The sequence below is a fragment of the Pleuronectes platessa genome, chromosome 1 (assembly GCF_947347685.1).
Source record: "Pleuronectes platessa chromosome 1, fPlePla1.1, whole genome shotgun sequence".
NCBI classification, from domain to species: Eukaryota; Metazoa; Chordata; class Actinopteri; order Pleuronectiformes; family Pleuronectidae; genus Pleuronectes; species Pleuronectes platessa.
Window position 1 is genome coordinate 15,387,507 of NC_070626.1, and position 59,408 is coordinate 15,446,914.

The following is a 59,408-nucleotide window of genomic DNA, read 5'->3' on the forward strand; positions in this document are numbered from 1 at the left end:
AAGAAACAGCTCGCATTGCTGTGCACCAACTGGTACAGATATATCCACTCACTCTGACACTAACCCCATTCACTAGAATATCAGTCAAAAGACAGAGTGAAATAAACTGGGTGAGCTCCGGTCATGTGTCATCAGTGTAAACAGCTCCTGTGGTCTTGACTGTTGAAGCAGGTGATTGGCTGTAATGAGCTGGATCCAACTATCTCAGTCTAATGTCATTGCATAACTGTGACGCTCGGCTGCCTGACAGTAAACCCTGGCAGGTTTTTTTCTCTGCACTGACCTGTTGAGACACATGATCTCTATTTGTATGTAGGTACATCATGAAACATGATTGATCTGAGCAGCTTTCATTTTAAAAAGACAAAATAAATAGAATGAAAAGCTGAATTCAGCGGCATGATTTAAAATCTGAAAAGAGGCAGTGAGTGGGAGAGGGGGGGAGAGAAGGGCGGCCGCGTCCTGCAGCGTCTACACACAACATCCCTAAATGACCCTGACAGCCAGTGAATTTAGAAAGTGCTTGGAGCTTGGGTTATGTTTGGATGTGTTGTGTTGCAGTGCGATGTCATGTGAGCTGTAGCCATGTTCTTTCCCCGTGCACGTGTTGTGTTGATGCATTGCTTTTTCACTGTTGTGTAACATAATTACGGGCCTGAGGTGTGTTTTTAATGCTGAGCAACGTGTCAGTCTGAGATGAAACTGTGTTTTTCATTATGAGTTGCATGCTTTCTGAAATGTGACAGACAAAGTGCTGACTTGTTCTTTAGTGTGATTTCAGTTTTTACCATAGACTGTATGCAAAGATGTCTTGATCGCCACCTGGTGGTCATAAATCCCACCTCCTCCACGTTAGTGGATTGGACATAGACCAAAATAAAGTCAAAGTACACATCAAATACTTTTCTCTTAAATATAGTTTCTGTCATTTTTGGTACATTTCTTATTGTGTGTTCAAGTATTCGTATTCTGATAAGTTTGGTTTTAATTTTAATTCGAAAATAATGGAAAGTAGTTCTCATATCAGGGATAAACAGTATATTGGCTTCATGTAGAGGGAGGAAGTGGAGACGTGTCGTCCATCTTTATTTACAGTCTGTTTTTTTTACTGCACCTTCAGTTTTAACTGCTGAAAGTGTCGTCATCATTTAGGCCAGTTCTCTTGGATGTTCTTTGAGAGCATCATCCATTTTTTATCTGTTGAAGTTTGAACTTGTTCCATGTCTCTACAGCGGCATTGTGAGAAAACAGTGTGCAGGTCCTTTTTTCCGTTTTAGATTTTATCCCTGAAGTGTTTTTTACATGGAGTTTAAGGTACACATACACTTTTTTGTCATGAAGTCTGATCTGTCTTAACGAAGTGTTCCCACTCATTATTACATTACAGTTCATTTAGCTGACGCTTTTATCCAAAGCGACTTATAATAAGTGCATTCAACCCCGAGGGTACAATCCAAGAACAACAAGAATCCGGAAAGTACAATTTCTTGAAAAATAAAGCAAAACTACAGAGTACTATAAGTAAGTGCCATTTAAGTGCTACTAAATTATTAGTTTCAAACATTGATAGTTTTTTGCGGCAGAAGATGTGTTAACTTTCTGATGTCCGGATGTCGATAGGGAGCTCATTCCACCATTTAGGAGCCAGGACAGAAAACAGTCGTACGCAAGTACTATTAAAAGGCGTAATGGGGGAAAAGCTCATGTATACTCAGCCAGAACACACTCACTGAGATGTATTTTATGTTGTCAGCTGGGAAATTAAATCACATTCAAGGAATCAGTTCTACAAAACCTTTTCAACCCTTCTCCACTCTGGGTCTGAAACATGACAGAATAAACACATGTTATTTTATTTGGAAGAAGAGATTCATACATTTTGGACGACAACACAAAGGAATGTTGGTGAAAACTGGCAGTTATGTTGTGTATCGCCGAGAGGCTTCACCATTTTTTGGGAAATTCGAGAGTTATGCTTTAAGCACAGTTCAGTGAAGTGTCACCTCTGCTGTAAGTGAAGATATTACTTAGCTCTACTTAAGAGAATAGAAATGATTTAAGGTGCAGATTTCCATCTGGCTTTAAAAATGCATAGGAACTGAAGATGTTTGCAGGATTTCAGTGTTGCTGAGCCCAGTAAGTGAAATTACCAACACTCACCAGCTCTCATCCTTCACTGTTACACAACACTGTACCTACAGTAAGTGATGGTTGTTAATCAGCATTATCCAGGATGGAGCTTTTATTAGCTGATGAAGACAGCTTTATTCCTGAAGCAGTTTTTAAACTCAATCCGTCAAACCGCATTATGCACCAAGCGTTAGATACAGCGTCTTAATGAACACACAAGGTAATGTAAGTCACTTTCTATTAAAGTTTGTATATTTCTAAACATTTAGAGCAGTTTAAGCAACGACATTTATTATTTATTATTAACTCTTCAAGAAATTTCCTTCCACAAACATTGCTGGACAGATAACCACAAAATCTATTACAGTTTTGTGTGGATCCCGATCAGGGGGGTTGGCATTTGACGGTTGTGTTTATTTCTCAGAGAGTTTTTATTGTTTTTACATTTCCATAGAGATAACACTGCCTGGTATTCAACCAATTGAGCAAATCTAAGAATTGTTACATAAACATAGCAGATATATCTTTTTAGCTTTAAATGTATTTTTACCTTTTTTCTCAATTAAAATGTTCCTGCCTTTACATATTAAAAGCAGCATTTGAAAAACCCTCAGGCATCTTTAGGATAACACCCTGATAAGACCACTTCCTGTGTGACTCTTATTAGAATGCGAAGTGTTTGGTTAAGCAGAACAGGTGAGACACAAGTTAAGCACTAACATCAGACCCAGCTGAGTCTCGTCTTTCCTTGCTCTCTGTCACAATCCTCCTCTCCTTTCACAGGACTATTCATGGATCTTCCCTAGTATTTCAGCTCTGTTAGTTTAATTAGTCTGCATGTCACAGTGAATGGTTCTATATACTCTCTCCTCCCAGAGAGTCTGGACTCTAACATTCTTAGTGTTGTATCTAAACACACACACACACACACACACACACACACACACACACACACACACACACACACACACCTATAATAAGGCCATTATTCTGGAAATGTATGGGTTAGTTCCAGTACAACTACGAGTCTGGTTGTGGGTCTACATGTCTAAACAATACTCGGCACTGCAAACGAACAAATCTTATTTGTTAGAGCCAGAACTTTAAAAAATAATCACTATCAGTGCTCTAAGTGTGATTTAGAGTCCACAACAAATCTCATTATACTTTGGTCAGTCTCCAGTCAACATCATGTCACGTGTGTGTATGTAACAGAGAGAGAGAGTGTGTGTGTGTGTGTGTGTGCGTGTGTGTGTGTGTGTGTGTGTGTGTGTGTGTGTGTGTGTGTGTGTGTGTGTGTGTGTGTGTGTCTGTGCGTGTCTGTTTGTGTCTGTGCGTGTCTGTGTGTTTGTGTAGATGTTTATGCACATGCCTGTGTTTTTGTTTACAGTTTAACAAATTGTGTAAATTGGCTGATAGTTATTTGTTGCCACCTAGTGGAATATTCCTACATATTACAATTACATCCTGCTATGCAAGAACTATAGGGATTAACAAGTGTGTAACATGGGAGGAGGCTTGAGGCGGAGTTCTCTAATGCATTTAGATTTAAATGAAACGGTGTGTGCTTCGCTTAAACACAGTGTGATGAGAGGAGCCATTGAGGAATTACAGATACACTTATTAGTTGTTGAACCCACTAAACTGCCAGAAAGTCAAAAATTCTTAATCCTGTCATTGTTTTTTTTTGTCAGTTCTGTTTGACAAGTAAATCAAATCTCGTTTTTCAATCTCATTTTGTTCCCTCGTTTTTATTTCCAAATGGCTCATGGCTGTGTTTCTTCTAACCTGTGCAGCCGATGACGGCTCAGACATGTTTATAAACCAGGCAAAGTGACGAGTGATTTAAAGACCAAGGGGCAAAGCGTAAAAGTTTCCAGAGTACTCTGTAATCATCTCATCTCAGCTCTGTATGAGACATGTTTCATTCACTGATAAAGACAAATGATTGGTGATACATTTTCTACTTGAGTATACAAGGCATTCAGTAGAAGCATCTGTATCTTAATGACACAAAATAACTGTGAGCTTCAAAAATCTTTAAAAATGATTTTTTTTTTTATTACACAATCTTTGTTGATGTTTTATTACAGGATTCTAAATCAGGACTTAGTCACACTGTTAACACAAACACATGAATTTACACGAAGATACTAATTATAAAGACAGACTAGTTTATCATAATTCTATACTTTCTTGATTCTTGTCGTCCTGGGTCTGTACCCTCGGGGTTGATGCACTTATTGTAAGTCGCTTTGGATAAAAGCGTCAGCTAAATGAAACGTAATGTAATGTAATGTAATGTAATAATTCTACTGTAAATCCCAGTGTTTTACCCGACTATATGTGTAAGTTTTGGATTTCAGGATGATATATCATGTTTGTGCCTTTCACCTTTCACCGTCCTCTGCCCTTTTCTCTCCTTCTATCTCTCTATCGCTCCTCACTACTGTTCTCCTCCCTCCACAGCTCAAACCCAGAGTCCAGGGGAGACATGAGGAAGGAACCACACTGACCTCTGCCAGAGAACACAACACAGTAAATCATGAGCGCTCCAATAACAACAAGCCCAAATATGGTGGGCTCCCAGGAGATGGCACTACTTAGCAACCTGATGGCAGCCTACACTTTCATTGCAGGTAGGTCCACAATCAGAAAAACTGTTATGACAAAAACATTGTTAAAATCAATTCTAATGGAAGCCAGTGTAAAGAGACTAAAACCAGGGTGATGTTTTTCAATCTATTTGCTCCGGTTAAAAGTCAGTCAGCTGAGTTCTGTACTGTCTACATTTGTTCTATGTAGACATGTACATTTTCTATATGGACATGTAAAAAGGCTGTTTGATGGAAGATGTAGATGAATGGAAACAGGCAAACAACGGTAGGTCAGCAGCAGGTGAGCAAGGAGCAGGTAGCAGACGGATGAAGCAGTGACAATCTGAGAGAAAGCAGCAGAGTGAGATGCGATGTGGAGATCAGGTGTGAGGGGATGAGGGATTTCCAACAACAGATATAGAAAGAACAGAGAAAGAGGAGGAACTCGGGACAGAGGAGGGGGGAGAGATGATTCAGAGCTCAGGGCCCCATGCACAGCCACCCCAAAGTCATGCATCATTTGCTGAATTGACAGTTAATTGACAGTCTCTGTTGATAGAGGATCATCATATGTGTACAAAACTGTGCATGTAACTCAGCCTGTGACACTCTCTCTCTCTCTCTCTCTCTCTCTCTCTCTCTCTCTCTCTCTCAGACCAACCTGAGCGGACAGCCCTGGTGTTTCTGGGTGGTGTGTGTGCCGGCCTCCTCGTCACACTCTGTGCCATCGTCTTCCAGATACACTGTCGAGCAGACTGTAACTACGGAAACAGTAACCACCCTCACCATCGCCACAGGAGCAGGCACCATCACCGTCACCACCACCATCACAGCTGTCCCCGGCATCAGCCCGGCAACATTAACCGAGACAGCACTGCTGTTGTTGCGTCTGGAGGGGCCGGGCCTGTGGGGGACAGTGAGTCAGAGGACTGGGACGACCCGTCTGACCCGTCGGCACGACGACGCAGACGCTTTGAGAGAGCTCTTCTGCATGCCAGCATGTTCACATCGGCTGAGGGTACACACACAAACACAATGACATACACCCAGACTGCACCAAGGGAAGGTATCACAGGTCCTTCCCTCCTGCAGCAGTAAGACTGTGCAATCAGCTGTGCTCCCAGGTCTGTGTGTCAAATTCAATGGCTTATGTGCAACAAACATATGTTCACACTGTACATATTCTGTCTACACTGGATACATTCATTTTTTACTCTGCTCACAATATAAGTATTGCTTGATACTTATTATTATTATTGACTGCCCTCTTGCTTCTGTAACGTTGCACATTGGAAATGTCCCCACTATGGGACTAATAAAGGATTCTCTTATCTTACTACAATTCAGGAATAAAATCTTATACAGGACAGACTTCAGCCTTGGCCCAACAGTGTCTCAACTCAATCAAGCTGCACTGAATTCAACACACTCGTAGATTTTAGTTCCCTTATCATGCTTTATTCCTTGACCCACCCCTTTGTACGGATCCATGCAAAGATGTCCCATCCCAAGTTTCGTGGAAATCTAGTCAGTAGTTTTTGCTTCTTGCTCAAACACAAAAAAACAAACAAATCAGACAGGAGCAAAAATATATATTGAATGATATTTCTCTTTGCTCAAAGCTGTGGAGCTGATATGGCCCCTGATTTATAAATCCTAGATCCTCTACTGACTGTTCCAGATAACAAACACATTTGAAAATCCTAGCTGCTCTGTTTTTTCTAAGAAAACAAAGGTCAGATATATTGGTTCTCTACAATAGAAAGTCTTCTCATATTTACATTTATCATTTATGAGAATAGACAGTGTGTGTGGGTGTATTTTAACACCCTGCCCTCTTTCTGTGTGTGTGTGTGTGTGTGTGTGTGTGTGTGTGTGTGTGTTTGTGTGTATGTGTGTGTGTGTGTGCACATCCCCAGAGTTGGACCGAGACCAGCGGCTAGAACAGCGGGAAAGGATTCTCCGAGAGATCTGGATGAACGGACAACCTGACATCAGCACAGTCACTCAGAGCCTCAACAGATATTACTGACACATGATCAGTCTGGAGGACATGAAGATGCACAGGTGGATACAAGATGGAATAAAAGTTAAACAAACAAAGTAATAAACAACTGGTTGAAGCAGTCATCTACAGTAAAAACAACAGGAACAACACACGAGTTGTGATGATTCAGTCCAACAACACAGGACGACTTGGAGGTGACTGGAAGAAAATCCAATGCGTAAAAACACAACGGGACGTATTGGAAAGACCATGGATTCTCAGGACTGTTTTTAACACAAAGAATGAAAAGAACTGGGAGAAATACCAAAACCATGTGAAACTACTGCCATAATGATACCATCATTGAAAATTGCACAAAGGATTAGATAACTATTCAACTATTTAATCGGAGGCTTTTTAAGAAAACAAGGAGTTTGTACAGAGGAGGAATAAGAGGCATTGTGGAGGTTGCAGCTCTGCAGCTTTTAATGAGAGTACAGATTCAAATATTCATGATACTGTGTTGTTGCACTTTTCTCAGCTCACCCTGTGTTTTTAAAAATGTTATAATCATGAGCTGCTACTGGAACCCCTTTGTAAGGTTAAATAGAAGGGAGGTAAACTTCATCTCCATGCCAGGAAGGATATTACACATGCTGGTGCTTTAACTGCTGCAACTTTTCATCCCTTACCAACCCGATGAATGCACATTAACAGGAGGTTGTTGAAAGAAAGGAATGGGGATACGGGACCAAGGAGCCGGCCTACAGCTTGTGTGTAGGTTGTATCTGTAGCTTATCAGCTGTAGGTGTTGTTTAGGACAGCAGGTCATCATATCAGAAAAGATCATGCTGCCTTATTTTATTTGTCTCCTGTCTTAAAGAGCTGAAAATGTGAATACATGTTTTATTCAAGGATTTTATGAACACTGTTTTCAGTACATATTATTGAGTAAATTCCCTTATCAAAATTGAACTCTGGCTCATATTTTTTCAACTGTGTTTTGGGCATATATTACAGTTTGACATATGGGAGCACAAAACTGTCAATATGTCCAGAGAATAATGTGTCTGATGGACTTAATTTACAATGAACTTCAGAATATAACTTAACAGAAATCTATCTTGGCTCCAGGTCAGGTTGAAGCTTCCTAAAGCCAAGGAAAGGTCTGTGGTGGGCGGGGAAGTGGTGAGAACCAGCACGTGGCCTTCAGTAAACTGTGTATATTTTCTAAATAGACATTTACAGCAAATTTTCCATATGATAACATGTATGATACAATAAGAAGTGATGACCCAATCACCTCTGAGCTACGGACACAGGAACCACAAAAGAGGAGTCTGCGCAACAGCCTTCAAACATCTGACTCACACTTGCTCATGAATCAAAGAAAGAGATTTCAGACCAATCCAGACGTTGAGCCGGGCAATGTTGGTTTGGTCGCTATAGCAAAATAGAGACATATTTATCAAACGTCTCACAATCAGCTTGAGGAATTGTGCAAATGGTTTCCATTTTGACCCCAGGTATTGGTAAATATTTACTCCATTCACGAGCATGAGCACTTGTATTTGGGACAAAGCAAGATGCCAAGTGTGAACTGTGAGTGTCTGAAGGAGTCAGACTACTCTTAATGCCCATCTACGGTGGCCCTGAAGTGCAAAACACAACGACAAATCAAAACAGACAACAAAAAACTACAAAAGACAAGGTAGGTATCTTTCGACATGACATTTAACCCAACACAGAGGAAATGCAGCTGCAAAGTGAAGAAACATTTCACAGACTGAAAACTATACTTAAACCTCTTGAATGTGAGAAACTGGAATTTGTAACATGACAACAGTCAAAGTCAAAGGACTGGTACACCTACATGGCTGGACGGATAACAAGTACACCTTGTGTCCTTAACATGCACCTTTTGGTTTTTAAATCAAATGCAGCTAATTGAGTGTAAAAAGGAATATTCCCCTCTCTAGCCTCGCCAACTGCTGGTCATTTTGGTTTATCATTAAACTTGTTTTTGTTTGTGTTGGCATACTGTGATATTCTGTACTATCTCAGGTTCAAACTGCACCATCTTTTCATTAAATACATTTGAGAAGTTGAACATTTTCCTCGATTTTGGTCACTGCTTGTCGTTAAGGGGTAATGGTGGGTCCCGAAGCCAGACCAGTTGAGAACCAGATCAGAATCAGAGTCGGAATTATTTTGAATTGCCAAGTATATTTATACATAAAGGAAATTGACTTGGTGTGGGTATGAACCATTGCTCTAGAGGGAGTTTTCTGGCAGATTTTTTTCTGTACACTGTGTTTATTTTTGTAAACAGACATTCAAAGATCACCGAAGTAAGTCCTGTGAGAAAAAAAGAGTCGTCCAATGGTGCACTTACCAGTGGTGTAGGAAAACGAAAACTTGTGCAGCTCGACTTTCAACTTTTTATTTTCAGCTTTATGGCTGCAGGATAACATTCTGAAGTTGATGGTGTCTCAGGATCAGATCATCATACTCACTCCTTGGGATAGGGATATCCTCTCCAGCTTAAACATTTAAAAGGGAAAAGCTAGCATGCAGCAGCCAAAGCAGACACAAGTTGGCAATAAATCAGTTAATTGTAGGAGAAATTATCTCAATATCAGTTCAATGATCCAGGCTGCATTCTTGTTCTAGAACTTGAAGTAGCAAGTTGATTTGATGTTGTGTTTAACTTGTCATTTCTCCTCCTTTTTCAATAATACCTTGAATAAAACAAAATAAATAAACAATTACATTTGTATTCCAGCTGATGTTATTGCATGTTGAATATCATGGCAATGAAAGAGAAGAAAAAAGTTTTTAAAATGACAAAAAAAGGGTTGCACCTAACTATTCGTACCTATCCATCTTAGCATGGGGGTTCTGGCATTATTTGGAGAACACAAACAAAAAGGAAAAAATCCAGATGCCTCACCTGCACATAAAACAAACGCACACACACATACACACATATACACACACACACACACACACACACACACACACACACATCATTAGAAGTCAGCCTGTGACCCAAGCATTTCCTTGCCAGAGACTGCTAAATGTAATTGTTGTGACAATAAGCTCTTGAATCTTGAATCTTGAATCTGGTCAAAAAACACCATCTTGTGGTGATAGTGTTTTGTGTTGTGTGGTTTGTGGTTGTGTTCTCCCCCTTCCCTTCTGTGTTCCCCTGTGTGTTGTGTGTGGCAGGGGGTGTGGCTGGCTGGTGGCTGCAGCAGGACAAGGCACACCTGCGTCCAATCCTCCTAATCATCCTCCTCCATATAAGCCTGGGCGTCTCATCACTTCAACGCCAGATTATTCCGTCCACTACGGTATCAAGTGATGAGTAGGAAACTCTCGACTTCTTTGTCTTTTGGATGTACGCTAACCTTGTTGCTCTCTTCATCCAGAACCCTCGTGTGCCTCGTCGCTCGGCTCTTCATCCTCCACGTTGCCAGGATCTACAAGCCAGCCAGCACCCTGCTACTCCTGCCTTCCTCTTCCTCACCAGCTAATAAACTCTGTTCATTTATCCATCTACAAACCACTCCGTGTCTGCTTTGGGGTCCGAACCTTCACTTAAACCTAACACATCTAGCACTTGTTATCAGACTCAAGGTAACTAACCTCAGTTTATTAATCTACATCTTAAAGACAATTGTTTGTTAACTCAGGGTTGGGTAGTAACTGATTAAAAGAAACTTAAATGAGTAAAACAGTAAAAGGACTGAGTACTACTCATGCTCCTTTTTTTTTTTAAACTGAACGCCCTACTCTTACTTGAGTATGTTTTTGAGCTAGTATTTTTTTCTTTTGCGTCACTACATTTGCCATTACACCATATAGTTACAACTGGTATGGTCAAATGCGAAGAGGAGCACCTCTATTGCAGATGCTCAGCTACCTAGAAAAAAGAAGCTCCACACATCTTTTAACCACGATCTGGCCATGCTTTTTAAACACTAGATTTGTTAATATTTCATGTGTAACGTTAATCTCTGGTAGACGTTACCTGATATAACATGGGCACTGCAACCTTGAGCCTTTTTGAATGTCTCCTCAGTCCAGTTGGAGTAAACAGGTTTCATGGCTTACAACCATAAACGCCGTCTGTTGCTCTGAAACGGTCCTCTCGTAATCCCGTAGAACTTGAGTCCACTGGTAGACTATCGATTCTGACAGCAAAACACAACAACCAGTCATTTTGATGCGGTCAACGGCTTGAAATCGATGTTTGAAACCTTCTAATACACTCCTGATCAAAATCTTAAGACCAGTTAAAAAATTGCATGAATCTGCATTTTGCACTGTTGGATCTTAGGAAGGTTCTAAGTAGAGCTTCAAAATGCAAAAAGAAGAAATGGGAATAAGAGACCAAAAGTTGTGAGCAGGCAATTTATTGAAAACAACAATTTAACTCAAATAGTCTGTTAATCAGCTGATCAAAAGTTTAAGACCACAGCCTTTAAAAGCCAAAATCTGTGCAAAAATTTGGATTCCATGTCATTTCCTGTCAAGTAATCACACTGTGAAGATTTCTTGATGGCAAAGGCAAAAAAGCTCACCGTCTTTGAACGTGGTAGGATTGTTGAACTGCATAAACAAGGCCTCTCACAACGTGCCATCGCTGCTGAGGTTGGACGCAGTAAGACAGTCATTTTGCATTTCTTAAAAGATCCTCAGGGTTATGGAACAAAAAAATCAAGTGGTAGACCCAAAAAAATCTCACCGGCGCTGAGCCGGAGGATCCGAATGGCTGTCCGTCAAGACACGGGACGATCCTCGTCCCAAATTAAGGCCATTACCGGTGCTGACTGCAGCCCAATAACCATCAGACGGCATCTGCGAAGGAAGGGCTTCAAAAACAAGAAACGTCTTCAAAGGCCATGTCTCCTTCAACGCCACAAAATTGCCCGTTTAGACTTTGCAAGGGAGCACCAAACATGGGACATTCAAAGGTGGAAGAAAGTTTTATTCTCTGACGAGAAAAAATGTAACCTTGATGGTCCTGATGGCTTCCAACGTTACTGGCATGACAAGGAGATGCCACCTGAGATGTTTTCTACACGGCACAGTGGAGGGGGCGCCATCATGATCTGGGGTGCTTTTTCCTTCAATGGAACAATGGAGCTCCAGGTTGTGCAGGGGCGTCAAACAGCAGCTGGCTATGTGGAGATGTTGCAGCGGGCATCCCTCATGACTGAGGGCCCTCGTCTGGGTGGTAACGACTGGGTTTTTCAGCAGGACAACGCTCCAATTCACAATGCCCGTCTGACCAAGACTTTTTTCCAGGAGAATAACATCACTCTTTTGGACCATCCTGCGTGTTCCCCTGATCTTAATCCAATTGAGAACATTTGGGGATGGATGGCAAGGGAAGTTTACAAAAATGGACTTCAGGTCCAGACAGTGGATGCCCTTCGTGAAGCCATCTTCACTACTTGGCGCAACATACACTTGCATCAAGCATGCCAAAACGAATTTTTGAAGTGATCAACAATAATGGTGGAGCTACTCATTACTGAGTCAGTTTTTGACACTTTAATTTCTGTTTAGGAGGTTTTTGTTTTTTTTGGAGCTGTGGTCTTAAACTTTTGATCAGCTGATGAACAGTCTACTTCAGTTAAATTGTTGTTTTCAATAAATTGCCTGCTCACAACTTTTGGGCTCGTGTTCCCATTTCTTCTTTTTGCATTTTGAAACTCTACTTAGAACCTTCCTAAGATTCAACAGTGCAAAATGCAAATTCATGCAATTTTTTAACTGCAGCTTTGAGTCGAATTTGAATGTCTGGGCCAACGGACACTTGGAAGACGTCCACAGGAGCAGTATGGAGGCACTTTATGGCATTTTCTGTAGATTTTTTACGTTTGAAGAAATGACCATTTACTTGAATCGTATTGGATTTGGCTCCACTGCTGTTTACCCCTGAAACTCCAAAAAGGTTTTGTGGACACTAACACTTCAACCACCCTTCCATCGGCATAGGGGTGAGTAGATAATGATGGAATTTTCATTTTTGAATAAAATATCCCTTTAAGGTCAATAAATGGAAGTCCATGCAAAGTCTTTTTAAGGAGTGTGTTTTGTACATACAAATATATAATATTTATATATGAAGGATATATGTCTCTTCTGACTGAGTCATCAATTAAACCTCCAAATGAATCATGTGCATCTTATCTGTTTTCAATGTTGTCTAACTTTATCCTCACAAAATACGTTATTTCTCATCAACGAACTCTAACATTTTGCCAAAACAGTAAGTTTGGTCCGTTCATAGTGTTTTACCATCGAATGTGTTTCACCTCTCTCCATCATCAGCAGCCTACTATCACTTTAACGGGACGGGCGGTGGCGGTGGGACGGGGTTGTGGAGCAGAGAGAGCGGGACTGAGACTGCTGCTGCAGCTGGACCGAGCCCTCCGGAGCACTGGGACCAGCACCACCACCACAGCGTCCTGCAGACCGGGGATCAGACCTGAGCAGCTGAAAGTCACTGTGTGAAGAGGAGCCGCCATGAGAGACTACACGGCGGCGCCGAGCAACGGAGGCGCGTGCATGCCCTGCTGCCAAGTTTGCGTGTTCGTCTTTACCGCATTTCTCATCGTCGCAGAGCGGACTGCGCGTGAGTCCTACCTGGGACACACACACGTACACACACACACACACACACACACACACTCACATTCAGACCGATGCAGTGTCACTCACAGTGTGTTTGATGACGGATACGTCATGATGTGTCCCCGTGCACGTACCTGCAGTGTGTTATTTGACTTTATTGGTGTGCGCGTGCGTGTGACAGTGTGTTTTAGTACAGTGTGTGATGGAGGATGCAGACACAGTCCAGATGACACAGCATCCTCTTGATGTCACGTGTGTGTTAATATCTGCAACAATCCATCATAGAAAGTTGCTTCCATTGTGATATAAATGTTGTTATGAATTATTGAGTCAGAGCTGAGTCTGCACCAGTGCGACTGTCTACTATTTGTATGCCCATGCATCTTATGAAATCCCTATGCAGCAAAACTGCAGACTCATGCCAGAGTTGTTTTTTTTGCGTCGAAAAAGCTGCATCATTGGATCATTGTGATATTTCCCGAGACAAAGCAGAGCAGTGTTGTCATATTCCAGCGCCCTTTTCTTTTGGAGGTGCATGAGTGGACGGGGATATGGGCGTATCCCCCAGGTTGGGGCCTAGTCTGTCCAGACAGTCCGCCTGTTTTAGCAACTGAAGGGGGTTCAGATTTCAAGTATGGAGGGATGGAGGGAGGAAGGACTGCAGAGCTCCAGGCTGTGTGACGGGGGAGAGTCTGAGAGAGGAGAGGAGGCATCAGCTGCCTTGTTGACAGTAAGCCTTAGATGGGATGATGTACAGAACAGAGGTCATCTGAGGAAGTGGACACACAATACACACATATTAAAATATCGTCTGATCAAATGCTGCAGGTTACTTATAATGCAAACACTGCTATTCTGAGTATAACAGCGCATCAGCATCCAGCTAAATACTCACAGTCTGTTTATAGTATATACTGGGTTATGATAGCAAGACACAAGGGTCATCCTTATATAATAAGGACAATAATGTTCTGCATCTAAGGCTGTGACAATGATTTGTTTTGTAATCAAAGTATTTTTGTTCAAATCAACTTTATAGTAATAGTAATACAAATGTATTATTATTATTTCACAAAACAGAGCTTAGTTTCAGTTTTCTAGAGTAAACTGTGGTTTAGTTTTCTTTGTATATGTATTATTTAAAAAGCAATGGTACAATGTAAAATATTAGACAGCAAAATAATATTGATTGCCATAAGATGAATGTAAGTAGGGAAAATTAAAAATACATTATTTGCAGCATACATTATATATTTTTATATATTTAACTCTAGAATATAATGGAATAGAAGTAAATTATACTATCAAGTTGAAAAAAGTTTGTTTCTTGAGTCCATTTATTTAATTAGGATTCAGCACTTGGTATTTTGTTCTATATGAATCTTTATGATTTGCACTGTATTACAATTATTCAGTATCATCATAATCAGACAACAACAGCTCAAGTTACATCCAGTTATACATGTCATGAATCATTCACAATCAGACTCCTGATGAATGTCTTTCTATGTGTTCATAGCCTGTTGGTGTGTGTGTGTGTCTTTCCGTCTTTCCCCAGTAATCTACTGCTTTGTGTACTATCTGTGGATTGGTCACAACTACTGCTACGCCCATCTTTCTGGGTTCACTGCTCTGTTCTTGCTGCCAGGTGAGTAAATATTACACGATCGATCAATAGAAGGATTCAGATTGATATTAATACCATTCTATTGTTCCCAGGATGGGTTCCTCAGTGGCTCAGTTACATGTGGTACCTGTCAGATGGACGCATCCGCAGGAAGTCTCTCTCATGGACACATATACTGCACCTGGGTATCTTCAAAAGGTGGGTGGTCTGTGCGTTTGTGTGATGGAGATCTATCGATTAATCAATGATCAATAATTCATAAACAATCATTGATGGTTATACTGGACCGCTGGTTGGAGTGGGCATTAACAAGGCTGTGAAATGGTGTATGATGGTCTTGATTATCGTTACGATAATGTATCTCTCTCTCTCTCTGTGTCTCCTACTTCATTATCCTCCCTGCCTCCCCCTCATCCATGTGTGGCCTCCACAGGCTGTTGGAGTGTATGCATCTGCCTGATGAGGATTTGTATGGTGAGATCATGCAGCAGGCAGACGTGTCTGGCTTACGACTCTTAGAGGCCTTGATGGTCACCCTCCCCCAGACGCTGCTGCAGACCTATGTGCTCATCTGTACTGATATAGGTCTCAAATCTCCAGGTAAGGTAAATAAAGAATGTATGTGGGTGATAAGGTCTGAAACAGAACCTATAAATATTTGTAGGTGGTGTTGAGAAGTATATGCAGTATTTCAATCAGGAGAGACTTCAGTTGAAAACAAACTAAATGTATTGCCATGAACACTTAAAAGTTCAAAGATAAAAGTGATGTGATGTAAATGATAGTCCATTGGGCACTTAGACCCCTTGTGATGTGAAGGTTGACAGAGGGTGTGGCTGCAGAGTATAGGAAACCTCCCAGGGGTTGAGACTCTGGCGTTTAGTTTATTTCACACATCACAAATACAAAATACATATATGAAATTTAAAAAATGTGTTATAATATAATATAAATATATAGAATTGTGAACTGTTGCCAAAATAGTATAGTATCTCAAACAATGAGGTAAATCTGAGTTTTTATGTTTGAATTTGAAAACAAATGTAGACATTTGAAGTATAAAACACCAAACTGCAAACAAAGCTGATTGGCTTATAAACATATAGACACATTTTTCCCACAGGAATTGGTGGAGACCAAAACAGAGTCAAAAGAGATTGATTATATGGATTTGTTAGCTGGACTCCAGATTGAGCTAATGTTGCTCTGTGTCTGCTTGATGTGTAAATAGGTACGTTTTTGGTCACATGCTCACCATATGTCAGATGATCTTCTACATGTGACCAAAACGCCAATTATCGCAGCTTTAACACTTATTAGAGTTTCCAGCGTGCATCTGCAGCAGCCTTGTGTCTAATGTAAAGTGGTGTATCCATGTGTTGACACTTCTTTTCCTCTCTCCTCGTCATGGCTTTCCGTCTCTCCCCTCCAGCCTCGGTGTGTTTCGTGGTGTGTTTGCTTTCTCTTGCCTGGGCCTTGGTCCTCTACGCCAGAGCCTGTTCTCTGATCAGACCGGGTCACTTACATATGACGCCTGCTGCCATTCTCTGTCGACTGCTGTGGAGGGTGAGCACATTTATACACTTTAAACAACCAATATGTACAACATGCAGTGTTAATATAACAGTATCAGTATAATATTCCATATTTATTGGCCTGTTTTTTGATTTGTGAGAGGTAAGGATGTGACAGGGAGGTTTTCTCTGTCCGCAGGTCGGTATGTTGGGATCTCGATTCGCTGTTCTCATGCTCTTCACACGTATCTTCAAACAGTGGATCCTGGGAGTCATCGGCAAGTTGCTGAAATAGTCACTTTTCTAAGACATGAGCAGTTTGGTTTGTCTACAACAAGTATTTACTCTTGCTGCCTGTGTTTGTGTATGTGTCAGGTGTGCACTGGCTGGGGGCAACTTTCTGGATGGTGTCTCAGCAAACTGACATCATACGATCAACAAGTCGATGGAGAATCTTCAACCTCGTGCTGGGAGCCATTCACATCTTCCTCTTCCTCAACGTGAAGTACGGTCAATCCAGATACCGCATGGCCGGTTTCTACCTGGTATGTTTGGCTTTGTCAGCTCAGGCTTGTGTGAATGTGGATCCGACAATTGTGCATTTTCCTGTATCCATTATTTCCTCTGTCATGGAACAAAGGCACATATAATAACAAATAACAATAGAGAAACAACAGATTCTTACTCAAACTTTTGGTTGATGTTTGTATTCGATGGAACACAAAACTTTTGAGAATATAAAAACAGAAAAAAAAAATCTGATTCAGGATTATTTTCGTTAAACAAACCTGGCATGAGGAAGAATAATTTAATTTGGGGAAAATTTACTTTTCTCTTCTTTTCTTCATATTTAGGCCTTGTTTTGAGGAAAACAGAAAATAGAAATACAGAAAATACATTAGAGCCAGACCGATTTTATGGAGTAAATAATTTCCAATAGGATACATCCGGCAAAACATATATTTGAAATAGATAGATAAATATGTTAAATTGTCAGTAGTGACAAGTTGTTGTTTTCAAACCCTTATAAAGCAACTTTATTGAGACTTTATAAGTCTTTATTAATAAAGAGAAAAATCCATACAAATTATATGGAACTTGAATTAAGAAAATAAACATTTACATCTTTCCTGTTTCTTTTTATTCTGTAAAATGTAAGTTTTCATGTCAGCAAACATAAACACTGATACCGATATGTCTGTGAAATGCACATGTAGGTCAATATCTTGGGAATTGTGTAGAGCCCTTTGGTTCAAAGTGTCAATCAGTTTGATTGATACAAAAAACTAACTGAATGAAAACCATTTGACACCTGTAACAAATATGGGTGACAGGTTTTAGAAGTGGTAACAATTTGTCTGTTTCTCTTTTTCTTTCCTCAGGTCATGTTCTTAGAGAACGCATTTCTTCTTCTGGCCTCATCCTGGATGTTTACCATGGTGTCCTGGGACACTGTTGGCATCCCAGCCGCAGTGTTCTGCAGCTTCCTCATTGGTTAGAATCCCGGCCACATGCTGTAAAAAATCTTCATTCACTATACGTGTGCAAATCCTAACACACCTGTTTCCACAGCTGTATGTTCATGTTGCTGCAGGAACATCTCCTTCATTCACTCTTCAAGTCCTCCTCACTTCTGTTTACTTCTTCCTCTCTCTACAGGAGTGATAGCGTTGGTTCTGTACTATCGTTTCCTCCACCCGAAGTCCTTTGAGATTTTCCAGAGTATTCGCCACAGAGGGATTAGTGGGGCCTGCACAGAGCGTGGGTCTACGCTCTCATTGGAGGAGAAAGTCACGCCCACTTTCCATCGCCACGCAACACTGTCTGGTCTGTTTAAAGCTCCATCCATCCATCCACCATCCATCCATCTATATCTGTCTATCTAATTAGATGACTCGGGTTATTCATATTATTAGGAGGTGGGACTCTCATGGACCTTCCTATCCAATGGGAGGGCTGGAGACATCACCACTGGCTGCTGATTCGCTTGGCCCTGAAGACAGGGGATGTAACAAAGATCTGGTCGGGCTATGGCGAGGGGGGACTGGCTGGACTGATGGGTCTGTCTGAAGAATTTCACTCCCCAGACGAACCATATGTCCCTCGGGTGAGTTGCTTTCCTGAAACTGTCCTGTGAAGCCACTTTATATTTGATATTTGACTCTTTTCAAAAAATTTAATTCACATGCTCTTTTAAGATGGACAGTTTATCTAATCTTATATATTAACAATATATTCATTCTCCCTGCAATACTGTTGAAGGTCTGGTAAAATGACAATATAGTTTGACTTGATTTGATTTTAATTGATTAAATTCAGCAGAGAGATCACATAGTTAAATATTTTACGAATGTGTAAATGGTTTCTTATTCTTATTTGTGCTGTGATTTGTCAGGTTGCACCTGTTCAACCACAGGTTCCTCAGATCTCACATCCGTCTCCTCAGCCAGCTCCTCCACAGGTGGCCCAGGCTCCACAGGTAAGATATTTATTGAAGTTATTATATGCTATGTTGTTATTACATATTTAATGTTATAATGATAGGGCATATGGTATGACCTATAGCGGATTTCCTATTTGCATCAACAGCTTGTCCATCACTTACAATTTCAGTGTTATCCTCTTTAAGCGGCTGCACCTACTGCAGACACATAGCTATCCTCTTAACTTTGTCACGCCATGAATCCTGGGATAGGTTGGCCACAGAAGGATCCACCTGTGGGATCCCTCGTTGTTTACAAAGGAAATAAGCAATTGTTCACTGCATTTGTAGGAGACTTCTAAATGGCACAGCCGGACTATGTGTAGAATCTGAAAATGTAGATGAATAAACTGAAAGCATCATATACAGTGCACACATTTTCAATGGGGTTGACGTGTTTTCAAGCGCTGATTGTCTTGTCTCCAGGTGACAGAGGTGGTCCAAGCAGCAAAGCCTCCTCCCACTAGTGTGGTGGCCAGACCGGTGAGGAGAGCTCCTCCCACAACAATCCAGGATATGAGAAGGTTTCCAGAGATTATCCCGATCCATGAGGTCATTAATGAAGAGACAGCAGAGGAAGACTCCAGTGCTCCACCATCCGAACGAAATGGTGTGATTCCTGATTATCTGCTAACATAGCAATGCACAAGCTCAAAAGCAAACACTCACTCTGCGATGACAGAAATATTGAACACATCTCCTTTATCAAAAACTCAATAATGCACCTGTACAGTCTTGGTGTTAAAACTGTTCAATCACCAGACTTCACTGCTTCATGCAAAGGATAAATATGTGTAATGTTCTCTGTGTGTGTGCTGTTAATCTCATGCAGTGGGATTAATGGTGAGGAATAGGTCTATTATTACTGATACTTTACATTTTCTGTGGAGGTTCCCTGTGGCTTCCTCTATAAGAAGTGTGTGTATTATTTTGAAGACACTTCAAATTCTCCTTTTTTTTTTCCAAAGGTGAAGAGGATTTTCAGAGTGCAGCCTATGGTTCACCGTCACTCTCATCCCCTATGCAACCAGAGAGCCTCCGGCACATCGACAGCAATGCTGCAAGCCTGACCCCAGCCTCGTCCTCCGTATGCTCTCTGGATATCAAGACTCCCGGCTGGTCACCTGAGCGACGTTCCCCTATGCTGATTGCTTCCCCAGAGAAAAAGCCGGGGATACCTGGAGAGTCTAGCACCACACTGTATTTCAGTGCAGAAGCACAGTCTCCCTCCAGCGGGAGCTATCTCGGCTGGGGTTCTGAGCTGTCGCCCATCTCCACCTACCGAAGTCCCTATCGGATCAGGGAGGCTCGTTTCATCACATCCACCCCCCGATTGGAGCCTCGACCTGGGGCTGAAATTCTAAGTCCAGCCTCTGTTGTCGTGACTCCTGCCACTCCAGGTACAACACCGGGCACCACCCCCCGTGCTTCCTCGCCTGCTCTTTCTACGCCTGGTGCTTCAACACCCGCAGCTTCGACACCCGCTGCCTCAACCCCCGGTGCATCGACTCCTGGTGCTACTACGCCCGGTACTCCAGTCATCCCACTCACTCCAGTCATCTCCCACGCTCGTAAACAGATGGTCCAGTATGTGGACAGTAGAGAGAGGGCGGTGTAAGGAGGGTTGGGGGGCGGAGGGGATGGGAAATCCTAGGTGAGGAATGGAAATCTTTTTCAGTTCAGCAGTTGAAGATAAACCTATCTTTCTGATTTAATTACTGGGGAAAGGCTCAGTGGTTTTGTTTATTAATTTGTATCAGTTATTAAAGAATATAAAGTATGATCTTTTATAGCCTAACATGCAGAAAATGTAGATGCACAGGTGACACTGGCAAAACACCTGAAGACCTCTGTAGGTATGCTGGTCGTGTACTGATTGTTCCAGCTCATGTCGCTGCACCTGCTGCTCCTGGTGGGTGCAGCTGCATGAGGAAGGCTTGAATAGTACGAATCTCCTCAAATATGATGCTCTTTGCAGGCTGGGGTATAAAACTTGTGTTGCAGGGAGACTCAGGCTGTTTACCATCAGAGCTGGTCACAGTGAACTGAAGATGAAATCTGGGTCAGTCAACAAGAGAAACATTTCACAGGTGCTAAGAAATGTGGAGCATCGCTTTCATTCATTTACAATGAATAATGGGAAACCAAACAGAGAAAACCCACAGCAGTGAGGTGTCGTGTTCAGGAAGTGTAGAATTAATAACGTCCATTAGCAAATGAATCATTCAAATTATGGGGCGGGTTGAGATGACATAAACAATCATGAGAATCGAGGCAAAGTTCATGAAATTATCTTAATGACTAAGATTTTTCAAAATGATCCAGGAAATTAAACCAGTTTACAATAAGAACAACATGCTGCCAGGCTGCTGAGCAAAGTCTCTTGTATAATGTAACTCGCCAAACCTGTCTATTTTTTTAAATGGTGAGACTTGTCTTTATGTGATCTCCTCGTTTTGTCTGTAGAACAGATTTCACTCTTACCACCTCAATGTCTCCTATGATCTGAGGTTTTAGTGCTGTTCATCAGCTGTATGTGGCTTTGGATCAAATCGTCTCAATGTATTGTGTTACAATGAAACCAGGGATCAGTTGAAACAAACAATGACACATTTTCCTAAACCTTGAGATGACGTTGAGCATCTCCCCTCATTCACTAATCAGACTGTTACTCACTTTATTTACACAACATGGTTGATGTTAACACAAGTTACTTTCATACACACATAGAGAGAGGCCTGAATTTACTCTCTGTAATATAGAAAACAATTTTATGAATCTTATGCTACACCTTCATGCCAGTCCGTCAGCACTTTACAGCAGAAAAGTTAAAGCTGAGGTTTGTCACATTAGCCACTAGATGGCTCTAACATGATATTCTTCAAACTACACTACGATTATTATGAAGGAATTTAATTAAGCAATATAAAATATTGATCGTTGTTTTATTATTTTTCTTTTTCACGTTTCTTATTGCTGATTTGATTTTATCTTGGTGATCACATTAATTTATCTATTAATATATACTGTTATAGTTATACAATTATATAGTTATATGAGAATATATGTATATTATTCATCAAAACATAAAATAAATCTATAAATATACAAAAAAATTATTAAGACTAACTTCACCATTTACAGACATGCTTTTCTCGAAATTACATATATATATTTTTAAGTTTGACCCAATATAATTATGAACAAGGTATTTTTAAAGGACAGCATTTTAATATAATAATGAATGGATCATTTCTGCAGCGGGACATAATTAATGGTTGTGTTGTTGTCTATAACAGAGAGAAAATATTTTCGATGACCAACCCCACATATCACATTTTGTTTTGTTTTAATTATTGAAATGTATGAATGATGATATATAATATATGATACATTGGAATTATCATTAAAAATCACATTCAGTAAACACTGAGGCTGGATGCTAATGATCATTTATTGAATGAGGTACGATATTAATGTTGCGCTGAATGAACAGCTGTAACTCTAAATGAATGGTTTTCTTCTACATTACGGGAAAAGCTCTAAAACATGTTTTTATCATGTAAGGAGCAGAATGTAAAATGTGAATTAAGGTAAAGATCGTGTGCTGCTATGGGTTTCCAGTTTGGTGAGCGCCAGTATTATGTCATGTTATAATTATTAGTATTTATTTCAATAAGTCATGTTCAAGAATGTAGCGTTTACAGATATCAGTCTTCCATGTATATTTGTCTTTTGTTTTGTTGTTTCTTTCCTAAACCAAGCTTTTTGATTTTAGATTTTTTTAAACAAAATTACATATATAAAGTAAAGTTGCTAATAAGCAATTAAATTGTTGAGAATATACTGTAAATTCTGGGTTATGGAACAAAGAATAGAGAAATATGTGCTTTTGGCAGAACAGCCTTATCCAACCCTGTCATATCCATGAACTTTGACCTGCTGAGAGAAAAAAGGAGTCCCTGCATGTTACTCATTCGTACGGACAACACAGATGTATCTATTCCCATAGAGGAAGATGCACCAACAGTAACTACACATTCACACACACGTCACAGTAGTTAACACACATGCTTGAATGTATGTGTATGCAGAAGCAATAAGGAAGCTAATGAAATGTATATTAGTGCACTGATAAAAAAGATATTTTAGTGAAGTCTTGGCTTGATCATCATGAATCAGCACTTTGCCTTGCAGGAAGCTTGTTTCATGTGTGTGTATTGCTTTGTATTCGCACAGTATAGGCTTTGCTTTGTGTCCCTGCTGTGTGTGCTGATATTTACTTGTGTTTTCTAATTTGAATCATTTTGTATTTTAAACCAAATTCAGTTTTTATAATCGATCACATGTAATGTCCTGAGATGAGCCACAGTGCAGTGTTTCCAGGTCGTGTGCTAAAGTTTCATGTGTGAACTTGTGGTGTAGGGACACTTAACTTCTACACACAGAAGACATGAAAACACTCAACATCCATTAGTACAAGTTAAAACCAACTGTAGAATAATGTATTATTATGCCCAACATCCGTACACAATTCCTGGTTGAGTACAGTGCCACACCTTTTTCGCTCAATAATAGGCCAAACATTCATTACATATATTAAAAATATTTTGCTGTTCAAGCACATTATGTAATTCTGAAATAAAAAATAAATATACTGTATATTATTAATGTTGCTTGTAAGTGACTTAATAAAAACGTATTGACACGTGAGTGGTAAGAAATCTGATGTCCCCTGTATCCGCCTCTGTTATATTATATTATTAAAACTGAATTTTTTTAAGGCAATTGCAAAATTGCCTTGAACCATTTTTAGTGACTGGTTGTGTGGGGACGGGAGGCCCAAAGGCAGAGGAGGATTTTGTTTAGCACAATATATACAAATTATCAGTGGTAGAATTCTCGCCGGCCATGAGGGTTCGATTCCCGGCTAATGCATTAAACTCTCTGATTGCAGAACGGTGCACCATTCAGTCTATGGCACCAACACGGTGGGCGGTGGTGCTGCCTCCTGACGCTGGTTGCCAGCCTCCAATCAACCAAGCGAAGAAGAACCACGAACGTAACATAGCAACTGTGTGTTTCGCTTACTGTAAGTTAGTTAAGACACAAAAAGACGTTGTTTGAACTGGTACCTGTACTATCTGGACTGGTACCTGTACTATCTTGACTGGTTCCTGTACTATCTGGACTGCTACCTATGCTATCTGGACCTTTACTATCTGGTATTTGATGACTGCACAGAAACGTGTTGAACATGAACTGGAACCAGACGTGCACGTTTTTCACCTTGATTTCAATGTCTTTCATGACTTATTATTATTTATAGATGAATAGATGATCAATATTTACGTCTGCCGATTTTGATTAATGATAACTCTCCAGATCAAACAAAAATAAGTCAAGTCCCTCAATAGTAAATCACTTCTCTCCAAGGTATCTAGAAAACACAAACACCGGAGTACTTGTGTCTCACAATATATTAATGCTTTTCATCCCCTCTTTTAATCGCCTCTTGAGCGTGAATGGATATTAACCAGCGACCCCCGTTGTCTTAAAAAGAGAAAAAAACGTCCATCACAGTAACGAATAAAGCGGATACGTTCGATTCTTGTGAGAATTTACACAACTATTGAGCGCTCGTGCTCCACGTCGTCTTCGGAGCGATAACGGGGCTGGTTGCCATGGACACGGACGCCCACCTCAAAGAAGAGAAATGATCAATGATCGTTAAATAAATCAGAACCGGGAAGAAATCTACGAACTGTTTTTGTCCAGACGCCTCAGAGCGATCCAGGTCTTTAAAGTGTGAGATCTATCAAACCCGTCGTGAGACATTTCAACCGGCACACACAGCTGCTGTGGTCACACCACACAGTGTTTGTAAAAGAGGGTCGGACACACTGGTCACACACTGGTCACACACGAGACACCCGCAACATCCGGCCAGGGAGTTTCATAATAATACCATGGTTTCTTCATTGGCATCTTTATTCCACAGGGGGTTATGACTGGGCACACATGGTGTCAAAAGATCTGAAATGATTCTACTCTGATCGCTTCATCGTTTCACATCGTTGATTTCTTTTCCCTCCTCTGTCAGAGACTGAAGTTTTTTGAGTGTTTGTTTGATTACTGTTGTAGCTGAGGTCGAGGTAAAAGCCTGAAGCTGGTAACATGTGTTTGAGAGACAATAAATAGAACACTATCGAAGTTTAAGTTAATATTTTTTTATTAAAACTTTGCTGAGCAAATTTGTTTTGAATTTACATCGTTTTTATCTGTTCATAAATTAAAGGACATATGATTTAAATACTACGTCAAACTTCGGTGCTTGTATATTGTTATGAATATCTTGGTGCAGGAGAGGAAAATTAAATAAAATTAAATAAAATTAAATAAAATTAAATAAAATTAAATAAAATTAAATAAAATTAAAAAAAAAGAAACTGCGCGCGCACATTCTGCGCAGAAGGCCATTGCGCACCTTCTGCGCAGAAACCTACTGCGCACCTTCTGCGCAGAACCCCATTGCGCAGGAATTGCGCAATGGGCTTTTTTAATTAATTTAATTTAAAAAAAATCTTTTTTTTTTTTTAATTTAAATTTACATAGTGTAAGATATTTTGTTATCAATAAGAGATTGACATCACGGCCAATTTAGAGAGTTCAGTATATTGCCTGCAAGTACATGGGAGAGTGTGGGGACTGAACCCGAGACCTATTCATTGGAGAACGGGCACTTTACCAACTAGGCCAGACCGCCTGCTGATCCCAGTGCGGAACTAAGCACTACAAGATGAGGGACAAATTATCGTGTGTCTGTGTGTCCGTGTCATTCTGTGCTGCTTTTGATACACACTTCAGAGAAGATATTTTCTACTTTTCTACATATATTTGACAGCCTTACTTAAAAGTTACTTTTATATTTTAGATACTGGATAATTTAACATGCTTTAAAAACCTATTGTTAGAGAATAACCCAGTAGTTCTTCTGACGCCTTTCAAAAATCACAGTCTGCTGTGATGTCCTGAGGCTGCCCCCTGCTGGCTGCTGGGTTCCTCTGCACTCCAGCTGTTGTCCTGAATGAGCTCTGCTAATGAAAGAATACTGCATAGTCACATGCAGTATGCGTTGAGAGCACAGCATCCTGGTTTAAATGTTACAACCAACACATCTCCTTTGGTACTCTGTGTGCAACAAGCATACTGTGTCAGGGTGAAAATTGTTATTAATTCCACTGCATACAGTACAAGCGACACAAACGTTTTGTACTAACAGGAGAAAACTTCCACCAAAGTCGTACACAGCACAATATGGATGATGGGTACACAGTTGTAGCGTTGGTAGACACTTGTGTATTCAAAACAAATGAGCTGTTAAAAGACCTACCTCTCAGTAACCGTCAAGTAGATAAACTACAGGTCTATTAGAAGAATGTAGATAAACCATTAATATTAGAAAAAGAGAATTTCCTTCTTAAACAGAGAAACTGTCTCTGTTTACACCTTAATCCTAATATAGCTTAAAAACCCAAAGCATAGAATTAAATCATTTCAACATGCATCAGTAGAAATTCAATTATCTGAAATAGTTTTAATAAAACATGCACTTGTCTAAGTGTAGGTGTGCTATGTCTTGAAAAACAGCTTCGGATTCCTGTCACTTTTTTTGTGCACATTAACTAACTTTCTAGAAGCCAAGTATGAATTATGAAATGTGAGAATGGATTTAAAAAAAAGAACTGTACTTGTGTAACAGTGTATTGTATATAGGTGCATCATTGACAGCTGTACAGCCAGTTACAGTTTTTTAGTTGGTCGCATCAAAAGTCAATTCCAGTAAAGTTGAAAAAAAGAATGTGCTTCTGTGCCAATATCATCAAACAGCTCCAGAAGGTTTTGAGGTACGACCAGACACTTTGAACGGACATCAAATGGAGGGATAGTCCAAAGAAAGCAGAGAAACAACACATCAAGGCATATCATGAGAGATGGATTGAGTTGATGTGCTAATAGTCCAATAGTCCAATAGTCCAATAAAACCAAGTATATTTCCTGTCAGCTTCCCTCTTTAGCAATGTGCAATATTGAATTAGCTTGGACCCCTAAAGAATGTTTGTATTAAACTATGAAATGGTCTCAATCTCCTTATTCGCCTTCCCTCAATGTTTCTCCTCCCTCTCCCTCTCTCCCTCTCTCCCTCTCCCTCTCTCAGCAGCAAAATGACAGGCTGGAGGTGGGATCACATCAGATACCATGCAGCGATTCCAGCCAGAGCAGCAATCCAAGTCACAACCAGAGCCTGTCCCATTGGGTGTCGGAGTATGGCCATGGCGAGTTGACTAGCATATACTCGACGCCGCTGGATGCACAAAAAGAGAAAAACAAACCTTAACAACAACAACCTCACAACAGTTCCTCATAGCAGTATGATGCATACAAAGATAAGTATAAAAACCTACTCATTTCGACACCATAGTAGGGACATTTGCTGATGTCACCACCGTGGCTCCGTGGACAGGCAAACCAGCATCTAAAACATCCTCCTGGATGGCTCCCTGTATGAACAGTCGGGCGGCGGCTCGCACAGAATTTGCGCTTCTGCCTCTGTTCATAAATTAAAGGACATATGATTTAAATACTACGTCAAACTTCGGTGCTTGTATATTGTTATGAACATCTTGGTGTTCTGCCAGCTCCTGTTGTTCACTGTCAAAGCAGAACAGATTCAGAATCAGGTTTAATTGGCCAAGTAAGTTGTACAAACAAGGAATTTGACATGGTGTAGTGGCTCTCAATGTTCTTACATGGAATACACATAACAACACAAAACAAAACAAACAATGCGATGGTCTAAGAAAAAGAAAGAAATGAAGTGCAGGGATAAATATTGAATGGTATGAGTATTACAGTTGTACAGTGAGGTTGAAATAAATAATATAATTAAATATAATTACAATATAATATAACTTCAGGAGTATTTGTACAGTGGTTATTATAAAGAACCAGGGTTATGCACAGTGCCACGATGGATTGGCTGTTCAGGAGTGAGACAGCGTGGGGGAAGAAACTGTTTTTGTGTCTGAAGGTTTTGATGAACAGAGATCTGTAGCGCCTCCCGGAGGCGAGGAGATGGAATAGGTTGTGTCCAGGGTGTGAGGGGTCTGCAGTGATCTTTCTGGCTGTTTCCTGACTCTAGAGGTGTACAGGTCCTGGATGGTGGGCAGGTTGGCACCGATGATCTTTCCCGCAGACCTGAATGTCCGTTGGAGTCTGTTCTTATCTAGTTTGGTGGCCGATCCAAACCAGACAGTTATGGATGTGCACAGAACAGACTCGATGACTGCAGTGTAGAACAGGATCAGCAGCTCCTGAGGCAGGTTGTGCTTCCTAAGCTGGCGCAGGAAGCACAACCTCTGCTGGGCCTTCTTGATGATTTTATTGATGTTGGGTTCCCACTTCAGGTTCCGGGAGATTGTGGATCCCAGAAACCTGAATGATTCCACAGCTAAGACAGTATTGTTGAGTATGGTGAGGGGGTGCAGTGCTGGGGGGCTCCTCCTGAAGTCCACTGTCATCTCCACGGTTTTAAGCGTGTTCAGCTCTAGGATGTTGCGACCGCACCACAGGACCAGCTTTTCAACCTCCCGCCTATATGCAGACTCATCATTATCCTGGATGAGGCCGATGACTGATGTGTTGTCAGCAAATTTGAGGATTTATATGTCATTCTCTTTCTTTTGCTTCTCCAGCTGTGAGTGTCGTTCCCTTTTTTGGATCCATGGGTTCCCACTAGGCTGGAGCTTCCTTACGTCACCTCATCGCTGGTTGGCCTCCACTTATCAACATGCAGCACCTCATCTGTAGCTATAGATGTGACGAAAAATAAAGTCATCGATCATGATCAGAGTGGTGTCTTGATCAGCCTTCATTCATTTACTATCAGGGAAGTTTCAGTATTATCATGAGCTTTAGACACATGTGATACAGTGAGTCTAAGTCCAAACATTATGCTGTGCTTAAGGATATTACATACCACCAGAGCCCAATGGCCCCCTTATGAAACCTCATTTTATTTCACCAGATTTTTATTCGGAGGTGGACCAAATTGCACACACTCATTAATATCAGTCCCCCAACCTGTCAGATCTTTTCATCAAGATCTGAGAATATTTCACTGAAAAATCTGTGAAAATGTGCAAAAAAGTCCTATCTCACAATGTTAAAGAACGTGAAAGACAAACAAACGCAGATGAAAGCATAATTTGAGAGTCAGGTGACAGTCTGAATAAAGGAAGAGAAAGTAGTTAAACAATCAGTATGTTGTCTGTGGTCAGTGATCCACACCATGAAACAGCGACACAGCATCATTGCTCTTCATCAGCTGTCAATCACAAGATACTTCTCACAAAAATAAAGAAGTGAAAGTGAGGGATACATAGGAATTAGTCTACATTGGAAGCTGTGCATGCATTATTCAGAAAGGTCATCTTCATCAGTGCAGGATTGATTTTTTTTAACATTTCCATTGATTTCCCACTAAATGATTCGTGGATCTTGATGAATAAAGCTCAGGCATGTTAAGGAAACTGATATGTATAAGCGGGTGAACAGGGGGGGTGTTGCGAAGGTCCGTTATGGTTTATATTAATTTGCCTCTGATTCAATATGACTGCTGATGCTGATTGTTTGTTTCTTATTTTTTTATTTCTATATTCTGTTTAAACATGTTTGAAATAAGTAAATAACTTAAATAGATAAATAAATGAATGAATAAATGGCCCATATATAGGCAGCTGTTACTTACAAGGTTACATTTGAAAGTACAGTGGTGACCAGTTGTCAGAGAGGGGGGGGCTTCATCATCACCTATCGGTCATATTAAAGCATTGCAGTTCCACGGTGTCCCACTGGTGCAAACCGCCTCACATGTGCTTCTGAATCAGTTATACAAATATAATGATTGTTTTTCTCTTGTTTCCAGACACCTGAACAACCACAAACCAGAGGAGTGGGGCTGGTGGTCCGCTGGTGGGTTTGGTATCGTCACTGATCACATGAGCAGCGATCATGTGACTGTGTCACGTGCTATGCGGGATAAATATTCCGGAACCGTGTCTCTCCCACACACTTTGTTGTCCGGGGTCCAGCAGACAGGACAAACCTACTGATTCAACATCACGCAGAAAAACAAAATACAGGTGAGCGGCTTTATTTACTATAGTAAACTGTAGTTTAACGATAGTATGTAGTTGTTGTTGTTTGTCGACATGAAGCGGCCTCAGTGTGTAACAGACATGTTTACACCGTGTGTCAGCACTTTGTTCAGTCTGTTCCAGCTCCTCATGAAGCAGCAGCCTCCACACTGATTGAAAACAAAGAGCAATTTATCCTGTTTTGTGTCAGCTCACGTGTTGTTACATGTCGTGTAACAACCCACTTCAGCCTCATGCTCACAGGGGACATTTGTTACTAACAGGTAGGTCATTAGCTCAGGGAACATAACTTGATATCTAAAGTCAGGTGATTGTGAAACTTAACGCTAAAGAGTCGAGCACAGTAAACAGGGCGATGGAAAGTGAAAGTGATTTGGAAGAAGCAAAAGGGACAGATTTATAAATATGTCAAAGAGGAAGAAAACCTGTAACTGAATCTGGTGAACATTTTCAATAAACAGTTTATATGTTTGCTAGTACATAGAAATAGGGTTTGACCTTTTTTTATTTGAATTCTATGGTAAGTCACGCCTCACCAAGCTTCCTGTCATCAGACCTGTAGCTCTGTGACAAAGGAGGAAATTAGTTCGAATTATTACCTCATAGAACAATCACATGTGAGCCATCAGACAATCGGAAAACAGCTACATCTATTGTGTGACCTCACAGACTGCTGCACAAACAGGTCAGAGATTGCAGGAATATAAAAGACAAGAATGACCATTGCAGAATATTTGCCTTGTCCCTTCTGTTGGACAGAATACAAAAAATAAACATTATCCCTGTAGCTTTTATGTCAAAAACATAACTTTCTCCTCAGTTGTCGTCTTCTACCTGAGAGCAGCTGGGAGTGTTGCAATCTTTACCCACAGGCTTAACACCCCCCTCCTTGGCCTGGCTTTTCATTAAGTGGGGTTGAAGGACATTATTATATGGCATCTATGTTTTAATCTTGGTTTCAATTTCACCTGTCTGATAATTGTATAGGTTTGTTAATTTCATAGTTTTTTTTTTAATTCTCATTTATAACTTTTGCTTTATGCTTATGATTGCCCATTAGTCAACTGCACTTGTCAGTAAGAAGGTGCTATACAAAGTAAGTCTGGTTGATTGATAATAGTGATCAGTAATGGGTCAGGTTTAATGTAGATTTTTTTAAATTCCCCAACCACACATGAATAAATATAAAGAGAAAAGGCTTCGACAGAGACAACTGTTTCCAGCTGCAGTCGAGGAGCTGCTTGTCACAGTTGTTCAGTTTCCTTATGTCTGTTCAGGGTCCTGAGGTCGTCTCTCTGTGGCTCTGCTGCTGACTTACGCCATCTCTGGCCTCCCACAAACCAACAATGTTCCTTCTCTTCCGATAATCTGTTGGTTTGACATTTAGAGATGTCTAAAAGCCCATGAAACCCTCCACCATAACTTAGCAAGTTAATGCAGCCTGAGTGAGTCTCGGTATGACAGACGTCTTAAAAATAACGATCAGCAGGGTCATGGTTCACTTCTCCAAATCACATCCCCTTTATTGTTTCAGAAAGTGTGGGGTTGAACCACTTCTTTAAAAACTGATTCAAATTACTTTGGTGTCTTTTAAACTTTTCTTGTGGCAGATCTGTTAGTCCCAGTTGGTCCATTGTCATGTTTTTAAATATCCACACAGTTGGTATTTTATGCCGAAATATAGATGGTTTAATGCCACAGACATCAGCACAGGCACCAGAATGAAAATAACTTTCTCCCTCCAACAGCTGGAGGACCTGCTGACGTCTGTCTATAACCAACATGTAACCATAATCTATTCTAGATGTATAAATATGATGTTTTAGAATAAGATTGTGGTATTAAAGCATCTTGAGCTCCTAGTAGACATGATGGTGGTTAGATTGAACTTTGTCAAGTTGTGTGTCAGTGATCCAATGATTTTTTTTTAAATTTTATTATTTTCTTATGAATGTTTTGTTCTTGTCATTTTTTTTAACCTCTGTCATGTGACATGAAACCAGTTTCCCCGGCTGATTTTTTTTCTTTCCTCTAAAAGACCTAGTCGGTTTTCGTTGGATCCTCTTCTGTTTTTTTTTTTTTATATGTTGTATATCATTCAAGCACAACTAAAGACAGAATCCCTTAAAAATACTTTAAAAATTCACCATCTTTCTCTGTTTCGCTGTCAAAGCTTTTCTTCTGATCAGGCCTTAGCACTGACCAATATCCTCACGTGTTGTCCTGGTATCAGGGTTATATGAAGCTGAATGTTAGTATTTCTCATTGGGTGAATAAAGAAGCACATTATCCTCACTGCTGTTTATTCAGCTGGATCTCAACTCTTACTAATGCGTCTCACCTCTGATGACCCGTCCAGTTATTTTGCATATTATTAATCTTAAGTCGATTTAAATCTAGTGAATTAGTTTTGTAGGTTGTTTATTGTACCTGTTTACTGATGCGGTGAGTTTAACTTCTGGAAAACACTCCACACTAGCATGACCGAGGATAAGAGGTTTTTATTCTGCTCTGTGTGTCGGTGAATGCTTGTTCCACTTGTAGCTGCAGCCACTGTGACACTGTGCGGTGAGGTGTGTGTCGAGTTGTGTGGAAAAGCTTGTGCTCATGCATGACATTACATTCTCACCCTCAAACTGTCCACAAATGTAAACATTTTTCTCCCCTCTTGAGTCCTTTGTGAATACAGAGTCATTGAGTCTTTGAGGAGTTTTCATTAACGTCCCCATTTCCTCCTGATATAGTGTATTTTACATTTGTATTTAAGTATCTTCTTGTAGCTCTAACTCTATCTCCTGTGGATCTGGAGGGAGTAGAGGGTCGTCCACTCACCAGATAGACATTGGTGCGTTTCTGGGCTCCTTCAGTCTGCATTCCTAAATGTCCTTGTCAAGATACTGAACCCCCAAGTTGCCCCTGACGGCTATGCTGATGGATGTAGTGTGATAGACACTGAATATAGAAGCGTTGTGTGAATGCGACTTGTAGTGTTAAGAGCTTTGAATGGTCGATTAGACTGGAAAAGGGCTATATACCGTAAATTGTCCATTTAACATTGGCCAACCTTAAATACTAATTTTGCCTGGAATTTAGTCTGTCATTTGTGGAGAAGTTTCATAATTTTAACCAGAATTAATATAATTACTGCAGCTCATAATAATGTGATGTGAATAGCCATAGCTAATTTATCTATTTTTGTGTCTTATTTTATGTCTTTCAGACAAAATGTGGCATGCAGCCCTTTTGTTATTGGCTGCAGGCGTGTCTGTGAGCCTGGCCAGACCCCACCTCCAGCCACTGTCCAATGAGATGGTCAACTACATCAATAAGATGAACACTACATGGAAGGTGAGTTTGCTCATCTTCTAAGAGTATGTTGGACACCTGTCAGTTGTTATCATCAGTTTTATTTGACTAAATGTCCCCTCTCCTGCAGGCTGGTCACAACTTCCACGATGTCGACTACAGTTACGTGCGGAGACTCTGTGGAACGATGCTGAAGGGACCTAAACTCCCAATCATGTGAGTCTCAGTTAGACACAGTCTGTCGCTCAGTGTGAAACACATGAGATCAATGTAAGCTTAGTGTTCCATAGCTCGCATATTAGTGAGTGTGAGAATTTGTTGTTTTGTACATTTCCCTAATATGTACACTGTGTACTTTTGCTTGTAAGCAGTGTTTTCAGACTCCATATAATCACCTTCATCAAATCTGCTTTTCGTTTCAGTTCCATGTTTTAGATAAGTAGCTCATAGTTATACTGACCTACCTCTGCAGGGTTCAGTATGCTGGAGGCCTGAAGCTGCCTGCAGAGTTCGACTCCAGAGAGCAGTGGCCTGAGTGTCCCACACTGAAGGAGATTAGAGACCAGGGCTCCTGTGGATCCTGCTGGGTAAGGGGGGAGGGAGGGGGAGACTAACTGCTCTAAAGAAGTGACATTATAGCTGTTTTCAGATATGACATGCTGTTTAAGTCCAGAGAATCGGGTCCAGAGTTTACGACAAGATTGTTTTTCACACATACACAACACAGCGGGAGGTTCTCTGCACAGACCTGTTCACAACAGCAACAAATCCTCAATAATCTTCATTATTCAGGTGAGATGTAGATTAGCCAGGTGCAGCAGGCAGAGGCAGGAAGTGACGTATTAACTCCGCTGCCAAGATACTAGATCTTTACAACACACCTTATCACGCTCTTATCACAACAAACTATGTCTTCTACACGTGTGATGCCACTTTTTCACCGGAGATATATTTTTCTTCAAGTTTTCATTTGTGCGTCTGACACTTATTAGAAGCCCCCCCTGCGAGGATCCCCTGATGTGTTCACACATCAACTTCTTTTATTTGATTTAAAACAAAAAACTGAATTAAATAAAATAAGTGCTCTGACAAGCACGCTCGCGAGGATCCCCTGATATAGATATATATCTATATCTATATATATCTATAGATATATCTATATCTATAGATGTTGTACAGAATCTACAGAAATGGGTTGTTATTGTAATGTTGGCTGTAGGGGAGAGCTGACTGCCGAGTGTCACATCCAGGTTCTTAGAAGTCTGGCAGGGGGCTAACACAGTGTTGTCAAAGGTAATATTCCGGTTATGAGAGGGAGAGCCTTTCCCTGGAAGGAAAAGTAGTTTGGTCTTGTCAAGGTTGATTTCCAGGTGGTGTGCAGACATCCACTGAGAGATGTCAGTCAGAGAGGCAGAGATTCATGCTGCTTCCTGTGTTTCAGATTGGGGAAAAGAGAGGATTAGTTGGGTTTCCAAACTGTTGAGTGAAACCTGCTTTATTGTCATTTAATCACATCTAGTCCATTTCCTGGTTTCTCTGGGTTATGTGTCTTTTGTGACGTACTTTGGTTCTTCTGACCACAGGCATTTGGCGCTGCAGAGGCCATCTCCGACCGTGTGTGCATCCACAGTGGTGGCAAGATCAATGTGGAGATCTCCTCTGAGGATCTGCTGACCTGTTGTGACGCCTGTGGCATGGGGTAAGAAACAGTGTGTGAGCCGTTACACTACTTCCAAATGTGACCTACTCTATGTAGACTGTAATCCAGAGGGTGAGGAAACGATGAAATGCCTCAATGCAAGCTCACTAGTAAATCATCTCAGATAAAGATGAAGGAAACTGCCCAAACTGACCTTCATTAAGTACCTTGGGTCATAACATCTATAATCCACAAATACAGTTTCTTTATCAATACACTTATAAAATTCAGTAATTGTCATTGTGATTTCTAGTTACACAACAATCTCCCGGCTCAATGTAATGCAAATACAAATATTTCAATGAGTGGCACACAATGATGTGTATATAATGTGAACTGAATTACATTTATGATTAGGATGGACTGCTAAAGTTTCAATGTCCCACAACTATGTCCTGGTAGGGGAAAGGGTTGAATTGATTCATCTTAATTGTTTACAGTGTCAACAGTTTTGAAGTAGAAGCAATGCGTGTTTATTGGTGTGTCAGTTCAAGGTATAAAAACTTGGGATAAGCATGTATTTGTTTTCCCTCTTTGTCTTTAGATGTAATGGTGGTTACCCCTCGGCTGCCTGGGACTTCTGGACTAAAGACGGACTGGTCTCTGGTGGTCTCTACAACTCCCACATTGGTACGTTATGAGACTTCTATACTGGTGTGTGTGTCTGTGTTTTTGTGTGTTTTGTACAGTTCTGACTCCATCTTTGTGTCTACAGGTTGCCGGCCCTACACCATCTCCCCCTGTGAGCACCATGTGAATGGCAGCAGGCCTAGCTGCAGTGGAGAGGGTGGAGACACACCTCAGTGCGTCCACAGCTGTGAAGCAGGATACTCTCCCAGCTATAAAAAGGACAAGCATTATGGTAAGAAATGCATTATAAATAATTACCTGGTAATTAGGTTTAAGTGTTTTCATTCATCTTATTATTTTGTTGACATGTGTAAGAGACACATATGCATAAATGGTTTTGAAGAGTTTATTAGAAATTCCGACAGCTCAGTGATTGTTTTAATACTTATTCTTGTTATTCAAATCCATTTTCAGTAGTTTTATTAATCAATCAATAACATTGCATATATTTACACACTCCTTAGTATTTATCTAATATCTGAGAAAAAGAAACCGTTTGTCGTAAAATAATTGCCCAACCATAATGATGGTGAAGACACACTCGCATAGACACACATATTTACTCTGAGTTTGTTGCAGGTAAATCATCCTACAGCGTGGAGGCGAGTGTGGAGCAGATTCAGGCAGAGATTTCCAAAAATGGTCCAGTAGAAGGAGCCTTCACCGTCTATGAAGACTTTGTGATGTATAAGTCCGGTAAGAACACAAGCACCACTGTCAGACTAATGGAGTGCAAATATAAGTAATGCTACTAAATACTCGGTACAGGGTAATTGCTGACTGCGAGTTATGCTCAGGGTTTTTATAAAATGTTTTTCTGACATTCGTTTTTTTGGGGGGGGCCTTTCCTCCAGGTGTGTATCAGCATTTATCTGGATCTGCTCTGGGTGGTCATGCCATCAAGGTCCTGGGTTGGGGGGAGGAGGATGGTGTCCCCTACTGGCTCTGTGCCAACTCCTGGAACACTGACTGGGGTGATAACGGTAAGCAGAGACATGTTTTCTTGTTTAATACATTGTGGCAGTGTAAATAAAAAATGTGGCACTTCTCCAAAGTCATCTTATGGCTCACACAATATGATGTTGTTTAACTACAGTAGTCTTATACGGATTAGTCAGACCTAATGTTGTGTACTCCATTGAAATAATCCATGCAGGTTACCACATTAATATATAAATGTACCCTTCATTTACATATTAGTTGTTATATTTTTTTTTATTTATTGTCAGACATAAAATACCCGCAACAATATGATGTTGAAAACGTGATAAAACCACAATGAAACATTTTAATACAATTAAAACATAAGTCGATGATCCTTTCAATAATTCAGAATAACCAGATTTACAATGCCAGTACATCTAGATAATTACATAAACATATTACTCATTTGAAGATAACTTTTGATTAATGTGTGAACTGTCCTGTTGACTGTTTCTTGTATCTGGTCTTCAGGATACTTTAAAATCCTGCGTGGATCAGATCACTGTGGTATCGAGTCTGAGATTGTGGCAGGAATTCCCAAATAAACCCTGAGGTAAGACAACAAAACCATCAATGACCCCAAACCAAACTGTGTTTACTGTGTGCATGTAAAGTGAAACTCTAATCTCATTAACTGACTGGAATGCATGGATTAGTAGTTCTAGTAGACCTCACTGATCTGAGTTAGCTCACATTTCTACCTCATTGTCTCTCATTTCATGTCTGAGAGGCTTTTCTCTCAATAAATGTTTAATGGTATTAATGTGGCCTCACTGGTTCTTTTTTTGTCTTGCAGGTTTTTAGCAGCAGTGGCCATTTTAAATCACTAGAGGGTGACCCACTCCTGCATTTAGTAGCTATATGTTTAAAGTGAGACGTGAGAACCTTGCACACATGGTACAAGAGTATTTCTACAGCAAACTGAACAACTTCCAGAGCAACCTTCACTTCATGTAGTTGGATTAGCAGATGGGGTATGACAGCAAAAACTTGCCTGAGCACAAATCTTCATGTTGAATTCAAGGTGGTTCTGTGAATGGTCTTGTTCTTTCAGTTGTTTTTTTTTAAAGGGTAGTCAAGGTTCCACAGGAAGTAAATGTTTTTTTTAAGGACACGTATGTACATTTCATCTCAGGTGATTGGAAGCCGACTGTCAGCTGATTCAATTTGATCCCCTGTTGTCACAAAGTTTTTCTGCATTGATAAGACTTTTTAGAGAAATACAGGCCCTAATGTTTTTTAAATTGTTTTAAGTAATCATAGCTTTCATGCTGACTGCCAGTTTTTATTCAATTGTTTTTTTTTAATTTTAGTGCCACAAATGCTACTTTACAATATCTGGAAATATTCCTTACAACTGGTGCCTGTTATTGTTTTTAAACTTTAGTATCAGATGAAAAACTGACTTTTATTTGATATGGTTGTAAATGAGATGTTGTCTTGTCGGCCTGTAGCCAAACAATATTGTTCTGAATTAAATAAAACATTCTTGGTTCCCAGTATGGTGTCATTCATCTTGAGCATGCATGCTAGATCCACTTCGTAGCATTTCATCTGACTGACTGATATGAAGCCTCTTGCACAAGATAGGGTTGAGTCGGCAAGGAAATGTGGGTCAGGGTGTGAAAGTTAAATGGGTAATTAGGGATGAGTCAGAATTATATTCTAATGTTCGATGATAAACATTGCATTTAACTCTCCATCCAGATCTTTTGCAAAGGTAAAAGTAGCAATATTGTATAGACAGACTCACAAGTTATGATAACTGCATTCAAAACTTTAAAGAGTACCTAAATACTGGCATCAGAAGTATCAAAAGTCATACTTCAAAACTCATTATGTGGAGTTGACTATTGTCACACTGGTTCATAACGACCAATACATTAATATTTACATCACTGTAATGTTGCAGGCTAGTTATAATATACTTGCTTTATCTACTGCAAACTTATAAAGGTACGTCACAATAAAAGGGGTTGGCTGGGTCTTTAAATGTGTAAGAGGGAGGAGTAAATCAAGTTCTAACACAGTCAGCTGGGATAGAACACGTTGACTAGAAGTTGGTGCTAAAGAACAAACTTTATCGATGAGAAATTAAGCCCCAAAAAGTTGAAACGGGTTAAAATGTTGGAAAGGGTCAAACTAACACGTTCTCTTCCGCCTTGTTGTCATCAAAACAAACACTCCCCTTGGTAGTAGGCTACAACAGCCGCTTGTTTTGCTCACCAGCGTCCGCCCATTGGCAACCTTGACAGTGGTGTACAGATTAGAAACACCCGGGAAAGACGCTAACTTGTGAACAGATGTGGACAGGGGTTGTTAGACGGTCCCGTGGTTCACAGAGACTGTGTGGTTGTGTTTTTATTCATCACTTATAGCTTAGATTCAGTAAATTATCCGTCAAGCTTTGGGACACCCCGGTTCCCAAAACAAGCCCCCACCGCAGTGCCTGCTTCTGTACTGGTGGACGGAGCCGGTTCAAGTCAGACTGAGCGACCGGCAGCCAGAGATGGAGGCAGGAAGCCGGGTATCGTGGGTGAAATACGGGCCTGTGGTGTCCCTGCTGGTGGTTCTCCTGGCTATCTGGTTCCGCTCACCCCAGAGTGATGTGTTGGAAGACCGGCTGGACACGGTGCTGTCCTCCCTGCTGCGGGCGGAACAGAAAGTCGGCATGAACGACGTCGCCAGACCGAGAGTGGCTGTCGGTGAGTGTTGGGAGCGAGCTAACGTTAGCTAGCATAGTCTGGCTGGAGACAGTCATGGTGACTCTATGTTTTTGTTATCGGGCTGTCCCGAAATGAAAGAAACACCCATAAGAGCTGCAGATGAAGTTATGGGGATGTTAACTGACAAAACAACAACAGACGTAGTTGACAGTTGTCCCTACTCTTTCTTACATGCAGGGAAGCTAATGTTGTCGAGCGCTTTCTCGAGTCATTTAAATGCAACGAAACCTTTATTTTTTTATTCTATGTGAACTGACAATAACTAAATTAGATACATAACCTGTGTTATTGGTGCACAGTACATTAGGAAGGAGATTTAAACCAAGTTTACTATCTTTAATTTAGACCTAAGACAATGAAGAGTAATTTAGTGATGAAGAGGAGGATGAGGTTGCAGAGGTGTGACTATCAATGATCTGCACACTCATCATATTGTTTGATCAGCTTGACGAACATTTGATTCTGAAAATATCCTGAAGCTAATTGAGCTTAAATTGACAAGTGTTAAGACAAATATGGTGCCAACATGTGAACCATGAATGTGTGAGACCCATTTGAATTGGGTCTTCCTTATGTCATTGGTATAGATGTTTCCCAAGTTGTGGGATATTGAAGCATAATTTCTGGATAGAGGACATGCATCATTCATCTTAATACAGTCTATGTCTATAACCACATCTGGTGCCATAAGTGAATATGATTGGCAAATTCTGAGCCCCTTCCTCCTCTGTTAACAATGCGCATTAAGTACTTTTAAGTGGTGGGATTCCTCAGCAGAATATTACAACCTACTTCAGACCGGCTTCAGTAAACATGGTTATATTAGTGATCGATCTGTGTCTCCTTTCTCATGATCTTATCCCCAAATCTGGTCCTTTGAACCATGATACAGTGACACCACAGAAGTGATCAGCATATCTGTTCAACCTTTACTCCGTTCAACAACTGGCTCCACTTTGCCGTCAGACCTGTTACTAGTTGTAGTATAGTTTCAGTAAATGACTAATTACCGGCTTGTTGACATTCAACAAAAAGCACAACAAAACGCATCACATGAGGAAAAATACAAGTAAACATTTTTACTTAAAAACAAATTCTAAGAAAAAGTCCTAGATTGCTGGCAAAGAAAAGGAATTAAGCAGTTACACTTAAGTCAAAATATCTACCCCATTCTTTTGCGTCCTGGCTTCTCTAGCAGGCTGCTTACAAAGGTGGGCCATCAGGGGGGTTAACCTTATTTTGGCCCAAGAAGTTTGGTTGTAAACTTACTTGTTTTTATTTAGCATCTAATGGTGTTTTTGTCTCTGCTCTTCGTCCACAGGATTTGGAGGTTGTGTTGACCTGATAGTAGATGGGGTGACATTGCTTAATAAGATCAGCCTTCCTCTCACGGACCATCCCCTGCATCATGACTACATAGAAAGCACAGAACAGTTGGCTCAGAGCTTTGCCTACTTCTTTGCACCTGGAGCAGCTGCAGAGTAAGTGGTGTTTGTTTTCACCAGAGCTGGCGTTATTAGTGCATGTGCTCAAACAAATATTTGCATACTTTTGTTTTCTCTGTGCTAGAACTGGTTTGCTGAGTTTTCACGTTCACAATCCAAAATGAACGTGTTGGTTTTTATAAGTTACACAGTTTGTATCTTAGTGTTTGTGTTGTCTTTATATTTATTACTAACCTGACTCATTATAATTTGGCTTTCCTAACAACTTTCTTCTGCTTCCGGTATCGCCTGAACTTTTCCTTCCTTCTACCTACCCCACGCAATCTGTCGTCTTTTTCTTGCATCTCTTCTTTCTGTTCTAAAAAACAAAGTTCTGCCTCTTTTGTTTCTCTGATCCTTTGTTTACATGTTGATCTACTTGATGTATGAATTTTTCCTTCAAGCTCAGACATGTCAGTATCTTCGGCTTTCAATGGATCTTCATGGCCTAAAACAAGTCTGTCTTGTTGCTATAGGACAAACTGTTGCAATAATCACAGACTTAAATCTTGTTTAAAAATTTAAAGGAAAAGTTGCTGAATCAGGTTCTGGTCTCTCAGTTTTAATTTTGTTTCCCTGTGTTTTTTTGCTGCAGGCGTTTTATGCTTAACGACACTCTCTTTAATGAGCTGGTTGAGGCGTCCCGTGACCTACCTGGGAACAGATGGGCAGTTGGTGGCAATGCTCCGGTGATGGCTGGTCGCATGGCAACTGAGGGGTGCGATGTGTTGCTAGGGGGAAGCTTCAGCCCGGACTTTGTAGATGTCCTGTCCCAGCACATCTCAGGTAAACACAAAAATGCACACTGGCAGACCCTTTTACCTTCCAACAAATATCCGTCTCCTCACATTTATTTCCTACAATAGTTTTTCCTGTATTCAGAAATGTCTCCCTTTTCTTCTTGTGCCCTCTTTACCTTCTAATTCCCACTCCTGTCCGCTCCACTGTCATCACTCCACTTTCCCCTGTCTTTGCAGTGGCAGGCAACATTGTTGAAGAGCCGGACATTCACCTGATCCTCGAGTATCCATCTGGAGCGAAATGGGGAAACTACACCTCCCGAAGAGCCAACCGGTATGTGGAGCATTTGTTGGCTGTTGAGGGATCTTGACGATTCAGTGTGTATCTGAGTATTTATTTTAGGACTGCACAATATATCTAAAATTTACTGTTGTCGCTATCTCTTCTTGCGCGTAATACATATTGCGAGAGACTGCTTGAAATGCGATAAATGGTATTCCATTTGCCAGGCATTGTTGCTCTTCATGTGAATATATTTGGCCAATCAGCTGGAGCCCTATTGCCCTGGATAATAGATTTAAGATATTCAGATTATTGACAGGTTTTTCTTGGATGGAGAATTGCGAGCCGCCTTCTTCAAAAGATGTACCGCCTTCCGAGAACATTCTAGTACAGTGGAAACTGCTAGTGATAACGTTTGTGCCCATGACAAACTACGGTCTATAAGTGGTTGATTACTATATAAAATTGTGTTGCTTCTTTATTATAGTCCCAGAACCTGAGGAAAAGCTAACGGCACACAGTGACTCTGCTGCTCTTTTCTTTTCTGTGTCTCTCTCTCTCTACGTGAAAGCTAATGTCTCTAACTCGCTACTCACTGTATGGTGTCTTTGTTATCTGTGAAGCCAAAGCAGAAAGACTTTAACGCTGTATTCTTAAGCATTTGGTTATTTATTGCAAGTCAAATCGTCATCGCAACATTTAACGTTATTGGATATCGTATGTTTTCCTAATATAATGCAGCTCTAGTTTATATTTGACATTTTTCACCATGTTGCATTATAAGCTGTGTATATACTGTATGTATACATTCGTGTTTGAGCATGCATGTGTTTGTGCTCTGTAGATATATCGTCCACAGTGATGACCACAACCCCTACCTGGCCTCCATGGAGGAGTTTGCTGAGAAACTTGAAGACTTCCAACCAGATCTGGTGGTGGTGGGTGGACTGCAAATGATGGATAACTTCCCCTTCCAGTCAGGTTGACAACCTTTAATTTGAAGCAAATTTGGAAAATGTAATATTAGAGTCTGGTGCTTTGTTTCTGAGAAGGGAAATGAGATATGATCACTCGTAGTATCTCAATTTTTCTTGCACGTGTTTGCTGGGAAGATGTGGGGATGAAAGTGAATCTAAGTCAAACCATGGCACAGCAATGATTGATGGCTTCTCCTTATGGGTACTCGTCTATTCTGAGTTCATTTAAAGGTTGTGCATGTATTGTTTATTTAAATACACGTGTAAATATGTATGTATTTGTGAATTTAATGCAAATAAGACAGTTTGACTGAGATTAGCCTCTGATATCTCACATCCTCTACTTTCTATTTCAAATCTTAACCTCTGTCTTTTCTTTCATCATTCCAGGTGAGCGTGAAGCGCTCCTCTCCCGCCTGGCCGACCTGCTGTCCTCCTCGTCTCCTCAGATCGGCGTCCATTTTGAGATGGCCAGTTTTGTTGAAGAGAGTATAATGGAAGACCTGCTTCACTACGTCATTCCCCATGTATGTATGACAATATGAACAATTACATTAATCATCACATTAATTTTCACATATTTCTCAGATTGATTATACAAAGAAACAGGTGAATGCCACTATCAGGAATTTAGGTCAGGTTTCCCCATTGAAATTTGTCAAAAAAACTATTGAATTAAAGGAATATCAGGGGATTCTTGGTTTAATCCCTCATCCTGTTGCTGTGTCCGCAGGCGGACTCAATGGGGATGAATGAGCAGGAGCTTCCCAACCTGCTCAGCCTGCTGAAAGGCTCCAACATCACCGTGTTGTCAGACCCAAACCCTCGTGTGGCTACTGTCCTCGACCAGATGAGGGAGGTCTATCGCATTCTGAACCAGCGCCGCAACGATGCAAATGATGCTGTTCCAGAAAGTGACACAAACGGTGCAGAAGCCGGTGGTAAGTCTCTGACCCGGCTCCACGTCCACACGCTGGCCTTTCAGGCCATGATCGTGACCCATGGCTCTCAGTGGAAGAACACCATGTCAGCCACGGCCAAGGCGTCTCTCACTGCTAACCGCCATGTCTGTGGCTCGGATGACATTGACCCCGGCAAGGCAAGGCTCATCATGGATGACTCGTTCTCTGTCAGCCGACGAGAAGGCAGCCAGCGTATCCCTCTGCAGGAGACCAGGCCGGTCAGCTGCTGGGATGAGGAGGATTATGAGATCTGCGTGGCGCCCGTGCTGGTGTGCACCGAGGTTTACCAAACTGCAGGTGGAGGGGACAACGTCTCAGCTGCTGGCCTTGTGCTGCAGATCTAAACACAGACACTAATTGTCTATCTGTGTGAATAATGCTGATATTTGTTTGCAACAACTTGACTCTGGAAACTTGGTCTAGGTATGATGCAAAATAGTCTTGGCAAACACAGGTGCTGATTGTGAAAGGAACCAGGCTAATGCTATCACACTATCAGCTCATGGCCTAGGTGGATCATTAGGGAAATGTAATATCAATCTTGGGAGTTAAATGATGGGGCAAAGTTGTTAATAATCAGTATAAACCACCATGTTTTAAATTAAATAGCTCTCTGTTGATTTGTTTTGTAGGAGCTACAAAAAAATTTACCAAAAAATGACATTTTTGTTAACGGGTAAGGGTGTGTATACTTTGATTCAGAATGATACATAGAGTATAGTATGTATTCCTAGTGCAAAGCCCTCAGGTATCCAGTTTATTTGATTTTTAGAACGAGCAGACACTGCTCTGTTAATCACACACTCACCATCATTCTTTAATAACCCTATTCTATTTATCTGAGGCCTTCAGTCAGGATGACAGAAAGAGGGATGAGGTTTGCATAAAGTCATACAGATACTTTCATATAGCCGCACTAGGTAGCTCAAGGCATTTTTAAATAACGTGTCAAGACATCAAATGCATCATATCTGCTGTGTTTTCAGAGCAGAAGACTGCAGGGCTGCTTCTCTCCTGTTCTAAGAAACCCTTTGTGCTTTCAAACATGTGACTCTACTATGCAGTAGACATATCCAAAAGCTGAATCTTTGGTTTCTTGGCTGCATGTTTATTGGGTGTTGTCACGTACTTAAAGTGGAAGGGTCCAACCAATTAACAAGCCTTTTGATCTCTCCTGCCCTGCAGCAAGTGCAGTTAAAAAAGAGCTTGTCTAAAGCTGAGAATCTGATCCGTTTTAACGACAAGATTTTGTCCTGCCTCTTCCCTTTCCTGTCTTTAAAAGTAGAAAGCTGAAAAGGTCATCACCTCCTGCTCTTCCCAGTATACATTAATGTGAAAAATGTGCAAATTGTTTTGGGTGAGTTTGACTTGTTGTAAGATTTTCATTCCTCTGTGTCCGTGGCAGTGCAATAATGCAAAAACTAAGTTAAGAGACCACTGTAGGTAGCTGGGTATGATGTCACAAATTTCTTCTCTACCTCCGTGCTGTTTCTTCCTCTTCGTGTCGTTTCCCATGTTTCTTTGAAATGTTTCTATCATGTGTAACATTTCTTCTTTTGTTTGTTAATGTTTTCAGGACCAAATAACAAGTGTGTACTGCCCCACTCAACGCTGCTGTAAAGCGGAAGTTATTGGCAGACAGTTCTCACACTTGAACATGATATGGCTTGATATCATGGAATATGATCTCACCACTAGTTTTAGATTTTTCTACATGACCAACACTATCATCACACTCCCATTTTTCTCTTTTCAGAATCTGAATCACTTTCTTTGAAACTGTATTTACAGAAGCAACTGGATTTGACTGGGAATGATGCAAATTATAATTTCTCACTTTGTCCAAATCGAACATTCCACCACAGACCAAGCTTCAGTTACTTCTCCATTCAGACTCAAGTTTGTTTTTTGTGATTTGTTTTTTTTTACTGTTTCCTAAAACTTGTTTGTTAAACTCCCTTTCAGTGAGAAACACATTTATTCATGTTACAATTCAACAGTGAGGTCAAAAGAAAAGTCTGATGGTAAAGGAATCCCTTTTAAATGTGTTTTAAGACTTTAATGATTTGATGCTGTTGTTTGAGGATGCTGAAGACAAATGAGCCACTTTCTGTCTTGGTGAGTGAAAAGGGAACGTTTAATACAGACCTTTTCAATTACTGAAGGGTTGTGTTATATTTTCTCATGTCTGATTGGAAGCTGAGAGTAATGGGTCGTGTTTTTACTGTGAAATGGGCACAAAATTTAGAGATTCCTCCATTCATATTTGGATGAGACATCAGCATGAATTCATGCTTCTATAGAGAATGTTTGTGTTTGCTACTATATCATTCTGAGTTTAATCTCTCATGTCGCTCATGTTCCGAAGCTGTGTTCAATGTGTCATGCATGTCTATGATTCAATGCAAAATCACCAGAGATAAACTGCTATGCTGATGAAGCAACCATTGCTTTGTTTTTTTGATTTATTCATTCATTTTTGTCACTGGGGTCATTTATTGAAAACCTTCCATCATGGCTACAGACAAAAAAATGTAATGCCCACACTGTGGCCAAGTGAAGCCAGAGTGTTTCTTCATTTAGTTGCAGTCTACTGAACTCAGTCTCCAGTAGATGCTTGTGATGAGGACGATCGGATTTTCACAACATGGCTTCTGTGTCACTACATCATAATTCACCATGACGGGGGTTGTTTCCTTTCGCTTAACTCGAAAAAAAATTTTATTTGGAGTCTCTTCATTTCAGTTATGTCTTCAGTGTCCTACAAATTCCTGCTTTAACCATTTGTCCACTGGCTGCTCATACTGAACACTGAGATGAACTTCCTGTTTCTCATACCACCAATTGGCACAATACACCTATCGAGAATTTCCTTTATGATCTGTGACCGTCTGACACCAGATGCCTGATAACATTGAGGTTTTATATCAATAGACAACTACACTGGAGCCATAGGAGGGTTTGGTCTAATATTGCAGACAGACTAATGCTGCATGCATTCTGTACAGCATTTGCAGGAAAGAAGAATAATGCAATTCCAGACTGGCAACCACAAACTTCTGTCCTTGGAATATGTGTTTTATAGTTACACCCACACTTTTTACATGTCAGGGTCGATGGTCAGCTGGCTCATAACGTCTGTGTAATAGATGTGGTTCTTCTCCGGGTCTGCGAGAGCCGTCAGCATCTCTTCCATCTCCTCCTGAGTGAAGGGCTCACCTGGTTAAAAGACGAGCATCAAACAAAAACAACACAGACATGATTGTTAGTTGTTTTCAGGGGAATGATAGACACACAGACATATCTAGAAGATAAGTAAAAAACAACAGCCCACACATTACCTTCCTGTGTCATGTACTTTGTCATCTCCTCAGATTCCAGGTATCCTTTGTTTTCTTTGTCCAGAACCTGGAAACAGAGTGAGTGTTCAGTAAATCACATGTTATGTTAGATTCGCTCTGTGAATGCTGGAGAATACGCTAAATAACAGCAGCTAGTCCCACCTTAAAGGCCTGAAGCAGAAGGTCCTCGTGAATGGGAGGGAACCTAACATACACTCACAAACACACAAACAGACAGTTTGTATCTTCTGTTATACAAACTGTACTGTGAACTTTTCAATGAAACGTAAAAGCTTATATAGGAAATATTAAAGAGAACAAGGCTCAGATCATGTTGAAAACAAAAACAATCTGAAAAACTCAGAACACTGATAGGTTGTTAATTTGCTCCCTCAGTAACATCCAGTAGAAAAACACATACTGCTCAAAATATGTTTTAACACCAGCACCTGCTTCACTTCATACACGTACAGAACATAAACAGCTTGCATCAGTGCCTGGAGACAACAGAGCTCTTACTTCTTCTCCAGCAGCACTTTGGTCATGATTGGGAGAAACTTGTCCAGATGGATGTGTCCTGTGTGATCCTCTTCCACCTGGTTGAACAGGACAACACTTCTGGGTTAGGGATCTTGGACAATAATGGCTGCTAAAACATCACCCTCCATGTGTTACATATTTTATTTTTTTAAAGAGAAAATGAACAATATTAAAAAAGATTGATGGTTCTTCAATGCTTTTCAATCTGCAGGATAATGGGAAAACTGCTCTACAGATTTTCATGAAACTTGGAGGGAGGATGGGACATTGGCCAAAGAAAGAGGCCATTAAAGTTTGGCACAGATCCGGGCAAAGGTGCAGATCCAGGAATTTTATTTTTCACTTTTATTTAACATTGCAAGATATGACACATGATTTGATATTTTCACTGGTTTCACAGTGAATAATTCATAGATTTTGAATAGACAATCAGGCATATTTAGGGCACTGATATCCATGAGTTTGTGAAATGTTTGGCTGATCCAAATCCAAATCGGCATCTAGGAGATTTAAATGTGGTTTTACAGGTGTGTAGACTTTTTAAAGAAGCTGTACGGTAACATATGGCTACAAACCAGAGCTACATCAATGCAAACCGGAGACAATGTGCTGTGGCCTTAGCTATGAGGCTTGGTTGAAGTTAAGGGGAGAGTTGGGCCTTGGTCATCTGTATAATCATATTTCAGTAGTAGGTAAATTAGATACCGTAAAGTGATCAAAATTGATTTCAGAACCTGAGGAAAGTCTCTGATAATTGAGTTGACTTTTTCCTTTCATCCGAAATAAAACTAACACATTAGTGAAGACTTTTCTGACCTCGGCTATGAAGTCATGTAGGTCTTTCTGAGAGGGAAAGCAACCCAGGGCATAGATGATGGTGCCAAGCTCCCTAAAAACAAAAAGATAAAACGAGTAAATCATCATAGATCACACAATATCAATACTTTTTAAGACTTTTGCTGACAATTGCTGTGGTACTGATGTCTTTTTTTGGTTAATATAGCCATTACCGAGCCAAGTGGCCACTATTGAGTCTTGTGACCTTAGTCACCATCAGTATGAGCTGATTTCTAACTTCATTGTTATCTCTGTTAACTTTCCACCAAACCAAAAATTAGCTGGGAGGAACACGGAGTTATGAACAGGGCACGATGGGTGTAGCTTCCCACATGAACTTTACATTTACTGGGTTCACTCTGTAATTTACTCTTTTTAAAACACACAGTGTCCTTATCCTGAGGTTCAAAAACCAACACATGGTTTAGACGATGTGGAATATAATTGGAGGCCTGTATTTAGACCCAACAGGATCTGTTTTGAATACAGACCTTCATTCACTTTCTGAGGCTATCCAAATCAATGTAGGAGCCTGCGTTGCAAACTCGACTGAACAGTAGTATTCAGAGTAGTAGTAATATCGATTATTTAGTTTTAAAGAGAATAATAATGGATCTTAATGAAACAAATCTGACATGTTTAGGCCACTGCAATTTATGAGTGTCTGAAATTTGGTGCAGATCCCAAAGAAAAGCGGCTTCTAGTGAACTTAAATGGGTTTTCATAGGGAGACTGTTAGTTATGTCTTCTACTTGTTATTCTAGCTTACATCTGTGACCTAGTGGTTTAATATTACATGTTTCTTCTTAAGAAAAGCTAAAAGGTACCATGTGTTGTATAAATTATGTGTCGTCTAATAAAGTTTGGGGGCGCCAGATAACAATGGCTAATGGGGACATAAATAAAATTATGACTTAGCTACATATGGGCTCTGGGGCTTAAGGGGAGACTGAACGAGGGTCTGCAGGCCATGGGTCAGTTGCCTGGTTGGTGGGCCACCATCAGAGTGCAGGCAGCTGGAGGAGCTCACCGGACATCCACTGTGTTGTTAGCCTCGTAGTCGAACGCCTGAAAAGCAGCTCTGATCTTCTTGTCAACATCTGACACTATGGATTCTGACAGAGACAAACAAGTGATCAGACAACTTATACTGGTACAATGTTCATAACGCTAAAGTACATTGTAAAGGGGACATTGTAAAGGGGATGAACTGAAACGGTCTCGTTTTTTGTCTAAAGGTGACACTCTCAACAATATAGTATATAACAAAGAGGTTATATCGATCTGACCTGCGCTCTGCCTTTTAGCCTCCATGTTTGGTCCCTCTGCGGCCGGGTGGTTGCTAGGCAACGATACAACGGTGCTGCCGCTTGAATTTAGCTGCTTGTCTACTATAGGTGTTACGGTCAATGTACATAAAAAGGTCGAAGATAGTTGTTCATACGCAGGTTGATTCAAGGTGCTGCACGTTTAAAACAACACAGAATAAAACTCAGAAAGCAGAACAAACGACAACAGAGGTAAAGAGATCAAAGAATTAAAAGGAATGAAAAGGATAAATCCGTATATACGTTTCAAAATAAGTTATAGTAGTAAAATAATAACAATAAAATCTATAGAGCTTTGTAAAACAATAACATACTAATAGAATAAAATTCAATGATGACCTTGTATGAGCCTTTAAATAAGTTCAAGACACATATATCGTTCAACTTTGCAACAGTCTAAGACATCAGAGCAATCTATGACCACAGTGACATTAAAGCAAACTGACAACAACGAATGTTTTGCTTAATAAATCCTTTCAATTTGTAATTTTATAAAGATTGGGTTGAGTGAAATAGTGAGTCACAAACAAGTGTTATTCTTTTAGTTTAACGCTTCGATACACAACATGGTTCAAAAGTTTATTTTCTTTATATTTGCAGTTAAGGAATTTCATCATTCAATATTTCAGGTATTCCCCTTATTTTAATTTTTCCTTTGATACTTTTTTAATAAAAACATCGTTTTGTATCACTACCCTTCTGAAGCACATGGGTCAAAATGATTTCATGCATGAGTATTTCTTTGGTATTTTTTTGAGATAAATGTATTTAAGTTTTCATTAAATATCTTGTTTTTGATTACCACAAATCATTATTTTCCTTTTTCCTTTCTTACCTCCTAAACAAATGTTCATTTTGTGAAAATGTTGGTGCTTATTGGACAATGCACAAACATTAAAAAGTTTAAAAAAAAATACCGCCTTCCTTTTTTAACTCAGTCAGAATTGTGTAGCTGAGTCCAAAATTTCATTTTACCTGAGCTGAGATAAAACAGCTGTCATGTTGTAGATCTTAACCTCCATTAGATGGCGCTGACATTTCTGTAGAGGCCAGCCACTGCAGTAAATCACCTCCACCGGCAGGGGGCGTGAGTTTATATGTCAGAACAATGACATGTGGGACGGAGGAGGATTCTCATGATGGGGAAATTAATGTACTGCAACATAATTTGTATTATGAGGGCCAAATACGGTTCAATACCATGACTGTGAGGACATTGCTGGTCCTCACAAATCCAAAGGCTTGTTTGACGGTTAAGACTTGGTTTTAGGGTGTAGTATTCTTATTTTATATTCAATTTCTGCCAATACATTCTCTTTCATTGGACTTGAAGTGTTACTTCCTACTTGCTGAGGCCTTTTTAACTCTTGCTGCTGTAATACTGCAAAATTCCCCATTGCGGGACTAATAAAGTATTATCTAAACTTGATGACACCAAAACTGGCCAAACTAGAGCGCGCGCGCGTGTGTGTGTGGTGCTGCTGGTTTGAAGCTTCCGCAGGCAGACATGAGTTGAGTTATACAGGTTCTAAGGTTCCGCGAAGGCTCCTCCCGCTCCACCGGAATGTGTGTGGGTCGGTGTGGACGTGGCGCGGCGGAAAACACGGAGACGGGAGCACAAAGGAGGCTCCCTGCGCAAACTCACTGACACGGCAGCTCGTCCACGTGGAACCTGTCATTGACCAAAACACAGTCCGGTCTCCGTGGCAGCCATAAAGGGGGGTGGGGGTGCAGGACGTTGCGCAGTGCAGGACCGGGAGGTGGGAGTTGGGACGGTGCGGGGACAGAGACAGAGGTGGAGGCTGCTCCAGATGTGAACCAGTGGACATCAAGCTGCCTGAGCTAAAGACAGTCACCATGCAGACAGGTAGGCTCCTTATTACTAAACACCTGGATCCATCATATTAGAGTGAGCAAGCCCAATCTATGATAATAATATGATAATAATAATTCAATCAAGGCAGATCTCACACTCGAACTTATTCATTTCAGTTTGAATTCGTGGCTTTGATTCAAAGCAGGAAGAGGAACCGTCTTTGTGAATGAGGCTGTGTAGTGATGCTGCAGTGTTAGCATCGCTGCTGCTCCCTTGGAGGGGGGAGCCGTAGTTTGTGACTCTGTGTGTTTGAGTGGGGATAAAGCAGCACCTGAATCCACACATACAACATGTGCACGTGCTGCTTGCTTGACACTGTGGATGTGCCCGATGCTATAAGTAGATGCAGAGGTTTGAGTCGATGGAACCATGATGGAGCACAGGGTTCAGCATCTGTCCCACTGGCCTGCAGGACTGCAGCTCTGGTGTTTTATGTGTAGACAGCAGGAGGGACATGTAGATTTGACACAGCTAAATGTACAAACTGCTTCTAGGTTATAGAAGTATGAGGCTGTATTTAAGCCTCTTTAGACACATCATGCAACCATCACTCTTCAACCACAACACTGCCCCCAACGTTTATCCATCCATGTTTAATCCAACCAGGACATATCTAGAGACAACAGTTCTCTTTGAGTTTTGCTTCTTTAGGTGAATATTGTGGTAAAAGTGTCGACTGCTTCCAGGTAAATTCATCAGATACAATTACATCATCCTTTATCAGTCCCACTGTGTGAGGACCTTTGCCACGACCATGGTCTGTACAGAGGTGATGTGAGGTGATAACATGGCTGTGTGCTCATAGGTGTTGTTGTGAAGTCTCACCTGGGCACGTTGGTCCTGTGTGTCCTGTTCCTGCTCCTCAACCTGTGTCTGGCTGCACCAGGTCAACCAGGGACACTGAGGTAACCCCACCTCCCTGTCCACCCAATGCCACTCTCTCTGTCTCCCTTTATGTTTTCATATATTTTACCACAATTGATACTGAACATTTTTACTGATAATTTTAAGTGAATTTTGTAAGGGAAATGTAACATTTGACCACAATATGATCATGTTAATTACCCCTTTGATTGATCATGATTGAATCTCAAACAATGTAACCTTGATCATGCTGTATCCTGTACAACTGAATGAATCTTGGCCTGGTGGCTTTAATTAAGGCATTGTTGCCTAGATCCCATGAAAAGATCCTGACCTGTGACTTTGTAACAACCCCAACCAGAGTGAGAGGGATGAGCCAAATGTATAAATACAAAGAACTGCTTCCCATCAGTGTGCATATAACAAACTAACCTTTGTCGTATGCACCATGGTTTGAGCATTAAAGTGTGACAATACTGTAAGAGAATTGTGTCTCGTTCCTTGTTGATAAGGTGGGATTGCAGAAATTGCCAAGACAATTTCCACAATGACAATATCTCATGCAACATTAGAATGGCCTTAAATCTATAACACTATATATTTCTTTTTAAATTAATAAAAATATGATGAACTCTTTGAGAATTCAACAAAACCTTGAAAAGGGCCTGATCTCACAATGTTGAAGAGTTCCTGGCTCTTCCTCCAAATCGTATGGATTCTTCCCTGACCCATACTTCATCTTTCCACCAAGTTCTCTTCAGTATTTTTGTTACGTTAACTTTCTTACAAACAAACAAACCAACAAACAGAAATGTGGTGAAAACATAACCTCTTTGGCGAAGGTAATAAAATGGCATGAAAGTAAAAGAAGAGGCTTTTGACACATGTTTTATTACAGTGTTTATTTGTTGATCTCACAGAGAGGATTCAGTAGATGCCAATCCGCCTTCCGTAGCACTACCCAATCCCTTTGGCTCTGGGGAGGAGGATCGCAGGTGAGTAATGCAACCACATGTCTTTCAGTCTGTTATAGTGGACGAAGAAGCTACTGTCCGGTGACTCTGTGGACTTTGGCTGCTGTGTTGGGCTGATGATGTGGCCTGCACCATATACCGATAAAATCACATGTGCGATAACACTGCTTCATGTGGCAAATAAGACACATTTTCCCTTCACATCTCGGTCACTGTGCAGCAGTGTGCTGACTCGTAGCGGAAGAAAACTAGAGAAGTAAACACTTTTTGCCACAGTGTGCTGACATAGATTATTTCCACTGGCTGATAACATTAATGCCTGTGTACATGACTCATATCTCGTTATTGGTGGAGGTCGTCTGGGAGGGGTTTCTCCAGGTACTCCAGATTTCCTGATTGAAATGACCTTGTAATGTTTCAGCGGCCGCCATACAAAGATTTGTTTGAGTTCTCTGAATGATAAGGAAAGGAGCTTTAATGCTTCCTAGCTTATTTCCTTAAATACAGGAAACACTGGAAAATCCTTAATGAAAGAAATGGAGAAAAACACAGCCCCAGGATTTTTTTGAGGCAGCAACATTTTAAACGACGCAACATCATAGTTGCACCTGGAGGGACCCATGTAAATATAAGAGACAGAACAGCTGTTTTATTCTCTTAACATGATCCAGAGCTGTTGAACACGATCATCTGAGCTTCTGATTTCTTCTCTCGTAAACAGCAGAGACAAAAATCTGAAACACAAGGAAAACATACGTATAAGGGCTCAAGGGCTCAGAAAAAGTCGTCCTGTCATCTGGTTAATGTAAAATGTGGAATAACCTGCACAGTACTTTTAGATGAGGTGGCACCTCTTCCTGCTACGTTGAGTCATGAGTCAAGACGTAGCTTAAAAATAAAAGAAGTAGCCTAAAATTCTGCCCCCTTGTGACTGAATGTCATACATGAACCCAACTATACTTAAAGTAGAGATACACACATTTATGAGTTGTAACACAAATTTATCCTTGTTGAACAAATGGGACTCTTCAGTTTTAGTTCTCGACTCTCAGTGTTTTATTGCTGGATTGAAAATGTTGGATTGAAAATGGTTTATTGAAACAGGTTGTGTCTGCCACAGGTTGCTGCAGAGTTTCATTCAGTCCAGTGTGAAGGAGTCAGACGGTCAGGAAGGAGCAGATATCAGCTCCTGGGAACAAGGTAGATATCTCCACCTGCTGGTGTGACTTAAGTTCTATGTTCTTTGTTCTAAGTTTTATGACTTTGACTTTTTGAATCTGTTTGAGATGATGACAAGAGATTATTTAAACTTTTGTCTGGGGTTCTGTGGAAGGTTTGTGTTCCAAACAGTGTTAATTTTGGCAGCTATTTTTGATTTAGTCTTAGTCTTAGTCTTTTGACGAAAATGCATATTAGTTTTAGTCACCTTTTAGTCATTTTAATCCTTCTTAGTTTTAGTCTAGTTTTAGTCGACGAAAACAAATTACATTTTAGTCTAGTTTTAGTCGACGAAAACTAATTCCATTTTAGTCTAGTTTTAGTCACATTTAATAGCCACATTAAACTCCTTTTCTATAAAAACATATAGCTGCAGCCTAATAGCTTAAAAATATATATTTAATTTTAAATGTGAAAACAAAAAGGGAGAGCAGGTCAGACTGGAGCCGGACACAGAAACTGAACATCGGTACAAACCAACTGCAGCTTCTGCTCTGATGAAGAAGCTGCTGCGCTGATCTCTGAGCAGCTGAGACCAGAGAAACTCTGGTTTTCACTGTTTCCATAGTTAAGAAGCAGTCGGTCACTGAGAGGCTGCTCCACGAGAACGCGCTCTGCTTTCACTGTGTCTCTCTGAGCGAGTGCGCGAGGCGGGGGGCGGAGCTACGGACCGGAGCGCTATCTGGGAGCGCACAGGCACACACACACACACACACACACACACACACACACACACAGATTCACTCGCCCGCTCCTGATACTTCATGACGGCCTGATACGATGATGTTTTAAAAATTATTGTGACTTAGTCAACCACCAACATTTTCGTCTCGTCTCGTCTCGTCAACGAAAATTAAAATAGATTTCGTCATAGTTTTTATTTTCAAAGATTCGTTTTCGTTACGTCTTCGTCTCGTCTTCGTCATGGAAAAAAGGTCGTTAACGAATATATTTCGTCATCGTCTTCGTCAACGAAATTAACACTGGTTCCAAACCATATTCTTGACCTTCTTTGCGAAGTGCCTTGAGATAATGTAAATTATGATTTGATGCTATACGAATAAAATTGAACTGAATTAATTGTTATCGTCACTAAACCTGTGTTTGTGTGTAAATAGTTTGACATGTTCTTGATGTTCACCCTCTGCAACAGTAAATCAAGGTTATGCATCTGTGGTCAATGGTGATTCTTTAGTGAGCAAATTTACTATGGATCTGTAATGTGATTGCTTTGATTGTCCTTCGATGTGTTCTATAGCTACGATACTCAGTATTCAGTCTTGTATCTTTATTATTATTTGATTTAAAGGAAATTGTAATTGCATTCCTACAAATTGTAGATTTAATGGATGAAACACTTTTCTTCAACCAGCAGGTATTTTAAAAAAATCTGTCAATCTTGGGTTTTACTGGTTTTTAAACGTGTTACTCTTCTTCTTCTCTCTCTCAGAGGTGTTCTTCCTGTTTCGTCTGTATGACTTCGACCGCAGTGGGTTGTTGGACGGCTTGGAGATGATGAAGCTCCTCTCAGACTATATCTCCCATCATACACCAGGAGTACAGGACAATGAGTTTCTGAGGAGGAATGAGGTATGTGTGTGTGTGTGTGTGTACTCATTTTATTTAATTTTTTGTATTTTTTACTTTTCCAGCATATGCATGGACCTTTTTAGGACCAGTAGACCTCATGGGGACCAAAGCCTTGTCCTAAAGAGGAAACACATAATTTCTGAGGTCACAGTTAAGGTTATGGTTAGGCTGTCCACAATGAATGAGAGTCAATGCTGCACAAACCTTAGTAACTTTAAGTAAGAGTGGAAATAATTATTAATTAGTAATTAATAATTACTTCAAAAAGTCCCAAAATCTATTTGTATGGGAAGGCTGTTTTTATCTCATCTGCACTTGTTTGTGTTCTCTCTGAGTCCAGGTGGTGCCGATGGTAGACTTTTTACTTCAGACTCAGGATCTAAACCAGGACGGCCTACTGGCCCCCTCAGAGCTGCTCTCTCCTTCATTACCTCACACAAAGGTACTGTGCATGCACAAACACACACACACACACACACACACACACACACACACACAAACACACACACAGAGTTTAAAGCCAGAATAGAACATGGATTATATGGTATTCTGTTCAGACAGTGTGATTGCACAGTGATGAATTGAATTGTAGTGAATTTGTTACTGTTGTCATCAACATGTCATCACCAACAAACCTACAATTTAATCAGGAGATACACCCTTTGTATTTTTGTCATGAGTGTATTCTTCTCACATTTCAAATGAAAAGAAATTATACAAATATAAATGTAATAATTTAAAAATAAAAAATATTGTAATAATATGATATGTGGAACTTGAGTTTTGGCGTATTCTGTATTATTTTTTATTCTTATATTCATTTTGATATTTTGATAAATCAAATTGTGTTTTGTAAGCGGAGGTGTTGTGTTACCAACAATTAATATGTGGACAGGGGTTGTGTCTTATTTGAAATGTGCATTTTATTATAGATTACTGAAGCGTACCTAGTTTCATCAGTGCAGTAACATTATGTCCCACCTCCCACCACACAGGACTCCGGCAGCGAGGTGGCAGCGGAGGAGAGGCTAGCAAAGCCCGGTACTGGGGAGGACACAGCAGGAGCAGCGGAGCTGAGAGAGGAGGCTCATGGGGGTTTACAGCCTCAAGAGAACGAGCAACCTCAAGATGAAGTGAAGACCGAAGAGGGAGATGGACTCATAAAGCTTTCAGATGAACTAAATGCACAACAACTCCCAAACGTCCCAGCAGAAGATCAGGAGCATCACCAGAGAGCGCCCGTACATCAGGGGCAACCCGAGATGTGAATCCACTAACACACTAGAGATCCTTCTGGCCTCCTGGGTCCTGAGTACCACTATCAACTGAAAGAACCTCTTAGTTTTCCTCCTCACTGAAGGATCTGATCTTACAATGGACTGTTTAACATGTTTAACATTATTGATGAAGTGTGTTAATGAAATCTGTTGAAAGTATTCCTGTCACTGTGTTGGAAAACAGGCGTCACCTTTTGCTTTCATTCTGATTACAAAAATATCTTAAGCTGTAAAAGGGACAAAAGTCCTGAGTTCCAGATGCAATAATACCCATGTTTGTAAGATTGAAGCCATCAGAATAGTACTTATGAACACATTTTTTTCCCAACAAGACAAACCGTTGATCATTGAATTTGAAATCATTTGAAAGTTATAAGATGTGTTTAATGTGGAATTTCTTCAATACTAAATCACCCTTTTCTTCCAGACGTGATTTCGTAGCAGATTTGACTGTTTTTCTTTGCACAGACTGTTACAAGCAGCTCAGTTGTGTTTTTAAATTTTATTCAGCATTTCCTTAAAATGGGGTTAAAAGGCAAATGTAATTATATGTATATTTTGATGAGGAATTCAATGTTCCTGAATGAGTTTTGTCACTTTGAAATCATAGAACAGCCCGACTACAGTGTTGAGTTACAGCACTAGACTACAGGCTCATGAATGTTCATCCTCACAGGCAGTGACAGGAAGGCCTTACTGAATGCCATTAGATCTGATGCAATTCTAAATTCTCTAGTCTTTATCTGCGAACTGGAAATGTGTTTACAGCCTGACAGGGTTTACTACTTGTTTTTCATTTGTTTACTTTTCTAATCATTTATGCATTTATATAGCTGGACAAAACAAAGTTAATACTGTCCCTCTCTCTTTCACTCTGCCTCCTGATTCTGAAATGGGTAAGATATGTCAAAATGTCTCATTCTAAATCAAATGAAATTGAAAAGGCAGGAACACAAAACATACACACACTGTGTACTATTATAAGAAAGATATCTTTATTAGTAATTGGCTTTCCACATAAGCATGTGGCAAGGAGGTCCTAGAACAGAGCCTGGCGCAAAATATAACTTATCGCAATCATTGAAATAGAATGAATTTTGACGAAAGTGGTCCTGGCTGAAAATAAATCAATTCAACAGAGTCACTGTTGTTTAGAGTCACTGACACCTTTAGAGAAGTTCTTTAACATTTCCACAAACATTTAATTGAGTTCAAAGGTAAACTGCTTAGATTGTGGTGGTCAAAGGTCATGGTCGTGGTAACATGAAAATGTTCCTGGCAAATAAAGACGAGAGCTTCAGTCGTGCAGATGTTCTCTTTTTCAAACATTTGATCCAGCAAACATCAAAAGATTTTTTACTGGATCACACATGTGGTAAAAAATCTTTGTTGTTGTTCCAATTTTGTGACGTCAACATGAGGAGCTATATCGGGAGAATGTCATGATATCTTTAACAAATATACTTCACTTGGACTCAGAGATTGACCTTTAGATTTTGTTGGTCAAAGGTTGAGATCACTGTGACAGCAAAAAACACATTTTTTGCCATAACTCAAAAGTTCAT

The 59,408-nt window shown here is 40.4% G+C and overlaps 6 protein-coding genes across 6 annotated transcripts in view; 5 read left to right on the top strand and 1 right to left on the bottom strand.

Annotated features, from left to right (window-relative positions):
• The window catches only part of eva1a (eva-1 homolog A (C. elegans)), a 9,280-nt gene extending 1,616 nt beyond the window's left edge, over positions 1–7,664 (top strand). Inside the window, exons 2-4 of the mRNA XM_053423234.1 lie at positions 4,600–4,769; positions 5,383–5,745; positions 6,647–7,664. Of these exons, the coding sequence (XP_053279209.1) occupies positions 4,676–4,769; positions 5,383–5,745; positions 6,647–6,759 (570 nt within the window). The 5' untranslated portion in view covers positions 4,600–4,675 and the 3' untranslated portion in view covers positions 6,760–7,664. The remainder of the gene's footprint in view (positions 1–4,599; positions 4,770–5,382; positions 5,746–6,646) is intronic.
• A 5,590-nt stretch (positions 7,665–13,254) lies between these two features.
• Positions 13,255–20,606, top strand: xkr5b (XK related 5b). The gene is made up of 13 exons (XM_053427188.1): positions 13,255–13,366; positions 14,924–15,013; positions 15,085–15,190; positions 15,426–15,592; positions 16,425–16,558; positions 16,706–16,784; positions 16,882–17,051; positions 17,889–18,000; positions 18,166–18,333; positions 18,423–18,613; positions 18,902–18,985; positions 19,415–19,598; positions 19,957–20,606. Exons 1-13 carry the CDS (start codon positions 13,258–13,260, stop codon positions 20,604–20,606), a joined length of 2,244 nt encoding a protein of 747 aa, XP_053283163.1. The 5' UTR covers positions 13,255–13,257.
• Positions 20,607–30,032: 9,426 nt separating this feature from the next.
• Positions 30,033–38,325, top strand: ctsba (cathepsin Ba). Its single transcript, XM_053425657.1, has 11 exons — positions 30,033–30,192; positions 33,428–33,555; positions 33,644–33,729; positions 33,986–34,100; positions 35,097–35,212; positions 35,757–35,842; positions 35,928–36,074; positions 36,422–36,538; positions 36,697–36,825; positions 37,298–37,379; positions 37,623–38,325. The coding sequence occupies exons 2-10, from the start codon at positions 33,433–33,435 to the stop codon at positions 37,369–37,371; spliced, it is 993 nt and encodes a 330-aa protein (XP_053281632.1). The 5' UTR covers positions 30,033–30,192; positions 33,428–33,432; the 3' UTR covers positions 37,372–37,379; positions 37,623–38,325.
• Positions 38,326–39,042: 717 nt separating this feature from the next.
• Positions 39,043–46,443, top strand: adpgk2 (ADP-dependent glucokinase 2). The gene is made up of 7 exons (XM_053425544.1): positions 39,043–39,531; positions 40,874–41,033; positions 41,632–41,822; positions 42,014–42,110; positions 42,904–43,040; positions 43,427–43,563; positions 43,770–46,443. The coding sequence occupies exons 1-7, from the start codon at positions 39,336–39,338 to the stop codon at positions 44,340–44,342; spliced, it is 1,491 nt and encodes a 496-aa protein (XP_053281519.1). The 5' UTR covers positions 39,043–39,335; the 3' UTR covers positions 44,343–46,443.
• A 647-nt stretch (positions 46,444–47,090) lies between these two features.
• On the bottom strand, positions 47,091–51,903 carry efcab2 (EF-hand calcium binding domain 2). Its single transcript, XM_053422444.1, has 8 exons — positions 51,690–51,903; positions 50,006–50,107; positions 49,747–49,831; positions 48,696–48,768; positions 47,859–47,935; positions 47,502–47,544; positions 47,340–47,406; positions 47,091–47,217 (listed from the first exon to the last, which is right to left on the bottom strand). The coding sequence occupies exons 1-8, from the start codon at positions 51,901–51,903 to the stop codon at positions 47,099–47,101; spliced, it is 780 nt and encodes a 259-aa protein (XP_053278419.1). The 3' UTR covers positions 47,091–47,098.
• Positions 51,567–59,143, top strand: cgref1 (cell growth regulator with EF-hand domain 1). Its single transcript, XM_053425778.1, has 7 exons — positions 51,567–51,911; positions 52,726–52,825; positions 53,705–53,779; positions 54,879–54,958; positions 56,427–56,566; positions 56,907–57,008; positions 57,562–59,143. The coding sequence occupies exons 1-7, from the start codon at positions 51,902–51,904 to the stop codon at positions 57,832–57,834; spliced, it is 780 nt and encodes a 259-aa protein (XP_053281753.1). The 5' UTR covers positions 51,567–51,901; the 3' UTR covers positions 57,835–59,143.
• Positions 59,144–59,408: the final 265 nt, after the last annotated feature.

Excerpts from the sequence above, each read along its gene's own strand:
- xkr5b (XM_053427188.1), top strand. The coding sequence starts at position 13,258 with ATGAGAGACTACACGGCGGCGCCGAGCAACGGAGGCGCGTGCATGCCC. Across the intron at positions 13,367-14,923 it reads CGTCGCAGAGCGGACTGCGC|TAATCTACTGCTTTGTGTAC; the intron begins GTGAGTCCTACC and ends GTCTTTCCCCAG. Across the intron at positions 15,014-15,084 it reads TGCTCTGTTCTTGCTGCCAG|GATGGGTTCCTCAGTGGCTC; the intron begins GTGAGTAAATAT and ends TATTGTTCCCAG.
- ctsba (XM_053425657.1), top strand. The coding sequence starts at position 33,433 with ATGTGGCATGCAGCCCTTTTGTTATTGGCTGCAGGCGTGTCTGTGAGC. Across the intron at positions 33,556-33,643 it reads AGATGAACACTACATGGAAG|GCTGGTCACAACTTCCACGA; the intron begins GTGAGTTTGCTC and ends CCTCTCCTGCAG. Across the intron at positions 35,213-35,756 it reads TGTGACGCCTGTGGCATGGG|ATGTAATGGTGGTTACCCCT; the intron begins GTAAGAAACAGT and ends CTTTGTCTTTAG.
- adpgk2 (XM_053425544.1), top strand. The coding sequence starts at position 39,336 with ATGGAGGCAGGAAGCCGGGTATCGTGGGTGAAATACGGGCCTGTGGTG. Across the intron at positions 41,034-41,631 it reads GCACCTGGAGCAGCTGCAGA|GCGTTTTATGCTTAACGACA; the intron begins GTAAGTGGTGTT and ends TTTTTGCTGCAG. Across the intron at positions 43,041-43,426 it reads TAACTTCCCCTTCCAGTCAG|GTGAGCGTGAAGCGCTCCTC; the intron begins GTTGACAACCTT and ends TCATCATTCCAG.
- cgref1 (XM_053425778.1), top strand. Across the intron at positions 54,959-56,426 it reads TATCAGCTCCTGGGAACAAG|AGGTGTTCTTCCTGTTTCGT; the intron begins GTAGATATCTCC and ends TCTCTCTCTCAG. Across the intron at positions 56,567-56,906 it reads AGTTTCTGAGGAGGAATGAG|GTGGTGCCGATGGTAGACTT; the intron begins GTATGTGTGTGT and ends CTCTGAGTCCAG.
- efcab2 (XM_053422444.1), bottom strand. The coding sequence starts at position 51,903 with ATGGTGACTGTCTTTAGCTCAGGCAGCTTGATGTCCACTGGTTCACAT. Across the intron at positions 48,769-49,746 it reads AACAACACAGTGGATGTCCG|GGAGCTTGGCACCATCATCT; the intron begins GTGAGCTCCTCC and ends TTTTGTTTTTAG. Across the intron at positions 47,407-47,501 it reads TTCTGCTTCAGGCCTTTAAG|GTTCTGGACAAAGAAAACAA; the intron begins GTGGGACTAGCT and ends CTCTGTTTCCAG.